This window comes from Ricinus communis, chromosome 6 (assembly GCF_019578655.1).
Source record: "Ricinus communis isolate WT05 ecotype wild-type chromosome 6, ASM1957865v1, whole genome shotgun sequence".
In the NCBI taxonomy this organism is placed as follows: Eukaryota; Viridiplantae; Streptophyta; class Magnoliopsida; order Malpighiales; family Euphorbiaceae; genus Ricinus; species Ricinus communis.
In genome coordinates this window covers 5,357,834-5,423,217 of record NC_063261.1, presented here as the reverse complement: position 1 = coordinate 5,423,217, position 65,384 = coordinate 5,357,834, and the positions used below count along the sequence as shown (strand labels likewise).

At 32.7% G+C, this 65,384-nt stretch overlaps 2 protein-coding genes and 1 long non-coding RNA gene across 3 annotated transcripts; 2 read left to right on the top strand and 1 right to left on the bottom strand.

Annotated features, from left to right (window-relative positions):
* Positions 1–2,077: 2,077 nt before the first annotated feature.
* On the top strand, positions 2,078–4,841 carry LOC8285981. The gene is made up of 4 exons (XM_015723651.3): positions 2,078–2,513; positions 2,601–2,694; positions 2,777–2,872; positions 4,342–4,841. Exons 1-4 carry the CDS (start codon positions 2,380–2,382, stop codon positions 4,609–4,611), a joined length of 594 nt encoding a protein of 197 aa, XP_015579137.1. The 5' UTR covers positions 2,078–2,379; the 3' UTR covers positions 4,612–4,841.
* Positions 4,842–14,879: 10,038 nt separating this feature from the next.
* On the bottom strand, positions 14,880–17,328 carry LOC112536054. Its single transcript, XR_003080124.2, has 3 exons — positions 16,884–17,328; positions 15,552–15,647; positions 14,880–15,214 (listed from the first exon to the last, which is right to left on the bottom strand). It is a non-coding gene; the product is annotated as an uncharacterized LOC112536054 (long non-coding RNA).
* A 27,358-nt stretch (positions 17,329–44,686) lies between these two features.
* LOC8285980 (uncharacterized protein DDB_G0271670) lies at positions 44,687–56,389 on the top strand. The gene is made up of 7 exons (XM_002526276.4): positions 44,687–45,376; positions 45,467–45,637; positions 45,730–45,828; positions 49,605–49,736; positions 50,168–50,305; positions 54,207–54,434; positions 55,703–56,389. The coding sequence occupies exons 1-7, from the start codon at positions 44,909–44,911 to the stop codon at positions 56,048–56,050; spliced, it is 1,584 nt and encodes a 527-aa protein (XP_002526322.1). The 5' UTR covers positions 44,687–44,908; the 3' UTR covers positions 56,051–56,389.
* Positions 56,390–65,384: the final 8,995 nt, after the last annotated feature.

Here is a 65,384-nt window from a genome sequence, read left to right as displayed (position 1 = left end):
ATTCATATTTCATAAAAATTGAATTTTAATTTGATAATTAGTTTTTATAATGGATTTGCTATTTATTCCTTAAGTAATATATCGTAGGGTGTTTTATCATTATATTTCATATTTAATTCATGCATTTATGAGGGCTAATTTGATTAAATCAATAATCCTAATAAAGTAAGTAATTTTAGTATACTAAAATTATAAGTTTATTGCTCCAAATTTAACAAATCTAATATTGCAAACCTTAAGTTTATAAATTATGGTTTATATTAGAGGTGAGTATGTATTGTTTTATTTTATCATTTTACTATGTAATTATTAAAGATATATATGTAATTGATGTGTCTAAATTAGTATTCGCAAGTGCACGAACTGTTCCTATAGTAAGGGTAAGTTCACCATGAGGTCGATCTCTCAAGGAACTATGAGGTCACTTATTATAAAGACTAATTATCAACACAAAACAATAAAAGTAAATCTAAACACTCTAAATCAGTATGTTGAGAGAATGATATTCATAAAGTAAAGTAACTAAACAATAAATAAATATGCAATGCAAATGCAAATACTTATGATCTAAAACTATATGCTAAAAGCAATATTTAGTCTAGCCATTTACTTAGTAATCTTCTTGTTTTACTTTCTTGTTTTACTTTAAGCCTAGATCTAATGAATGAGATGGTGATGTGCCTTTTTTTCTAAATCACTCAAACTAATGATGCAACTTAGGTTTTTTATACCAACATAGATTAAAGTAAAAATGATGTTTCTAATACTTTTAACCTAAAGATTTTCATTATTAAATTAATATAATGGTTAACTAACAATGATAACTGAAACTAATAAAGATACGAAGATAAAAAAATCATTCATGAAATAAATAAATAACAAGGTTCATACAAAAGTAAAAAGGCTAAATTAAACACTTATGAAAACTAGCCTAACATATTTAACCCAATGATCATGGTATTAAATAGAAAGACATAAAATAATAAAATAAAAAGCTCCATCAAGATTGAGAATTTCTTCAAGTAGGAAGAAGATTGGTCATCAGTCTCCACTTCTTGAAAAGCTCCTTAGATCCTAAAAAAATAATGAAAACTAAAACTAAAGTATTTATGGAAAACTGTAGCGAATTATAGAGAGAATAATGGTGGATTAGGTGTAGAGAGCAGATAGGAGAAAACTCTTCTCCTTCTTCTTCCTCTTGAATTAGGTTTTGCAGAGATTTATATAGAGAAGAGTCTTCCTCTATATAAATCTCCATAGAGATAAATATACTAATATAAGTCTATCTAATAGATAAGACTTTAAGTATCTTAATCTCCATCAAATATTATCACATAAGTATATCTTAATGTAAATCCTAATAATTATACAAAATGACTAAGATGTCCCTTGGGCCTTGTAATTAGCAGTCCATACGTCTTAATCTTAAGCATTGATACGAACATGCCCTATTAAGCTTTTTTTAGCTTCATATTTTCCTCTTTTTGCTAATATTCTTGAAAATAGACAATTAAACTTGAATGAAATAAAAGTATATATTTTTATAATTTTATATATAGAAATATATCATTAAAATTCTAAAATATCCTTTAAATATATATATATAATTTGAACCGATTAGTAATATATAATTTTTTATATTAAGAATGAAGACTTTTAGTAGCTTTATGATTTTATATTCGCTAAGTGCTTTAGTCATTGACCTAGAAACTTTTTGTATTGAATTCCACTCATTTTCTTTTACAAAGAATTTGTAGTACTGTAAAAATATTTTAATAAGATAATTAGCCTTTATTTTTGCTCTTGAAAATAATATGAGTTTTACTTTTTTTTTTAAAGAAAAAAAGCATGCAATATATAATTTTATTAATTTTTATTTTTTTATTTAATTTAAGTTGTTCTAATAGATTCTTAAATTAAATATAAATTTTTTAAGTTAAAAAATATGTAATCTTTTATTAAACAAAAAATGGAAAATCTCAAAATCTTCATTCCTCTCTTCTATATCTAAGTGTACCGTTAGACTCGAATTCCGGAACCAAATGATTTTCGACAATCAAAACAGTACGAGACACAGATTTTTATATTATGGTATAATTCTAAAAATGTAATCTTGAAATCTCTCTTTACAATTTAGCACGGTTTTGAAAGTTCTTCAATTTCCAAATTCTCCCAAACCTGCTCACTCCTACTTTTACCACTACTAATTAGAGCCACACGTGCAGAGCTAAAATGCAAAATCACTCTATCTCTTCTTCTCTCTCTATTTTTTTGTTTCTTATTTTAAGGAGAGAAAATCTACAAAGCCACCTTCTTAATTGATTGATAAACGGTTTGAGTGGAGGCTTCATCCGATCCGAGAGAGAAAACAATACGATCATGGAAGATTTCTCAAAGAAGGTGACACTAAAAGAGCCAGTGGAATTAGAAAATTCCTCAAATACCCTTCTTTTGCTTCGCCGATTTCTTCACATTCAGCAGCGGAGAGCACAAGCTTATGCCAATCTAAAACGGTACCAATCGCCCTCCTTTTCTTCATTTATTCTGCAATACATGCGAGAGCCAGAGTGAGAGTGAGAGTTAGTTGTTGTTGTTGGCAGGGGTTTTGATGAATATATGGTATCAGGAGGAGAATTGGCTTACCAACAGCTTTGCAGCGAGATCACACTTGAATTCAGTGACTGCTCAAAACAGGTAATCTATTATTCTATTAGGGTTTTCTTTTCGTCGTAATTGTAAATTTATTTTGCTATTATAATTGTAATTTAATTTGCAGGTTCTTGAAATGGAGGGCCTATTTCAAAACTACCGGCTTGATCTTGCTCAGCTTCTCAGAGCTGTTCAAACCCAGGAAAAGCATAAATTACATCTTGTATGTTTCTCTATTGCAAAGCCTTGTTTTACAGTTAACTATACAAAATAAAATTGTTTCTGTTTGGGTTTGAGACGCTCAAAATCGAGGCGCCTTTTTTATCTTTTTCTTGTGAAATGGATTTATGCCCTCGTATTAACACCCAGGAATCCATAATCTTGTTGAGTGAGTTCTAAGAATTTTAGAACCCATTTGGTTCAAGGTCTGGAATAAAGGAATACTAACTGGAATGATTATCTTTTATATGTTGTTTGGTTCCATGTGGAATGACAATCGAACATTTATAATTGACATCAATAATAATGTTTAATTTGTTATTATTGTATGTAACAAGTTTATAGAAGTAAAGGAAATTTAAATTACAAATTATATAACTTATTTGACAAATTATAATTGGTTTGACTTGAATCCTTAGGAATGAAAAGTTCATTCCCTAAAGTAGAGGGAGGAATGGGTGATTTCCATGGATGGGAAAATCACATTCTAATTTGTGATTATATTACAAACCAAACAATAACAATGGGAATTCCTCATTTCCATTCCCATTCTTATCCTATTTTTTCACCACCTAATGATTCCTTGTTAGTGTCTTAACGTCCATGATTGTAATAATAATTCTTGGGCTCATTGCTCATTGCTAAAAGTTTTCTAAATGAAATATTACAATAGACATAGACAATAGCTGTGTGAAAATTTTGCTCCGTGTAAGTTTCATGGAAAGAAAATGCAGGATCCTAAACCCTAGAAATTTTCAACAATGATTAGCAAGCTTCAGGCAGTTTCTTGTTACTATTTTACTCTGCATAGTCCATTAACTTATTTGCATAACGTTTACCAATTTCGTCATTGATACCGTTCCTTCTCCCCTTGGGCATGTATAAAGGATTAATTTGAATAGGGACTTTTAGGAGCATTTTTAATTTTCAGTATTATGAGAATCAATAAAGATATAATTGCATCAATGAAAGAGGGAGGTACTCAACTCAACTAACTCTTAGGCCTGATATCAGTTGGGTTGGCTATGTGGATCCTTTTTCTTGTCTTTTTCTTTTTTCTTTTTTTATTTTTTTTATTGTTGGAGATATCAATAGAAAATAAATTGAGAGGAACTCAAATAAGATATTTGCTAATGCATAATATTTTATGAATCACCAAATGATAAAGAGACTAAGAAAAAAATGGCTCAGGCTGTGTGTGTTTGTGTAGTGTAAGCAATGATTTAACAAAAGTTGGGCTTTTAAACATGCATATATTGACATTTGAGATTTCTATTTTCAAACTTGGGTTGAGTTATAAAGTGAAAATGCTATAAATATATGTTGTTAATATTTCTTTTCCCTTTTCCCTTTACCATGTTTTAAGCATCTAAGTCCTTTTTTTTTTTTGGAATTTCTTAGTTTCTTGCTTCAATGTTTTTTTTTTCTTCTGACAAATATAATTACATTTATCCTGCTCCTTCCGTTCAAAAGACCGCAACAATTCAGGTACTGAAGAAGGCTGGTCATCCATCAGAACGTCTTGTGAGCCATGAAAATTGCAGATTCACAATGCCAATGGAGCACGAATGTGTGCATGTATCTGAAATAACTGAAGCTGCTGGAACTGAAGAGGCAGAAGCAGATGCTGAGTATGATGCTGCTCTTAAGGAAGCCATTAGAGGTGTTCAGGATGCTGTGACTGCCATAAATGATCATATAGAAGAAGTCAAATATGAGATTGCTGCCCTTGAGGCTGAGTGACGTTAAATTACATATCAGAAGAACACATCACAACACATTACGATTGCGCAACAGTCAAGCAAGAAAGTAAGAAAATAGTGGATTGTGGAACTTATCTTACTCCTTCAGAAAATTGGCCTTGAATTGTTTTGTTCAATGAAACGGGCATAAGTGGTCTTGTTATTTGTTGCAGTCCTTTTCTGCAGTGCGGTTCAACAAGTATCAAGGTGTCAGTTTCCACTGTTCTTTTACACCATAATCATAACATAACATATATAAAAGAGTTTCAATGGAAAGGGAAAGTAGATTTACTAAAATAGTATTATTGGTTGTTTAATTAATTAGGCCATATATTAATTAATTTTACTAATAAAAATATTAATAATTTATTAAGTATAAGTATAATTCTATTGAAATAAATAAGTTAAAATAAAGTTGGACTCTCATTTCAGAAAAAGTTGACTAGTGGGGAATTCTACAATTAGATTTTATCTTTACACAAATTCTTTATTTTTTTTTTTTTTGCTGTTTTTCAATTCAATTCCTCTCATTTTCTATGTATCTCTTAATTTTCTATTTCAATTATATTCAAAGCACAAAGCTCTCTCTTTTTATCTGCAAGTATTTAATTTATTATATTTTTCTATTTTTTATTATATTTTCATGCGTGTATTTTTTATAGTCAATTACATTATGTAGAATTTTAAAGGTAAAATAACTATTTGGAACATATATCTTTTCTTCTTTTATTTAATAAGTTATAAATTACTGTTAATGAGAATGACTACTTTTAATTACTATTCAAAAGAAAATAATGATTTTTTTATTATAGTAAATCATCTACAAATAAACTAATTTATTATATTGTAAGAGTATATTAATTTAATAAAATAATACGGTAGTATTGAAAAATAATATCCCTAAAGATAATGTAATAGGATTTTCTCTATTTGAGTTTTTTTTTATTAAATCTTTCTTTTATTTAAAACTCTAATCTATCACTAATTTTTTCTAACACACTTATTACATATGGATCTTGATTTAAAAAAAATAATTAATAGGTCTTCAACAACAAAAAAAAACTAATGGTCATGGAAATTTAAAGAAAAAACCAATAGATCTTCAACCAAAAAAATTTTGAAAAAAAACTAATGGGTCTTTGAGCAAAAAATATAGTTATGGGGTCTTAGCACATTCATCTTAGCATTCTCATTGCTAAGAAGATATGACTGAAAATTTTCACAAATAAGAGAAATAGTATATACTTAATATCAATTATATGGTATCCTAAAGTTTGTTTCGAAAATATCAATATTCATAAAAAAAATTTAAAAATACCAGCCTTTTCTTCTAAAAAAATCAATAAAAATCCAATAAAAACAAATAAAAAATAAGTTGATCGATGCAACATTAATTAGAAAATGATTGTGAATCCAAAATCGATAACTATATTCAAGAAAACCATAAAGAATGGTAAATTTCATATCTCTAAAATAAAATTATAAATATCATAATGTTGTTTTATTTCTCTTGAAATTTTTATTTGTTTTGATCGATTTCATACTAACATTAATAAAATCGATATACTTATAGGAGTTTGGAAGCTGATTACTCGATCCAAGTTGATTTAAGAAGATCAAATTTGAAGAAAAAAAAAAAGGTAAAGAACAAATCCATAAACTTTGTTGATTCATTATTAAAAAAAAAATCCAAACGTAAATAAAAAAAAACAACACAGTAGAAAAAACATATCATAACATGAAAGAAAATAAAGAAAAATATTTACTTGTTAAAGAAAATAGTCTAAGTATTGAAAAGATAAAAAAAGAGAATACTTACATGACAAAAATAATGTATATCTTGTTCATTTTATTAGAAAATAAATATATCATACACATGTCTTTTGAAAATAAATTATTCTCATATTCTAATTAATTTAAAGTTAGAATTAATGAAATAATCACTATTGCAAGGGTTATAAAGTTGATTTGAAAAAATTAAATTTGAAAAACAAGACACACAGCAAAACCAAAAACAATATTGATATGTTATTTAAAAAATAAACAAAGTAAACCAAGAAGCAACATAATAGTGATAATTATATATTGAATTAAATTGTAGATGGAATTTTATTTTTTTCAGAAAATATGGAGACAATACAGTGTTTATTCAATACAATAGAAGATGGGATCAAAATATGAATTTTATAGACTTTAAAATCAACAATATTCTTATATAAAGAGACTGCAGTTTTGAAAAATACTAGATATAATATCAAATCAACTCAAAATCATAAGAAAATAGAAGATGTTGCAAATTCAATATCAAGTTAAAAATAGTTATCTGCCATCAAAGATAGAAGATGACGCAAATCTACAATTTTTATTTGGAGTGGAAGAAGAAATAAACAGATTTCATAAGGTTGCAAGATACATACTTTGGATCATGCTCAAGGTCAAATAGAAAAATTACAAAAACTGAAGCAGCTACAGAAAATTTAATTTCTATAAGTGAACAATATTCAATAATTGTATATGAAGAAAATGTTATTAAAGACTTTATTAATTTTGTGAATCTTGTATATAAAAGTATAATTCAACAAAGCAAAAAAACTAAAAAAGAAAAAGAGGAAGAATAGGAGACTGTAGAATCTTCTATAATATACAACACAAAGCACACAGAAATCAAAGAATAATATATCTACAAAAGTAAGAAAAATCTCAAAATGATATTCAGTTTTTATGCTATAAATAACCATTTTCAAATTCAAGATAAAGAAATCATATCAACTAGAATATGTTGCAAAGTGTATCGATTAAAATTGTAGCTGGTACTTGAGAACATCAAGAAATAGTAGGATAAATATGTTTGTAGTCAGAAAATTCAACAAAAGACATAGTTGTCCTTTAAAAATTAGGATTACCAATAACTGCCAAGTAACTTCAAGTGTCGTCGCGGATTGGATCAAGATAAATATCACAGTACAAAAAGTATATATACTCCATCGGACATTGTTAGAGATATGAAAGAAGAGTATGGTGTCACTTCGAATTATGTACAAGCATTGAGAGCGAAGGAGAAAGCTATAGAGGGAATAAGAGGTAAACGAGAAGATTCTTATTAAATGAATCTGAGTTTTTTTACATATGTTGATGAGAAAAAACTCTAGATCAGTTCTAAAGCTGAAAATAAAAGACAATAATACTTTTCTATTTGAATTTGTTACTCTTGATTTGTGTCTTTGTTAAAGCCTGCAATTCTTCTTTCATAGCTTGCTGGCAAAGAGGATTAGTACTGGCTTCCTTATAAGAGGAAGGTTCATGTAAAGTAACAATTGTAGAATAACAATGATAATCACGGAGATAAGATGGTGGTTGGTGTACTCTAGGAGGAAGATCATTTAAGTGAGTTTCGAATAATGTAGAATCCTCAAACGTGTTATATCCTGCAGGATAAGCAATAGGCTGTTCATTTGTTTGTCCTGCAATAACAACGTTACGAGAAAGAGGAGAATCCTCATTTTCATTATGGACAGTTTATATTTCAAGAAAAAAGTCAGCGGAAGGATCACAGAAGTAAGGTGGACTATTTATAGACATTTGAAACTCAGAGACTGTAGAAAACATTTTACGTTCCCAAAAAGTAACATGCCGAGAAATACGCAGACGTTTAGAGATAGGGTCCCAACATCTATAACCTTTATGTTTGATTCCATAACCCAAAAAGCAGCATAGACGCGCACGAGGTTCTAATTTTGTGCGTTCATATGGCTGTAAGAAAACAAAGCAAGCACATCCAAAAACATGAAGTAGAGTATAATCAGGAGGGTTACCATATAATCGTTTATAAGGAGTTTGATTACCAATAATCGGAGAGGGAACACGATTAATGGTATAAACAGCTGTGAGAGCAGCTTCGCCCTAGAAACGCTTAGGACAAGTGGCGGAAGTCAAAAGAGTGCGAACAGTATCCAAGATATGTATGTGCTTTCGCTCTGCACGACCATTTTATTGAGATGTTTGTGGACACGATCGTTGGATGGCAGTACCATATTGTGACAAAAGTTGTAAAAGTTTAGAGTCTTTGTATTCCATGGCATTATCAGTTCGAAGAGTTTTTATGCTATAAGAAAATTGAGTTTTAACAAAAGAAGCAAAGTTAGCATAGATTTCATATAATTGAGAACGATTTTTAAGAAAGTATATCCAAGTAAACCGAGAGTAATCATCCATAAAGATTACAAAATAAATTGCACCGCCCATTGTGGCTATAGGGGATGGTCCCCAAATGTCAGTATGCACAAGATAAAAAATAGCAGAAAAAAAGGAAGTGCTTTTATTAAAAGGTAAAGCATGTTGTTTTCCAAGTTCACAAAAAGCACAATCAAAATTTTGATATTTAATATTTCCTAAAGCACCGTTAGAACATAAAGATTTAAGTCTAGAAGAAGAAACATGACCAAGGCGAGAGTGCCAAGTTGATAAGGAGACGTAAGTGCATTCAGATACAGAAGAAGGGACAACATTTGTTTGTGAAGGGAGTTGAAGAGAAGATAGTTCAAACAGACGACCAACTTTACGGCCGGTCCCAAGGATCTGCCCCGTTTGTGGATCGTGTACATAACAAACATGACAAGAAAAATGTAAGTCAAAACCTTTCTCACAAAGTTGTCCAATAGAAGTAAGATTTAATGAAAACTTAGGTACAAGAAAAGTACATGGTAAGGACAAATTAGAAGTAGCAATGTGACCCATATGGCTGACAAATAGACAAGAATTATCAGCCGTATGTATAACAGGAGCATAAGATATGACATTTTTAGTTTGGAATAAATGAGGATCTGCAGTCATGTGGTTACAACAACTAGAATCAAAGAACCAAGAGGAAGTTGTACCTTTGGTGGCAGAAAAGGCAGAGGAAGTGGAGTCACCCGTAAAGGATTGAGCTAGAGCTTGTTTCAGTGTGTCAATGTCTATCTAGCTTAGTAGCTCATTCAGAGATGAGGAATTACCAGGTGAAGAATCCTCCTCAATGGTAGCAACTGCAGAAGTATGAGTAAATGCCTTACCAAACTTGGATAAGGATTCGTTGTACTTTCCTTGCTTGCCTTGTAACTTGAAACATTCAGAAATAAGATGCCCATCTTTATGAAAGTACCTATAGTTTTTCCCTTTATTTTGCGAATATGCAGTAGTAGCCAGGACTGTATCAGTAGAGAGGACTGACTGATGAGGTTTCAAATTTATTAAACGAGCTTCTTCGTTCAATAACTCTATAACTACAGTGTCAAGATCTGAAAAAGGATCCCTATGTAACAAAGAGGACCTTACTGACTCAAAGTCATCATTTAAAGCCAAAGTGAACTGATAAACTCTAAATTTATTTCTTTGTTTAGCATAGAGTTCAGCATCACGAGAATCATGCCAAATCGATTCAGACAATGATAATTGGTCCTATGCAGCAGTTATTTCAGATAAAAAATCATTGATGGACTGACCTGATTTTTAATGCATCCGAGTAAGAGTACCGTAAAGGTGAAATCTGTGAATGACGTTTGTTGTTGAATAGCACTTTGACAATAATTCCCACACCTCTTTTGCAGTATCAAAGCGTCCAAACTGGAGCTTGATGGATGGGATACAAGTTTTTCGAAACCAAGTAAGAATTTGACGATTATTACTGTCCCATTCCTTAAACTGCTGAACATATTTGGATTGCTCCTCATCTTTGCCCTTGATTGGTTTTATTTCAGCGCCATTAACATAGCTCCATAGCTTTCTTCCTCGAAGAAAGCTTGACATTTCTTGGGACCAAAGAACATAATTTTTCCTATTAAGTATAGTAGTAATTGGATGTGAGACGTCAGATTTCTCCATGAAATAAATGAGTCAAAATATCACAGACCTGGAAATATAAATTGCTAAAGTAACAGCAACAAATGGACTCCTTTTGTTTAAAAAAATGAAATTTCCAGTAATGTCTCTAATGATTATAATCTTGGTTTCTGGAAAGTATGATTTCAAATGGATTGAGTGATAGAAGTGTATGATATCACATGAGAAGCCAAAAGAAAGAAACCAAAGTAAAAATACAAACAAACAAAAAGAGACTAAAGAAATTTAAAGTATAGAGCCAAGCTTTGATACCATGTAGAATAATAAAGAATAATATGAAGAGAAGAATATGAGATTGTATTAACTTATGTAATACATGCCTTGGTACAGGTCTGTATATATATAGAAAACAAGAGCTAGAAATAAAAACAAACAATCACTAAATCAATCACCTAAAATCAGTCCATCTAATTGTGGGTCAAGAATATAAACAAATCACTAAAATCTTGGAGTAGATTATTGACTAATATAATCTAACATACATAAAATACAAAACAACAAGTTTAATAGCATTCTCCTCACACTCACACATTTGCAAAATAAAATAATTCTCAATATCTTTCTTCTTAACTCTATTCACACCAACAAAGTAGTTCAATAATATGTTATTGCCACTAACAAAAGAAAGATTATTCATATTCCTAATACAATCTAATCCAGTAATAATAAGAGCAAATTCTTGAATAGAAAATCTTAAATGCTTTCTACCAATACAAAACCACAACTTATTACCATTAGGCATATCAAAGAATTAACCAAAACAAGTTTTCCTGCATAGTTCAGGTTGCGCATTTGACAACTTTGACTTTAGATTCAATAATACCTCATCTGACATATCATATCTAATTTTTTTTCTAAAATATTCATTTGGTAATATTTTAAATTTTTAAATCTACAATATAAAGAAAAAATAAATTAGTAAATAAAGAAAATAGAAATAAAGAAACAAATAAAAAAATAAACCAAAAATAAATAATAAAACAACACACTAAACAATAAAATAACATATAACATAACAAAACATAAATCAAACAAAAACAAAAAACTAAACAACAAATTACAACATTTTCAGAAGACAATGTACTGAAAATATAAACAATAGAATGATAAAAAATAAAAATAACAATAAAGAAATTTAGCATAATTAAAAAACTAATGACAAAAAAACACCAATATAAACTACAGTATAAAACAATAAAAACCATATAACAACAAATAGAAATCTATTTAAAATGAACATTAGTAATTAATCAATAGTTTCTACAACATACAAATCTTAAAATAATTATTATATATTAAATCAAATAAGAATAATAATATAATAATAAACTTTAATATCTAAGATCATTATCATTATATACATATAAATCTAACAATAATAGTATAAAAATTTGAATGTAAATAAAAAAAATAGAAAAATACATCAAAGCTACTTTTCTCCTTCTCCTTAACATCAATTTTATTCCTCTTCGAACTCCTACAAATAACAGAAGGAGATGCAGGAAAATTTCTCTTCCTAAAAGATTTTTTTTGGAGATTTTATCAACAAAAGAAGAAGAAGAACTCTTCCTAGAAAACCTTTAATATCTTCTTTACTCTTCAAACTTTTACCATATGCCTTATTCGAAACACTAGCAACACGTTTCTTACCCATTTCATTACAATAAACTGAAATACCGTCTTTAGTAATTGGAAACGTCAATTTTTTCAAGATTTGAGAAGTGCATTTAGGTATTGGAGATTTAGTTGGATGAGTGCAAACCATAATTTACTAAAAGAAAATTTTTACAAAAAAATCAACACATTCAAACAAAAGTAAATCACTCATGCACCGAAAATAAAGGAAAAGAAAGAAAAATGGAGACAAAAAATATGAAAATGGAGAAAGTAGAGCTTAGAATGAAAAAATCATGCACAAGAATGAAGGAAATGAAAAAAGAGAATGGAAACCGTAAAATAGAAATAAGCAATTTAAAAATATATAAAAAAGAAAAACTGACACCATCAAAAGAAAACAAAAAATAAGCTACAGAAATCTTTTTTTTTTTTTTAAAGATATCGTGTTTTACTCTACAATTAATTGTACCTATAATTGTACCATTAGCATTCACCTTAGCGTTATAATTGTGCTAATACTATTTTTCTAAATTAAATATAATTGTGCCAATAAATTTACTAAAATATTCTTACATATTATTTTATTATGATTGGTTGAATTATAATTTATTAATTGTGTCAATTGGTAATTAATATTTATAATAATTTATTATTTACTAATTTATATTAATTAAAACTATTTGTAGGATAAAGAACCTTTACATTAAAATTTTAACTCATTGGAGATTTTATTAAATTAACAAAAAATAGGAAGAATAATAAGCAATGAGAAAATATTTTTATTAATAATAAGTAAATTCTTCTATTTATAGAAATAACATAAAGCTTAAATAAATGGATTATGATTGAAGAAAGTTTCACTTTTTGATGTTGAAAACTCTTATGATTCTAAATTTGATAAGTTTTTATCTTAATCAAATCTAATAATTTAGATCAATCTATTCAAGAAAAAAGAGTGAAATTTAGATCAACAATATAATCTAAGAACTATGCAAATTTCTTTATTTATATTTTTAAGTTTTAGCAATGATTATATTTTATTTTATCAACAGAAACGAATTTTAGTTACAATATTATTATTATGATATTAGTAATTTATATTTAAATAGAATTAAAATTAATAAATAGTTAGGAGTATTACAAATATCTAGTATACTAATTCTTATTTTCTTAGTTAATTATGTTTTATTAAATAAATAATAATGAGCTTAAATATTAAATTCACATACAATATATGTGAGGAAAAAATTAATATATATAAAAGTATGAAGAGTAGAATTTTTGGGCTGGCTAATATACCCTTACTAATCTTATTTCAGTTCTATATGTAATTAATTTAATTTTTTAATTCTAATAAAATTAATGAGTGATTAATATTTTTCTAATTCTAAAAGAATTAATTAGTGATTAATCTAATCTTATCATAATGTCATATATATTCCTAATCCTATAAGAAATTGATAAACTATTCACATACGTACGATGGAGTTCAAATAACTCAATACAAATTTTCACAAAAGTTGAAGTCAAGAAGTCAAAAAAAGTTATGAATTTGAAATCTAAGTATCCATTATATTTATATAATATATAATAATACATAAATTTTTATTATACAAAAAAATACTCATAAAATAGTTAAATACTTTTAATAAATATTATATTATATACTAATTTATCAAATATTTCTCTATTATGACTTTTTGTAATAGTAATTTATGCGCGTAATGTGTCTGACGAGTAATATTAGTATATTTATATATGTACATGTATTTAGGATGCGATGTGACACATGCTATAAGATCAAAGTTAATAGTGTTTTTGTAGGTAGGATTGGAGTATTATTATTAAGTTAAATCACTTACATCCCTTGTTCTCTACTTATCTCCTTAGGTTATATAATCACCATTCTACTAAGATATGTTTTTTAACCACTGATGGACCTCTATTAAATCCTAGAAGCTTGAACTTGAATGTCCAAATATATCGCCAACAAACCCCTGGATCTTTGTAAGTTTTTTTTGTTCATGTAAGCATGCTATGCAGTAGTCCAAGATCATTTGTTTTCTATTTCTCCATCCATTTAAATCAATTATACTGATTCTAAACGTCATCATCAACATGTTACATTTTAAGTATAGAATTCTATTTTTATTTTTTTCAAACCCTATCGACAATTCATGACATTAAACAAATTTAATTCTGCCAGAAGAGAAAAATGTTACTTTGAAAGTATTTAGCATAACTCTTGAAGAGTAGTTGATAGTTTTTTAATTTCCAATAATTATATCAAAATATTTAGTTATTTTTTTAAAACAATTATTGGTAGCTTTTAAGACAAAAAAAAAAATGATTAACAATAGTTCTAATTTGGAAATTTATACCAACAACTATTTATTTAAATAAATAGATTAAGTTAATTTTTTTATTACTTTAATCTTGGAGGATGTATAGCAAAGTTGCTAGAAAACAGCCAATAGCTTTTCATCTCAGAAGCTATAACAAAACGTTTAGTTAATTTTATTTTGAACAACTGATAGTTGTTAGAACATTGAACAATTCCAGTTTACATCAGTTCTAGTTTATAGCTTTCCAAAACAACTCTTATTTTTAAGGTGAATAATACTTTTATTATATTTAACAAAAATTAAACAACTTATTCTTTATATCTCTTTTGAAAGTACTAATTTACAATTTTTAAAACAATTAAATAAATTGTTTTATTATTTTATTAATAAAATTAATACAATATTTAATATTTTTACTTATTCACATAAAATATTTTATAATATAAATAAAAAATTTAATGTATATTTTAATCTAATGTATAGCTAATATGTCTCATTACATGTATTATATTACATATTATTAAAAAGGCCTATTAGTATAAAAAAAAATTCAAACTTTATAGAGTTATGACTAGCCAAAATATTCTGAATAAGCCCATTTAAGACCTCATTCATTCTCTTAGGTCTAGCTCTTGTGATTGGACCTCCCTTAATGAACAATGGATCATTTGGCTTTGAGCTTGATTCTCTTGTCTTGGATGCTATTTTGGTGCTTAGGCTTTGGGATTCCATCATTCTCCATCCCCTCAAAAAGATTTGTGCTTAAATCTGAAGTAGCATCAAAGAGAGTTAAATCACCAACATCGAAAGTAACACTAACATTCATGTCACGACCCGACCTGTGGGCCTGTGACCGGCATTAGGGAATGGGTAGGCGTAACGCCACCGAATCCCGTAATAAGCCTGACCATTCACTAACTCAAACAAATTGAAATTCGGACTCAGTCCAAAGCACTGATTCACAATTAATCTTAATCATCAAATTCTACATATTTAATTCAGTCTGCCAGCATAATTAGGCAAGAGCTGAATTTACATAAAATTACAACTGATAAGTTTAATATTTGTACTGCGGAGAATCTAAAATTTTACAAGTCAAGCATACCAAAATCAATTACATCAACCCGATGATGAAGGAGTCGGGTTGCTAGATGAAGGAGTCGGGTTGCTAGATGAGAACTGCGGTAAGACTAACAATCACCTGAAAAACAGTGAAAATAAGACTATAAGTCTCAAGAGTGAGTTAAAATCATATTTCCAAAAACAATTTCAAAAACTTCAATAACACAATTATTTAATTTGAAATAAACATTAAGTCATGCAAAAATATACGTGTCATGCCATGCTTAAATAAAAATAACTTTCACATACTACGGGACGTAGTACTTCAGTAGAACCCTAATCCCAACACTAACATTTCGACTCTCTTATTCCAACAGAACTAGCGCCCAGAGAGCGAAGCTCAACCAGGGTCCTTAACTCCAGTCCGGTCACTTAATTATCACTATCAGTCTTAGCCTTTAGGCTCTCTTATTCTAATAAGACTGGCGCCCAGAGAGCGAAGCTCGACCAGGGTCCTTAACTCTAGTGTGGTCACTTAGGTTTCCAAATAAGCCGGCGCCCAGAGAGTAATGCTCGACCAGGGACCTTTACTCCGGCAAACTCACTCTACTCAACCCAGAGAGTAATGCTCGACTAGGGCAAGTCCTAAATTTACCTTTTAAAAATTTACAAATCTTTACCCCTTTATTTTCTGTCTCTGATTCATACCGGTGCAACTCATCAAATAGCATGTTCTACAACCGTCCCATCCCGAGCCAACACGAAAACACAAACCATAATACAGTAAATGAAACATATATGAATAGTAATTAAATAAATAATTAAAATATTAAATTATTTATCAAAACTATCACGTAAAAATCTTAGCATGACAGGTGAACAAATATATGACTTTAACTCACAGACCTGACAACCTCCTAGCTCTGCTCCGATGCCTCGGATAGAGCGAGCCGAACTGACGGATTATCTAATCACAAAAAACAATTTAATCAATAACATTGAAACATTTGACAATTAACCTTAGGTCTAGATTCCTAGGACTCACTGTCTAAAAATTCGACTCGGGTAAATTCTACCGAAAATTCGGCAGAACCTCCCTTAAACACGGACGTTTACCCCCTGTAAAACGAGTCTAGGACATGCCAGAAAACACTTCAAATATTTCAACAATTTATTTTAACGGGAGTCGGGTCCCCAAGACTTCATTATTTTTTCCGACTCCGCCACACATCACAAATCACGACTAATGGCAGACAGTCCGACAAACTATTTATTTTAACTAATAAACTTAACATAATTTTTCTAATAATCAACACCACAAATAAACACATAAATTTTACCAATGAATTCTAAAATCAACGGGCTAGAGAATTACTGAGACGCTTGATCGCTCTGTCGACTCGCCTCCAGCCGCCGGAGTCTGATCGACGATCCGAACGCACCAACGGACTCGAGACGACACGTTGATGACGATTCCAGCTTCAGATCTTCCGATCCGACCCCCAATCATCTGGAGAGATTTACGGATGATCTCGGCCGTCAATTTTCAAACGAGTCTGATCGCCACAAAATCATTGCCATTGGAAAGCTTGGGCTGAGGAGAGTCCGGATATGCCCTCCGATCATCCATCACTCGCCGGAAATGCCAAAAACCCCGGACTGCCACCCACTTTCTCTCTCCACCGCAACTACCAACTCCGGCCACCATTTGCGACACCACCACCGCCAAAATGAAGCCCAGGCAGAGGGGAGTCGATCGCCACCAAGAACAGTAGCTACTGACGCTGGGAACGCACACACTGGCAAGGAAGCTGACGCCTCCTCGCCTCCCACGCCGCCATCGCCGCTTCTTGAACTCGCACTTTGGCCATTTGGCCTACCACGGACGGTCGCAATGAGCCCCTCATGCATAGGCAAATAAGGTAAATCTAATGGAGTTGAATGATTAAAACCATAAACAATCTCAAAAGGTGAATACTTAATAGTTGAATACACACTTCTATTGTAAGCAAATTCAACATGCAACAAACATTTTACCCATGTTTTCAGTTTCTTCTTACTGATAGTACACAATGAAATAGACAAAGCTCTATTTATCACTTCCATTTGACCATCAGTTTGTAGATGAAAAGTAGTAAAAAATAAGAGTTTAGTACTTAACTTTCACCATAAATTCTTCCAAAAGTAACTCAAGAACTTAACATCTTTATCACTAACATAAGTATATAAGGCATTCCATGTAAATGCATAACTTTCTTGAAAAACAAATCAGCAACATGTGATGCATCATTGGTTTTTTATGACATGGAATGAAATGAGCCATCTTTCAAAACCTATCAACAATCACATATATAGAATCCTTACCACTCCTAGATCTAGGTAAACAAAGCATAAAGTCCATGGAAATATCAATCTAAGGTGCACTAGGAATAGGTAATGGCATGTATAACCTCTGAGGCTTAACCTTAAATTTGGCTTGCTTGCATGTAATACACCTATTGAGTTTCATATTAAGCCAAAAGAAATGTTTATCTAAAATATCCAAAGTCTTAGCAACCAAAATACCCTTATTAACCTACCTCTATGACCTTCTCTTACAAGTAGCTCACGCAAATAATACATAGGCTCATATAAGCTTTTTTCCTTAAACAAATATCCATCATGCCTATAAAACTTTTCAAACACAACTTTCTCACAGGCATTGAACACATTGCAAGAATCAAAATTCTTTACATACAAATCTTTAATAAGCTTAAATCCTAATTTTGCATCTAAAATGGAAAGAAGAACCTTTGAAATAATGCATTTGCAATAACATTATCTTTACCTTGCTATTATTTGATAACATAAGGAAAGGACCCAATAAATTTGCTCCATTTAGCATGTCGACTATTTAACTTGTTTTGTCCCTTCAAATTTTTTAAGGATTCACAATCGATGTGGATCACAAATTCCTTGGGTCAAAGATACTTTTGCCAAGTCTCCAATGTATAAACTAGTGCATATGTCTCTTTATCATATGTTGGGTAATTCAAGGCTACCCTATTCAATTTCTTAATGAAATAGACAATTCGACGTCCTTATTGCATTAACACGGCTACAATACCAATACCCGAAGCATCACACTCAACTTCAAAAATTTAACAAAGTTAGATAAAACAAGTATAGGTGTCGAAATTAATTTTTCTTTAAGCACATTAAAAGCCTTATCTTATTCTTCACTTCATTTAAAGCCTACACTTTTCTTAATTACTTCAGTTAATAGTGTGACTAAGTTATTAAAATCCTTCAGAAATCTCCTATAAAAGCTACCTAAGCCATGGAAACTCCTCACATCCCCAACACAAGTAGGTTTCAGCCACTCTTTAATGGCCTTAATCTTCTTTTCATCAACCTCAACGCCAAAAATACTCACAACAAGAATACAAGCTTATTAGCTAAAAAAAAATACTTTTTAAGATTGACAAACAAAGATTTCTTGCGTAAAACATCTAATACAATGTGCATATGCTTTATATGCTAATAAAAGTCATGACAACCATAAATTTTCCTATAAAAGCAAGTTTCATAAAAGTGCTAGGTGCATTAGTGAGGACGTGGGCTAAGGTCATGACCATGTAGCCAAGACCATGTGGGCTAACAGCTTACCCACATGGAGTGAGGCTAAGAACACGTCAGTTTACCCTCCAAAAAGCCATCAATTTAAAAGTTTGTGCATTTTTTATGGACATGTCCACCTAGAGACACGTGCCAACACAAAAGACATTCCCTAACCCCTCAAAAATGAATTCTTGACACTTTAATGACAATACACCTTCCTAAACCCTAAAAACCCCACCTTTTGGTGTATAACCATCTTATTCCCTAAACTAAAACTAACCCCTAAAAAATGAATCTTTGACCCTTTATTTGAACAACCAATGATAATACACCTTCCTAAAAACTAAAAACCCCACCTTTTGGTGTATAACCATCTTATTCCCTAAACTAAAACCCTAGCCATAACTCTCAACTCTTTAACAATAATACAAAACTGTAATCTCTAGAACTTCAACATAACTCCAGCCACCCTTATCCTTTCTCAACCTAAGATAACTCTAGAAACACTAATTTTAGTCTCTTTTACAACATCAAAACACCTACTTACCTTCTAATCCTCAACCAACATCAAGGCGACCACACAACCACTGAACCTTCATTAAAGCCTCTTTATTAACATTTTTCCAGCAACAATAACCACCTTTAAAGCCTAAAATTCTATACCCATTTCTCAATAACAACTTAAAATAGCCACCTTTATACCCATTTCTCAAACCAAACTAACTCCCATAGAAACGAAAGGAACACCCCCTTTTGTGTGCTAAAAAGCTTCTATTTTGTAGGTGTTGATAAGGTCCATAACCATTAAGGAGTCCTTTGGTATCTTAGGAGGTTGAGAAGTCTTTCTTGCCATTCAAAGTTACCTTCCCTTTGGAAATCATCAAAGGTTTGCCCCAATGGCCTAATCTATAGAGTTCACCTTACTTTTGTGCATATTAATCACCATTTTCATCATATATGTTGCCTTTATTGAGTTTTTTGGGCGTTCTCCATTGAAAAACGAGCTAAAAATGAAAGCTTGAGGGCTTTTGCAAACTTACCCCACGTGCGGTAAGGCTTGACCCACGTGAGCTTTCATTTAGCCCACATGGGTAAGCTTGCCCCATGAAGAGTAAGCTTACAGAAGCCTCTAAGTTTCCATTTTTAAGGTACTTAAGGTCCTTAATATGTTTTATATAATAGGATGATGTTTATTCAGTATGTTTAATTTCTATTTAACATATATTAGAATAAATTCAAAGTTATTAAGCATGACTTAAGTTGGTTTTAGACTAATAAATGCTTCGTTAGTGCTTTGTTTTCATGATTAGGAACATGTTTAGGGCTAAATAAGTTTGTTCACATTCTGTTTAGTTTATAAATGTTTAGAATTTGATTTATATTTTTAATATTTATCCATTTAAGTGTTAAGTAGCTATCTTGACATGTTTTAGGTTTCAAATGTAATTTTGTATGTTAAGTGCATTTAATCATATGTTTGTTGTTTTAATTAATATTATGAGTGTTTGAACTAATTGCATATCTTTATAATAAGATTTCAGCTCCTTTAGAGTTAGCTCAACCCTCTCTAATAAGGGTTCCCTAGGTTCAGTTTTAATTTCGGGCCAATTTATATAGTTATATGTTTATATACAAATGCGCGTGACTAGTGTTAATTAGGATATTAACTATTCCCCCTTTATAATTATTTATCCTATTTGTATCCTGTTATTTCCTTCTTTCCCTTTCTTTGAATTGGACTTAATTTATTTTGGTATGTTTGGATCTCATCTCACTCACATGTTAAAGGTAAACAGACTTAGGTTGATTAATCACCTCACATGTTAATTAAAATGAATCAACTCACAAATGTGAATTCTTGCCTTCCACTTTTCACTCATTTAATTAATCTAAGATAAAATGAACCTGGCACCCACATAATCAATTGATACTTGGTCACCTTCACATGTCATATAAAATCTAAGGTACCAACATACCTCCTTAGAATCATTGGCACCAATGTAGGTAGATTCATGTTAGGTTAGTTTTTTATTCCCTTATTTACTTATGTTTAACAAAGATAACAAATTGTCTTCATGATAAAATGAATAATAACCTAGCTAGGTTAGTAGGACTAGGGAAACCAAAATTCTTAGAGTTTAATGGTGGTCAGACCTTATGTCTAAGTGTGTTGTGGTGCCTAATCCCTTCCCAACATGTATTTAACTTTTTAAGCCTATATCTCTGATTTAAGGATAGGGAAAGTTAGGCTACTCGTAAGAAATATAAGCCGCTATCCTTTGCCCCTCTCTATTTGTCCTAATTATCTTACTTGGATGGCAACTTCCAGTTTTTTTCAATAATTCATGGCCACTGTGATTGTCGTGATCCCTTGAGACCTCCTCTAGGATGGCTCACCTTTGAATCGAGCCTAGTATGAATAGAGACAACCTCTGACACGGTGATGCAACCGCGTACCGCTTAGGGTTGGCCCTAAAAAGCCACGCCCACTATGGTGACTCCACTAGGGATATAATGAGAAGTTGATTCCGATTGACTCTGAGACCTTTTGTTTTCTTGGTTTTGTTAATCTAGCTTTGCATCATTTGCATTAGAGTTAAGACAACCCTATCTTACCCGGTGGTATTAGTGCGAGATATCCTAATTCCATTCTAATAGGCAACATCACATATTAGTGATGACCACCACCCTTGTGCACGTATTAGGGGGCAAAAGGCTCATCATGTCAAGCATCGATGACACTCAACCTAGCTGTATAAAAGGGATAAGCCTCTCCTAGTATAAAAAAGGTTCTTCTCACCAAGGGAAACTAAGCCTGCTTATCCCAGCCAAAGCTTATATAATGATGTAGATCTTTCCCCTAGTTTATCAAATGACATATGAGTGTATGCTTGTCTAGAATAACCTTGTGAATCTTCTTCATTATCTTCCCAATGCACATTGGGTCACTCAAAGACTGTCAATCGTCGGGATTGGCACAAAGGTGCAATACCCACACAAACAGTAAAATGGTAGCACAAGTGCACTATGATCATAATGGTTCTAATTCATAATCTTATTCCTTTTCTAGTCTCTGCAACTTAGATCTAGGCTACACATATGATGGAAATCCTAGTGCTACTATAAGTCAATCCAAGCAAGATCCTCTTTACATAAGAAGTGGACCAATTACAAGAGCAAGAGCCAAGAAGCTTAAGGATGCAATGGCCTTGTTTGTTCAAACTTTGCTGACAACCAACATGGTCGAAGAACAAGGCCCAAACAAGCCCAATGAACCGAATTGTTTCTTGGTGATCCAAGCTAAGGAGAATGAACCTAAAGAGGCTTGAATGTCTATTAATTCTTGATTATGCCGAACCTACCTTTATGTCCTTGCTTTTTATGTAGTTCGACTATCAAGCCATTTATTACTTTAAAACTCTATTTCTTTTAGGCCTTTTTATGTTACTTGTTTAGTTTGGGCCTTGGTTAAGTTTATTAGGTTTTGTTTTGAGTGAGGTCGCCTCTTGCATATGTTGCAAAGTCCTTAGGTTATTTTGAACCCTAAGTATTCACTATAAATACTTAAGGGTTATCATCTTGTAAGACTTTAACTTTGATATTAATTTGATGCTTGAAAGTGTTCTCTTTCTAAGTTCTGACGAGGACTTGTTGTTTGAATATTGCAACTTTTGTTGATTGTTCATTGATAGCTAAGGACTCCTTCAATAGGTTGTTGCGAGTTTTTAGTTGCATATCCTTTATTTTGTTATTGATAGATCCTCAAAACAAATTGATATTAGTTTTATTCAATAGATTGTCTAGGGTCATATAAGTTTTGGTATTAGAGCTTAAGCTCAAGTTTAAGATTATAATTATTTAGTTGTTTCTTTTGTTTCCGTAAATTTGTGTTTAAAAAAAGAGTGAAAATTGGTATTCAAAAGAAAAAGTGAAAATTCGTATTAGAAAAAAACGAAAAACAAGTGCTTATATTGTGTAAACCTTCATTAAAGCTCAAAAATTCCAAGCTTGTTGGTGAAGAAGTCGAAATTTAGCAGTTCCTACTCAAGTGATTGCAATTTGAAGAATTAATGCTAAAGAGGAAAATTTCAGCAAGTTTCCTAATTAAGGGCCGAAAACTCTCCCTTAAACAAGGGTGAATTGATTTGGAAATAAGGGATAAACAGTAAAGGAAGTTTACTAGTCAAAGAAGATCTTTATAAAAGAGGAAGCTTTGCATTTAGGAAACAAGCACTCTCTTCCCTAAAGGTGCCAAAATTGTACAAGGTTTGTTTAGGAATTTATTTCTTTCATTCTTAACTTAGGAAAAGGAATAATCCGAATTATTCCTTGCCTAATTTATTCTAGCCGAAAAGTTTCCTTCCTTTTTTATCTTCTAAAACCAAGACACCTCACATACACACAACCCTAACCGTCCTACCAAGAGGAACAAAACACTTCCTACCTTTCCTTTCTTCTAGGCCAAGACACCCAAAGGCTAGTACACACTAAACAACCAATTCTTACCTCTTTTCTTTGCTAGCCAAAACATACCACGCTAATACACAATATATAATTTCTTTCTTGCTAGTCGAATCACATACCAAAAACCAAAGCACAATTATTTTCTTCTTTTTTCTCTAAGCCAAAACCTTTCATACCAAGTACACATCTTCTTTTCTTATTCTTTTACAGGAATCAAAATTCAAGTCTTCTTTTCTTAACCTTAGCTACCAACCTTCAATTCAAGAATAAACTATTAAGGTACTTCTTTCTTTTCTAAAAATTGAACCTAATATAAATAAAGGAGTTCAATTCTTACTTATTCTTCTTCTTTCATTCTATTCAAAATGTCTCAACCCATTCTTTACTTTTCTTTTCTAAATAACTCTTGGTTCTCTTTGATCACTAACAAGTTATGATTAGTTAAATAATAAGTGTTTGTAGAGACTCGAGAAAGAGATGGGTGGTGTGAGATAGTGAGTGCATTAGAGGGTGTGTGCTTAAACACTTGAAATGAAACACGTTTCTAACATTTCTTTACAGGTAGTTATCATTGCCGCACTACATGATGATAAACTATGGAAAAAGTTTGTGCAAGATACTTTCGCAAGGATCATAGCATAGTTGGATGAATTAAAGCTTGAAAGGGATGAAAGACTGAACCGAGCACCACTTCAACCCCCACCTAGGAGGCAAAATTGTATTGATGATGATGAGAAGGAAGATGGTGCCTCCAATTAAAATTATTGGCAAGGACGGAGGGATGGTAACTTAGGATCCATTAAGCTAAGGATTCTTAGTTTTCAAGGGAGAGGAGATCTTGAGGGCTACTTACAATAAAAAGATAAAACTTGCTTCTGTTGAGTTTACTGACTATGTTAGTGTTTTATGGGATCACCTAGAAGGCGTAGAAATGAGGATTCAATCTCATCATGGGGAAAGATGAAGAGAATCATACATTACTATAGGGAATTGTACAATAAGCCCTAAGAGCGTGTATAAGGAACTAAGTCCCTGAATGAATACTACCAAGAGATTATGATTCGGGCCAACATTGATGTGAATAGAGAAACAACAATGGCAAGGTTTCTGAATGGACTCGATCAAGATATTTCCAATCTAGTTGAATTACAACCTTATGTGGATATAGAATATCTACTTCATGTTGCAATCAAGGTTGAAAGAAAACTTCGAACTTCAGTCAAAGGTAACTCTACCCTTAAATTTTCAATTAAGTCTAATTGGACTAATCAAAAGGGAAGAAGTAGTTTTTGTGCTAGTAAGCTGGCATACAATAAAGATAAGACCATGGACGATAAGGGCAAAAGGAAGGCTAGTAGTTTGGTTTTAAAGATCTGATACTTCAGATGCAAAGGATATGGTCAAGCAAGCTGATTATCCTAATCAAAGGGGTTATGACAATCATGAATAATGGCAATGTGGTAAGCAAAAGGGATGATAACGATGATGAGCTGGCCATGATGACACATAAGAGAAAAGAGGATGTCAAATATGCCTTTGATGATAAACTCTTTTCTTTTGTGACTATGCGTCCTTAAGTGTACAAGCCAAAGAGGAAGAGGTACAATGTGAAAACATATTTCATGCTAGATGTATAATTGCTAATAAATTATGTAGTATGACTATATACGGTGGAATTTATACTAATGTTGTAGATGCTAGTCTAGTTGACAAATTTTATTTCAAAACAATTAAACATCTTAAGCCCTATAGATTACATTGGTTGAATAATTATGATGATATTAGGGTTACTAGGCAAGCATTAATTTCTTTCTCTATAGGATGGTGTAAAGATCAAGTTTTGTGTGATGTGATTCCTATGCAAGCTAGCCCCCTAACTCTAAAGCAGGTCTATAAAGACCAAATTCAATTATAGAGGTGTGAGAGTGCACATGAAAAGGAAAAGGTGCATGAGCAAAAAGAGAGCTGTGTGAAAAATGATGAGTGGTGTGCAAATAGAGAGGAAAAAGGAGAGATTGAGTGTTTGCACAATGATAAAAGAAGTGAGGTGCAAGAAAAAGGAGAGTCTAGTGAGAGAGTAAACAAAAGAGAGTTAGAAGGCAATTTGTATGCCAAAGAGGGTGATGTATGGAAAGCTTATTTGGCTAAGCAAAGAATGCTTATGCTTGTTCTTAAAGGTACCACGTTATCTTTCTCTAACTCTAATCTTGAAGATCAGCCTCAAAGCATTAAAACTCTTTTGCAGAATTTTGATGATGTGTTCCCATAGGAGACTTCACATAGATTGTTGCCCATTAGAGGAATTGAGCATCAGATTAACTTCATACTTGGCGCGCAAATTCCTAATTGCCCTACATATCGGAGTAATCCAGAAGAGACTAAGGAACTACAATAAGTGGAGGAGTTGCTTTCAAAAGGATTGATTAGAGAGTAAGAGCCCATGTGCTGTTCCAATTCTTTTAATGCCAAAGAAAGATGGATCTTAAAGGATGTGTGTCGACTTCCACGCCATAAACAAAAATTACGGTAAAGTATCGCCATCCAGTTTCTAGATTAGATGATACATTAGAAGAACTATATGGTGCTAAAATTTTCTCTAAATCTGATCATCAAATACGCATGAAATTAAAATATGAATGGAAAACTGCCTTTAAGACTAAGTATGGTTTTATGAATGGCTAGTGATGCCTTTTGGGCTAATTAGCCCCCAACACCTTTATCAGACTATTAAACCATGTTTTTCATCCTTTTATTGGCAAGTTTGTTGTCGTGTATTTTGATAACATATTAGTCTATAGCAATTCCATGCATGAGCATTTAGAGCATCTTAGGACTTTATTTGATGTCTTGCGAAAAGAAAAGCTTTATGCTAATCTCCGCAAGTGTATTTTTGCACTCCTAAGGTAGTTTTCTTGGATTTGTTATTAGCGTCAATGGGATAGAGGTTAATAGAGAAAAGGTAGAGGTTACTTCTTCTTCATGGCCAACACCTAAAGTATGAGTGAGGTTAGGTCTTTTCATGGCCTAGCCAGTTGCTATAGGCAGTTTGTGAAGGATTTTTTACCCTTGCCGCCCCTTTAATTGAGATTATTAAGAAACATGTAGGTTTTAAATGGGGAGAAGCACAAGATAGGGCATTTCATATTTTAAAAGATAAGTTGATTAATGCTCCTTTACTTGCTTTGCCCAATTTTGATTCTCTTTTGAGATCGAATGTGATGCTTCTAAGTCGATTGCCTACTTTAGTGAAAAGCTTAGTGGTGCAAGCTCAAACTACCCCACCTATGATAAGGAGATGTTTACATTAGTGTGACCATTGGAGACATGGCAACATTATTTATTGCCCAAGGAGTTCGTAATTCATACTGATCATGAGACCTTAAAGCATTTGAAGGGTCAAAATAAATTGAACAAAAGGCATACAACTTGGCGTTCATTTATAGAGACTTTTCCTTATGTGATCAAATATAAGAAGGGTAAGGATAATGTGGTGGCCAATGCACTCTCTAGGAGGTATGCGTTGATTAACACAGTTAATTCTAAATTGATTGGATTCGAATTCCTTAAAGAAAATTATCTTGATGATCCTAATTTTGGAAGTGTGTATGATGCAAGTGAGCATGGAGCTTTTGATAAATACTATAGAGATGATGGCTAATTGTTTAAGGATAATCGATTATGTGTGCTTAATTATTCTATGCGGAGATTGTTTTTGAAAAAATTGCATGAGGGAGGATTGATGGGGCATTTTGGTGTTGCTAAGACCTTAAATATGTCACATGAGCACTTCATTGGCAAAAAATGCATGTTGATGTTGAAAAATATTGTGCCAATTGTGTTGTATGTTTGTGTGTGAAGTCTAAAAGCAAGCCCCATGAATTGTATATGCCATTGTTCGTTCCTATTTCACCTTAGATTGATGTTTCTATGGATTTTATTTTAGGATTGCTAAGGTCTAGGCATGGTAATGATAGTATTTATGTGGTTGTTAATAGGTTTAGTAAGATGGCATTGTTCATTGCATTTAATAAAATTGATGATGCATCACATATTGTTGATTTGTTCTTTAAAAAGGTAGTACGTTTGCATGGCATGCCTAAGACTATCGTTAGTGATAGAGATGCAGAATTTTTATCCTATTTTTTGAAGATCTTGTAAGCTAAGTTAGGTACTAAACTATTATTTTCTACTAGTCACCCTCAAATCGAAGTGGTTAATAGGACCTTAGGACAATTATTACGTGCTATTATCAAAAAGAATATAAAATCCTTGAAAGATTACTTGTCTCATGTAGATTTTGCATATAATATGAGTGTGCATTCATCTACACATTATAGTCCTTTTGAAGTTGTTTATGATTTTAATCCACTAACCCCTTCAGATTTATTACCTTTTTCGTTACAAGAGCGTGCTAACTTGGATGGTTCCAAGAAGGCCGAATATGTTAGGCAGCTTCATAACAAGGTAAAGGAACAAATTGAGAGTGAAATGAGAAAATCGCATGTCATCACAACAAGGGCCGAATATAGTTGTGTTTGAACCTGGTGATTGGGTGTGGTTGCATATAGGTGTGTTTAAACTGCACATCATTATCTGTCACAATATGATGTGGAACTCCATATTTGCATATCAAATTTCTATCTATAGAGCTACCCATCTACCCCATAGTAGTGAACAACTCAGCCTTAACCCACTTGGAGAAGTAGTCAATTACTACTACTATATATTTGTGACCATTCGAAGGAGGTTTTATTTCACCGATGATGTCGATTCCCCAAGCTAGGGATGGTAATGGGTAGGATACCCGCCCATTTAATGTTATCCGAATCTGAACCCGTTTAAACTATACTTACCCAAACCCGTCCCAAATCTGTTTAGGAAATGGCCATTGTAACCCGAACCCGTACCAAATCCTAATAGGATTACCCACAAACTACCCGAACTCGATTAAAACCCATTTAGATTAAATGACTATTAAATAAATTTTATGGATATTTAAATGGGTAGTGAATACTCTACCCATTAAAATCTATTTATATGAATATATGGAGAATTAAATGGGTACCCATTTACAAAACCCATTTATAATAATTTAAATTAATGAAAATAAACAAAAAATAACAAAACATAAACCAATCAAGTCTAAATATTCAATATTAAATTTCGATATATTAATACAAACCAAGCATAAATTCAATAATTTAAAACAATGTTATAAATAATAAAAACTAAATAAAATGCTATATTTATTACACTTTGTAGATCTTCAACTCCATATTCAAAGTGCTTATCTACCACATTTGAAAAAAAGAAACCATAGCATATTAAATATTAAATAATAAATCTATTTATAACTATTATTATAAAAAATATTTAAATAACACTCTTTCAATAAAACTTCATGGAAATACACATCATAATTCAACATCTTCTTCAATTGAACATAAATTTGCTTCAAAATTTCTTTAAAGAAAAAATGGGAACTGCATATAGAATTTTAAATGATTCTAATTTCAAACTTTGGGAATTTCACCCGCAACCACAAGCTATAGTTCCTAGCTACTCATTCTTAAAGACATTTGGTTTAAAAAAGAAGTTGAAAGAAAACGGGTAAACTATAGAATTCGAAGTCAAAATCATTACTTTTACACGAAACAATTATACCCTTCAATGAATCATTATCAACATTCAATATTGTGAAGGTAGAGAGTTGGGAATTCTAACAGTTGGCAAATTAGCAATGCCAAATTGAAAATCAGAACTGAGCTTAGTAATTTGGTGTCAAAAGAAAACAACAACCGCTTATTAATTTAGGGCAAATTGCAACCTAACCCCCCCTATTTATCTCTAGTTTGTTAGCATGTTTATGGTGCCAAACTGCCAATGTTAGATTATAGGAGTTCATTTCTAGAAAAATTAAAGTACACATCAAACTGCCAAACTGCCAATTTTAGATCTTATATTAGAGAACAAGGGACATGAAAAATTTGAAGGTGATTTGTAAGAATTAAATTCAACCACAAAGTATGTAGTCACCATTCTTAAGAATTGATTTCATCCACTTGGAATTTGTAACTTGGTTCAACTTACCTGAGACGGAGCAGCGGTTGAGAACAACGGCAGCAAGGGTGATGCTAGCAACAGCGGCGGCATGAACGGCAGTAGCAGGTGAATCGCAGCAGCAGCGACTTGAACACAGTAGCGGTGGTGTGGACGACAGGAGTAGCAACGTGAATGGCAGTGGCAATAGAGTGAACGACAGCGTGAAGAAGATGTGGGTGGTGGAGGCTTTGAGAGGATTGAGTTGATGTGAGTTTGAGACGAAAAAAAGATAATAAGATTAGGGTTTACTTTGTATTAGGTTTTCTTAAGTTTGGGACATCAAAACTAAATAGTTTTACTCAAAAATTACGTAATTTTATTCAAATATTTTTTAAGTTTGGTACATCAAAACTAAATAGTTTTATTTAAAACTATGTAGATTATCTTGAAACTACATAATTTTACTTAAAACTACATAATCTTGCTTAAAAGTACATAGTTTTATTTTTAATTTATATATAATATATTTCTTTAATTTATTATTAAAAAATTATTAAATTCATATATGATATTTTTATTCTCATATAAATATTGAATTTTGATATTATAAAAATAAAAATTAAACCATATAATATATTCAAATTTTAAAAAATTATCTTATATTTCTAGATGTAATAACACAATATATATACTTATTAATATAGGATCTTAATAATAAAAATGAGAGTTATTAACTAAAATTAAAAATTTAAGGTTAAAATTTAAATTCTACTACATAATAATATGGTATAAAATTCTTTTATATCATATTAACTAGTTAAAAGGCATAAAATTAGTCAAGATTATTTAATAAACATGATTAATGTCATACTAGCACTACATAATCATAAGTTAATAATGCTAATATGTTAGGTTGAGCATTATAATAATTTTTTAACATGATTTAGTATAATATTCTTTTATATCTTAGTATAATAGTACTGTTTGTATTCACTATTTAGCAGTTATGATATTGATGATGTAGTGTTGATTTTATTAAAAGAGATTAGTAAAAGAAATTATATGTGTATGTGTGTGTGTGTGTATGTGTATATATACGTATTATATATGTATGTCTATATATATGTAAATGTATGTGTATATATATATGTACATATATACATATTATATATAAGTATTATGTCTATATATATGTATATGTATGTGTATATATATATGTACCTTTTGTCATCTATGCCCCTTATAAAGACCAGTTTCATCACAAATATTGCCAAGATTTTCAATATCTTATTTGCCAAGTTCAACCACTGCATTACAAAATGTCGATTACCGAAACAATGTCCCTAGACCTGTTTACAATGATAGTCAACCAAAGAAAGATGATGACATAGAATCTATCTCTACCCCCTCTTCATCATCACCATCGGCAAGAACCCAAAATCTAGAAGCAGAAATCAATATGATTTCAAAAGATTTTTAAATTAATAAAAAGCTTTTACATGAAGATTTTTATTAAAAAAAAACCATTCGAAAAAACTTTGGTTCTTTAAAAAAAATTTAAAAGAGAAAGATGGTATCTAGGAAAGATACTATGAATTTTGCATGCAAAACAAGATCCAAATCACATTTTTTGACTGGTTTAAGATTTATTGCAAAGAAAATAGTATTTCATATCCTTTCAAAGATAAAGTCATTAGTTTAGTTACAATTAGGAACAAAGCCCTAGAATGGAAGGTCGGAGAAAACCAAACCATCTAGCCTGAACATCCTTCTCTTAAGAAGATAACCATTCCTTATGGAGAAAACGAAATTGAAGCTGCACCTTACAAACTAGTAGGAGAGGATTTTGAAAAAAAACATATAAAAAATATTGTTCAACAGAACAATTTTTCAAATACCTATCTTAACACAATAGGAAAACAGTTGGTTATGATAGAAAGCTAGATTTAGAGATCTACTACAGTCTTAACCTCTGTAATCTCCAATACTGGTCATCCAGGGGACACGAGTCAAACAGAAAAACTTAAAAATCTCGTCTTCAAATCCTATCAGATTTCAAAGCCTAGTCAAGACCAATTTCAGAAGCAAACTAAGTTTGCTAAAGCAGTCAGAGAACAGCTTAGCAAGTTAGCCACTTCTAAGTCTTTAAAAACCTAATACCAGATACTCCTCAAAGCAGTAGGAATATCAATGCTATAGAACAAGCCCAAAACAGTGAATCTTATAATTCAAAACTAGAAAGTGTAACTGAAAAATCCTCCCAGATTAGTACATTGGGATGACAAGCTCCTAGATGACTTGGATACTCCTAGGACTACTGCTCCTAACTTAAGCATAGAAAACAGGAATAATGTCCTTATCCAATCTAGATTCAATGCCTCATCCGTCTATGAATGGAATATAGATGAGATGTCTGAGTGCAACATTTTTGGTCTCTTACAACAGATGACCATGGCAGCAAATGCCTACAAAACCCAAAGCGGTACCTCTGATAGAGCTATAGCTGAACTCCTTATAGCCGATTTTTTAGGCCAGCTTAAAGGATGGTGGGATTACCATCTAGCTCAAGCACAACAACTACAAATCCTAGGTGCTATCCAAACCACACAATAGAAGGAACCTCTATCTTAGATGAATTAGGAAATCCAATTGAGGAAGCTGTGTCAATCCTAATCTTACGATTTCCCTCCACTTCATAGGAGACCCATCTTATCTCAAAGATAAGAATGGTAAACTTCTCAACAATCTGACCTGTAAAAAGACTTAGCAATTTGCAAGCCTATAAAGACATTTTCCTGACCAGAGTAATGCTTAGAGGAGACTTAAACCAACCTTCTAGAAAGAAAAATTTAGCTGGTTTACCTAAAATACTAGGTGAAAGAGTTAGAAATACTATCAGAGAAGCCCATAATGACCAAATCTCCTATGATCTCTAGACTTATGGCGAATTAGTTAGTCTTATTCGGAAAGAAGGACTAAGAATTTGCCATGATCTTAAGCTTCAAAGACAGCTCAAATGCGAAATGAAAAAAACTAGGTAGCTTTTGTAACTAGTTTGAGTATAATCCCACAGAACCTTCTGCCGCCTGTAAAGGAAAATGTAGAGAAGATTTTTCAAAGCCTTATAAGAAAAAATCTTTTCACAAAAGCAAGAAGGTGCCAAAGAACAAAGAAAGTTTTTACAAGTTTTACAAGCGGCCATCTTCTTCAAAATACACAAAACAGAATCCCAAAAAAGATTTTAGCAAAATTATTTACTACAAATGCAGCAAGAAAGACCAAACTTCAAAGTATTGTAAGTATTCTAGAAAACTTCAGGAGCTCCAAATAGAAGAAGAAATTTTAAGTAAAGTTTCAGCTCTTCTAGTTGAAACCTCTAAATCAGAGTTTTCTAATAATGAGGAAGAATTCTAAATTGATGAAATTAAAACCTCATCTGAATACTCTGAATCAGATTTGGATGAGATTCCAAAAGATATTAATATGCTTACTAGGCAACAAGAAGCTCTTCTTGAAGCTGTCAAGCATATTAATGACCCCCAAATTCAAAAGCAAGTTTTGAAAGAAATTTTAAAAACCAAAACCTTCATCCCTTCATATATGAGTTTTTTAACCCATTACAGAAAGTTACCATGGGCCGCCATTCCTGGTTTTCAGCCCAAGGGCTTTACAAGGCTTTTGAATATTTTATTTTATAGGCTTAAATATCCCAAAATAATCACCTTCATTCGAGTCACCATCTAAGTCAATGGCTGCAAAGCTGGTGCTTGAAGAGAATGATGAAACTTTAGACTTTCCTTTAGAGGAGGCAGTTTTAACAACTGTTTGATTAGTTGTAAGAAATCTTCTTCCTTTTGAGCCGCCACTAGTTTTGGAAGTATAAAATACTTCTGTGCCAGGAAGGTAGTTTGTTCTTTAGGTGTTGGCAAGAAGCTATTCTTTTTAAAAAAAATTTGGACCATCTTTGGAGATAATTTTTCTTGGTGGTTGAATTTATCCCACCATTTTACTTTGAATCTACGGGTAAGTATGACTTCTCCATCTGCTGCTTGGTTGAAATGGAAATACCACACACATACCCAAGGGAGGAAGAAGTTTGAACAAAATAAAAGCAAGGGGGGAATTGTCTCTCTATTTTGTTCGGTTTGTAATGAGCTTTGAAGAGGTTAGACAAGGGGAATACTTCTGGTATTATGGCTTCTGGAATGTTACCATAATAGTTCCACCATTGTTTAAACCAATAAAAAATTTTTAATGTTTGGATTATGCTAGTGTCAAAGTAGAAAAGCCAAGAATGGCTCTGTCCTTCATTTACAAAAGAAAGGTATTAAACCACGCTTGCTGGTAATCCCAGTAATTAAAGGAGGTACTGAGACTTGAGGGGTAGGTGTTTTGAAGGGTGGTTGGGAAAGATCTTGAAGAGTGTAATTCCATTCCCCAATCTGAAGGGTGAAGGATTCTTTGAATGGTACATGTGGAATAAGCTAGGTCTTTATGGTCTTTGTGTTTTTTGAAATGTTTAAACTTTGCAGAACCAGTTACCTCTAGGATAGACTGGTGATAAGACTGAGGTTTTGCTTTGTTCCAGGGTTTAGAATACCATCATGGAGGAAAAACTTTTGAAACTAATTTTGAGGGGCTTTCTGTACAGAATCCTTCCTCAACAGTTAAAATGCTTTAAAAATTTTATTTTTCTATGTATTTAGTAGTTTTAAAAAGTTTTGTTTGAGACAAAACCATTTCTTGTGAATTTGGTATTGAAATGCTTTGAGAGTTGTGAGATAGATTTTGTGAGAAAATTACTATCTTAGGCTTTAAAAGAGAGATAGGGAGTATACCTTTATCCTTGGTTGAAGAAGAAGATGACTTTGAAGAAATCTCTAGTTGGACCTCAGCCACAGGTTTTATTTTTGAATATTTTTGGACCATTTTTAAAAACTCGGGAGGTTGCTGTGCAAGCCATTCCTGTATTTGAAATTGCTTTTGACTTGGATTTTCTTGGCTTTTGTTTATTTCTTCTTGGATGATCTTAGTCCAAGTTCTGATTGGCTTTAAAGAAGAGGGAATAATCTCTGTCACGACCCCATCTGTGGGCCCGTGACTAACACTAGGGAATGGGTAGGCGTAAGGCTACCGAATCCCGTAGTAAGCCTGACACTCACTGACTTAAATAAATCTCATCTCATTTTACTGATGCCAAAATTATCTTAACAATTAAATTTTACATAATTAATTCGGTCTGCCAGAAGAATTAGGCGAGACCCGAAACTACAAAAAATTATAATTGATACATCTACTATTTCTACTGCGGAGATTCTAAGAATTAACATACCAAATCAAATACATCATCCGATGATGAAGGAGTCGGGTTACTAGACAAGAGTTGCGGGAAGACTAACAATCACGGATCTGAAAAACAATAAAATTGAGACTGTCAGTCTCGAGAGTGAGTTAAAATCATATATCCAAAAACAGTTGCATATACTTCAATAATACATTTATTTAATTTGAAATAAACATTAAGTCATGTAAAAATATATGTGTCATGTCATGCTTAAATTAAATAAAATAATTTCTTACACACTACAGGACGGAGTACTTCAGTAGAACACTAATCCTAATACTAACATCACGATCAATCTCAACACTGACATCTCGACTAATCTCGTTCCAACAGAACTAGCGCCTAGAGAGCAAAGCTCGACCAGGGTCCTTAACTCCAGTCCGGTCACTTAATGTTTGCTATCAGCCTTAGCCTTTCGGCTCTCTTATTCCAATAAGACTGGCGCCCATAGAGCAAAGCTCGACCAGGGTCCTTACCTTCAGTCTGGTCACTTAGGTTTCCAAATAAGCCGGCGCTTAGAGAGAAATGCTTGACTAGGGACCTTTACTCCGGCAACCACACTCTACTAAGCCTAGAGAGTGATGCTGGACCAGGGCAAGTCCTAATCCTTTCTTTTTAAATTCACTTATTTACCCTTTTCCATCACTCTCGGATTTATACCAGAACACTCATCAAACTCTTATGTTCTACTGCCGTCCCATCCCGAGTCATCATGCAATGATAAAATCAATGATAAAGGAAGAACATACATAAATAGTAATTAAAAAGCATAATACATATGAATAATAATTAAATTAATAATTAAACTTGCAATAAAATAATCACGATAGCAAATTAAAAATTTATGCATGACACGTGCATAACCGATATATGACTTTAACTCACAGCTTTTACGACCTCCTGTCTCTGCTAAGATGCCTCGGGTAAAGCGAGCCGAATAAACGGATTATAAAATCACAGAAAATAATTTATCAAAAACGCTGAAGCAATGGACCATTAACTCTAGGTCTAAACTCCTAGGACTGACTGTCTAAGAATCTCGACTCGGAAGAATTCTACCGAAAATCCGGCAGAACTTCCCCTAAAATACGGACATTTACCCCCCGTAAAACGGGTCCAAAACTTGCCCCGTAAAACATCCAGAACTTGCTAGAAAAATACTTCAAATATTCAACAATTTAATACAACGGGAGTCGGGTCCCCAAGACTTCACTATTTTTTCAGATTCCCCCACACAACACAAAATCACGACTACGACAGGCAGTCCGACAAATAATTATTTTAACACACAAATATTTTTTAATACATAACACAATTCAATAGACACATAATTAAATCAAAGAATTCCAAAATCAACGGGCTAGAGAAAATTACCAAGATGCTTGATCGCTCGGTCGACTCGCTTCCAACCGCTAGAGTCCGATCGATGATCCGAACTCACCATCGGACTCGAAACGACACGCTGATAACGATCCTCGCTTTCGATTTTTCAATCTGAACCCCGATCATCTGGAGAGATTTATGGACGATCTCAACCGTCAATTTGCAAACGGAGTCCGATCGCCACGAAACCGGTGCCATTGCGAAGCTTGAGTTGAGGAGAGTCCGGATATGTCCTCCGATCATCCATCCCTTGCCGGAGCTCGCCGAAAAAGCTGAAAACACCGGATGTCCCCTACTTTCTCTCTCTACTGGATCTTTCGATTCCGGCCACCATTGTTGACACCACCACCGCCAAAAGGAAGCTCTAGCCGAGGGGAGTCGATCGCCACCAAAATCAGCGGCTACCGACGCCAAAAGCGCACGCACGGCGGGAAGGAAGTTTCGACTGCCTCCTTGCTCCCATGCTTATCGACGGCCGTCCAGTGGGACACAGCCTCTCTCTCTCTCTCTCTTCCCGGTGCCCCGACACTTCTCTCTCCATTTCCATTCTTCCCCGATTTCTTTTCTTCTTTCTTTCCTTCCATATCGGCTTTTGGCCCCCAAACTTTTCTTCCTTACCATTTGGTCCCTCAATTTTTTTAATTACTATCAATTTCATCTTGCAAAAATTCCAATTAACCCCTAAACTTTTCTTTAGCCTTTCAATTAAGCCCCTAACTATTTAATTCGGGCCAAATTAGAATTATTGAAAGTACACAATTACATATATACCCTTGCCGACATATTTATTTATAAAAATACCCAACATATAAATTTTTATTAAACCCCCATAATAATAAAATTATACTTTTAATCCTCATCCCAAAATAAATTTCCAATTTAGTCCTAACACACAATTAAATTAAATAATCAATTTGCTAAATATTTTCCAACTTAAAATTTAATACCACTAGCTAATTAAAATACCAATGCCCCACAGATGTATTAGAAATGATACCTTGGGATGGGTGTAAATCTAAGCAAATCGCTTCTGCTCCAAGAACAAGACTGTTGGTTGTAAGAGATGTGAATCACTTCAATGATTTCTTGAGTGTTCGAGTTTATTTATGGCATGAAACAACCCGAAGCATGGGTCTAGCTTATTGATACTTTTCAGAAAAATCCACTTGAATGCATTTGATTTTTTGTTTACCGACAAAAACCCGTACTCGAAAAATAAAAAATAAAAAATAAAAAATATTATATATATATATATAATGTTTTCGAGTACGGGTTTTTCTAGTCCAAATGTATCTTGCCTTTACTACAAATTCTTTTCCTTGGTTAACAATATTTGTAGTTTTACCGATATCTGCGGGTTCCTTAATTTTCTTTTTCCCCCATAGAGGAAATAAGGTAATTAGGTGGTATACTTTGTTTATATGTATTTTAGAACTGATTTTAATGACTTATGTGTTCTCTTATTATTTCCAATTGGACGACCCATTAATCCAATTAATGTGAAGATTATAAATGGATCCGATTTTTGATTTCTTTGGAGATTGGGAATAGATGGATTTTCTTTAAGCCCTATTTCATCGCATGGGATTTATCACCACTTTAGCTACTTTAGCAGCTCGGCCAATTACTCGTGATTCACCCCCAAAAATTCTTTTATTAAAACATTCTTTTACAAATTCCTCCATAATTTTTCAATATATATTTTATTTATATAAATATGCATTTGGAGAAAATTTGAATAACCAAAAATATTCTCAAATAATTTAATTAATTAATTTCTTAAAAATTCAAACTAATAGGATATAGAAAATAACTCCTTATTTATCTAGCATTAAAATTCCATTTAATTCATTCCAACTAAACAAAAAAATTAATTTAAATAAAAACTCATTATTAATCATTATTAAGGAAAAAATTCCAGGTATTACAATCTCCTTCTTAGGGCTTTGTTCAGCTTTTGAATTTACTTTTGGCTTTTCTTCTTTATCCTTTGCTTTTATTTTACATGGCATTGTCACTCCTGTTTCTTAAGAAACTCTCTGGTTAGAAAGTCTGGTATTGAATTTGAATCTCCTCTTATGTATTCAATTTCAAAATAAAAAACAGAAAGAATAGCTTGCCATCTGGCAAAAATTTGCTTTGAAGCTATGTTTTGAACATCTTTTTGCAATACTTCTTTTGCAAATTTACAATCAATCTTTAAAAAAAAAAATTGATTTAAAAGATTACTTTTAAACTTTGAAATACATTGGACTATTGAAAGAATTTCTTTTTTGATGGTTGAATAATTTCTTTGAGTATCATTCCAGTGTGCAGAAGTAAACTGGACAATACATTCTTTATTGTTTTGAATTTGTTTAAGAATTCCACCATAACCTAAATCTGATGCATCAGTTTTGACTATTTTAAATGCAGATGGATCTACTAGATGCAAACATGAAATTTCAAAAACTTATTTTTTGATGCTTTGAACAATCTTTGTATGCTCATCAGACCATGCAAGGGGATTCTTCTTCAACCTATCATGGAGAAATACCCGTGGGTACTCTATAAGATACCAATTTAATTAAACGGATAGCGGGTAGCGGGTTCGGGTACCCTGTACCTATATCCGTCTACATAAACGAGTTCGAGTAGCGGGTACCCATGCAATCAAGCCCGAACCCGACACGAGTATTAAATTTAAGTTCCGAATCCATTTATCACTACCCAAATATGTCCCATAGGGTTCAGTCGGGTCAGATACATGAAAATACCTACCCGACTGCCATCCCTACCCCAAGCTGCAGAAGGCCATGGGGATGTCAAATTATGTAACTCAATGGGAGGCATGTGGCTCAGGTCGCTTTAAAGCTAGCACTCACAACAATTTCTTGCTAGAGTTATACAATCATTTTCTATTATTATCCAGTAATAATCCTAATGAATAACCTTTCTAGTTAACACTGTGCTATTTATGAGGTCTGCATACCACTTTATGCATCTCTTCTATCACTACTTACGCTTTTGCCTTAGTAACACATCGAAGCTGGACACTTGAAGTTATTTTTCTATACATCATTCTTTCATGGCTAAGGTAATTTCTAGCTTGTATCTGCAACACATGCTTTTCCTCTGCAGTTGCTTCCTCAGGATATACCTTGTCTTCTACAAATTTTTTCAAATCATAGAACCAAGGCTTTTCTTATGGTCTAATCTGAACTTGCTGGTCTCCTTGGTAACAAGGTGCTCCCGACTTCACGATCACCAATTCATTGGAAGTTACAAAGGATTGTCCAATATCAACCATAAGGTAGCTAATGCATCTGCCATTTGGTTCTCATCTTGCTGCAAGTGTATGAATGAACACTTAGAAAAATTGCAAAAACAAAGTCTTGAGATAGTTGACATATGGCTTCAACCTTTCTTCTTTCACGTCCCATTCTTCATGGCTTGTTGAATCATTAGCATGGACTCCCCATAGACCATCAACTACTTCGCTCCTCTACTACAGTAGCTTCTAATCTAAATAAACATGCTTCGTACTCTACCATATTATTGGTCACTTTAAAGTCCAATCTCTTGGCCATTTGTATCATTTCTCATTCTAGTGTGATAAGAACTACTCTAAACCCTGCACCCTTTGTATTTACGGCTCCATAAATGTATATCTTTCACTCTTGAATTTTGATTGTCCCTAGATTCTCCTCAAGAAACTCTAGATCTCAAGGGTCATCTCCTTCAATCGCATTCTGACTAAAAACTTCCCTACAGCCCTACCTTTGACTACCTTCTTGGTGACATACTTGATGTTAAATTTTGTTAGGAGCATTAACCATCTGGCCAACTTTCCTATAAGAGATGGAGCTTCAAACATGTATTTCAATAGGTTTATTTTCAAAATTGCTTGCACATTATAAGATTAGTAATAATGTCTCAACTTCCTTGTGGCCTATATTATGGCTAGACACATCTTCTCGATGAAGTTATACTTTGACTCATAAGGTAGCAATTTTTTACTAAGATAATAACTGCATGTTCCATGTCTTTAGGCCTGCACTGTGCTACCATTGCCCCTATGGCTTCCTCTTCCAAGGCTGAGTATAGAATCAATGAGTTTCCATCTTTTGGTGGCTTTATTAGATACTCTTTAATTTAGTTGAAGGCTTTCTGACAGTTTTCATCTCATACAACAAGTTGATGTTTCCTTAAGAGCTTAAATATAAGATCACAAACTATTATGAGCTTGAAAATGAACTTGCTAATGTATTGCAAACGTCTTAGGAATCCTCTGACTTCTTTATCTGTCTTTGACACTGGCATCTCTTGAATAGCTTTAACCTCATCTAGATCAATTTTTATCTCCCGTTGACTCACTATATGCCTTAATACCTTTTCTGACGTTACTCCAAATATGCTCTTCTTCGGATTGAGTCTTAGGTTATACCTCTACCTCCTTGTGCATCATGTCATGAAATAAGGTAGTGGCTGCTCTCCAATAAGTCGCCCATACATTCTTTAGTCCAAAAGGCTCCGTGATGAATGATGTCTTCAGCTTATCTATTATTGCCATTATGATTTGGTTATACCCAAAAAACCATCGGTGGAATAGTACATCGCACTTGAAACGACACTGTCAACTATCACGTCTATGTGAGGAAGAGGAAAATCGTTCTTAGGGCATGCCTTGTTCAAGTCCCGATAATCTATGCATATTCTAACCTTACCATCCTTCTTTGGGACTAGGATGATGTTTGCCAACCATTTCGGATAGTCAACTACATCAAGAAAATTGGCTTTTACCTGCTTAGCAACTTCTTCCCAAATCTTCTCTACCCATTCTGGTCTTAGCCTTCTCTTCTTCTGCTTAATTAGCTTAATGTGTGGATAGGTTGGAGTGTGGTGCTTTGTTATCTTTCTACCTATGCTTTATTATCTTTCTACCTAACCCTAGCATGTCGTCATAGGACCAAGCAAATAACTCTTTTTTTTTTTAATTTTATCCAATTCTCTTCTCTCCTCAAGAGTTATAGCATGAGCTATCAAAATGTTTCCTTTGATTTTATTTGTGCGTAAATTAAATAAATCAATTTGTATGAAATTAATGTCAAATATGCACATGTCATGATTATCAAAATGCACAATACCATCAGGAAAAAATCTCACAAGTAAGCAAAATTATCGCTCATATCATTGATCTTCAAAATAAAAGAAACATCATTCTCATAAAAGTTAGATGTAATTACATCATCATAAAATACATCAATAATATGCTCCTCTATCAGGACAACTAGCTCTTTTTGACTCATTTTCTCAAGTAGAGCAACGAACTCTTCCAACTCCCCAACCTTGGTGGTGACCTTCTCACAAACTTCCTTGATGCTCAGTTCAACCATTCTATCGACGATCAAGTTCTTGAATATCTCAAATCTCGGTACCTCAGTCCTAGCTACTGTAACAAGTTCGTGCTTCCTAAAGTAGGGCTTGTACTGTTGTACAAATATGTCTTTTAGAGTCTTACCTTTTGGTTTATTTTCATCTTCATCTTTATAGTAACCCAGCCCGTGTCGAGTCTTCTGACCTTTGAAGTTTGGCAGCTATGGGATACCATGCTAGTTTTTTCCTAGCCCCATTCCATACATGAAATCGATCTTTTTGAACATGCTGGATACTTTAGGATTTATGTAGTCCTCATAAAGAACAACAACATGGAATCCAGTAGGGGCTTTTAGCTCTTTTGCAACTTTTTGAATGGCTGAGACAATCTTACCACCTTCGGCATTAATGGTCACTGTTTCGCCTTCATGAGGGAACTTGACCTTCTGATACACGGTGGAAAGAACTCCACCTAGGGCATGGAACCATAGTCTTCCCAATAACAGTGCAAAAGTTACTGGGATGTCCAGGACTTTGAACTCCACCTAGGATCGATAGGGCCCATTTTACTAGTATTAAAAATATTCTTTCCACGTCTCTCTTTGTTTCATTATAGGCTCTTATGGCCATATTTGATGGTTTTAGATCTTTTGCAATAATCCCAACTTAGGGAGTATGCGAGAAGGACACACATTGATGACTGACCTATCATCCACAATCACACATGGAGTCCTTTTCCTCTTAGCCTCTACTGTTATATAGAGAGCCTTGTTGTAGTGTCTTCCCTTGAGTGGTAAGTCCTCGTATGAGAAAGTGATCATCTCGCTGGTCTTGTCAATTACCCTTTTGATAATTTCCTCGAAGGTAACTGTCGTGCGAATGCTTATATTAGACAAGGCCTGGATTAAAGCCTTTTCTGTAACTTGATGAGTGTATTAGTAGCTCCTAAATGTTAATCGTCTTCTTTTCATTCTTCAACTGCTCTGGTAACCCACTATCCCCTTCAGGAGCTTTCTCGACCTGCTTTAGTTATTGAACCCTTGTGTTACCCACTAGTTCAACTTCTTTGTCAAAGTTATTTTCTGCCTAGATATCCTTTCTCCGGCGTTTTGAACCTCACACTCATCCTTAGAGCTGTACCAGATGTCGATGGCTATGACTGACTTCTTTTTTCCTTCCTTCCAAACCTCTAGAAGATAAGGCTCACAAGTTGCTTGATCATCGTCTGACCTCCAGCTAATTGGTATAATATCCTCAATTCAAATGTCAACTGAGTGAGGCTTCGAATAGCGAACCTTAAAATTAAACTTACCTGAAGGCTGCCCTAACAGGTCTTCACATTTGTACTAAGGAAGTTGCTCAACCTGCCATTCCCCACAGTCAATCAAGTCTTGAATCTCATGCTTGAGACTATCGCACTGGTCCGTCACATGCCTAAAAGCCTGGTAATACTCACAATATTGACCATTGTGAGGTTTAGGACTGTTATTTGGCGATTAAGATTTTAGTTTTCCGTTCTATTTTAAGTGATAGAACACTATAGATAGTAATGCCCCCAACTCGATGAAGGTTCTTTGTAGGCTATTTAGTTCGATCTCTAGCTCTAGCTCAGACAGGATATGTCTTCGAAAGATTTCATGACCTCCTCTTTACTGAAGTAGGAGTGATCATGGACACTTAATTTGGGGGTGGTGTGTTATTATAATTTGGTAGAGGATTTTTTCTGGTACTGGACTGGTCTAGATCAATTAGTTTTTTAGCATCAATGAGGTCTTAGATTTCATATTTTAGTCGGATGCAGTTGTTTGTATGGTGGGCGGGTGCTTGGTGGAACTTGCAGTAGATATTGGGTCTGTAACTAGGTGCATTTAGGTTAGGTGGGTTCTTTAGGGTGGTTGGTTGGAGCATATGCCATTTTGCACTAACCTCTCAAAAATCTTTGAGAGTGGTTACCTGAAATTGGAGAACTTCCTCGGTTATTAGATAGCATTCACATCTAAAGTTATGTTCCCTCCAATCTGATAATTCAGCCTTTTGCCGATTCACATAGTCTTTCTCTTATCGTTTTTTATTTTTTTGACCTGAAGCTCGTCATCATACAGGTCCATAAAAGTCTTTGGATTTATCATCTGAAGTCTTTCAATCTAACCAGGAAGAATATTTAAGACCACTATAATCCTTTTCAGAATGTTTGTTTTTCATCAACCCGGCCTTGTTCCTCCACTTGGTCAAGAAATCGAAGAAGGATTCATTTTGTTTCTATTTATATTAATTATATTTTAATTTTATATTACTAATAAACTAATCTTTTAAATAGATAATACTACTAGTTCTATTACGAAAGATAGTATGTTAATTAACTTTATGATTAGATAATAATTTTAATTTTAAAAATTACTTTATAATTATATTTTTTAATATTATATTTATTACTAAATTAATTTTAATTCTAAAAGATTATGATATTAATTATATAAATAGGACTAATTTATATACTATTGAAATTAATTAATAAATATTTATTAAATATCTTTTTATTATTATATTAGTGAAATCTTAAAGTATTAAAAATTAAAAAATATTTAAATTTTTTTATTTATAGTTATTTTAACAATATTATATAAAAATTAAATATTAATTTTTTTAAATATTATATTTTATAAGTAAAACAATAATAATAGCTCTATAATATATTATTAAAAAGAATACATCACTAAAACGGATAAAAAAATATAAATAAAAAAATTTTATACATAAACAAACAAACAAAGAAAGGAAAAATAAGTAAATTAACCAAGTACACGTCTGCAAGCGATACACTATTCATACCACTTGCAGCTGAAAATGGCATTATCCATCTACCTTTCCAGGCCCACAAGTTTAGGTTAGATGTAAATGTACACTTTAAGTTTAGTATTGCTTTCCTTATTTGTGTGTATATATATAACAGTAACAAATTTCCATCTTTTTAAGTATATTAAATTAAATAAGATGACTCATAAGGAGAAGTTCTTTTCCTTTTGTCTTTACCGACTTTCTCCAGCTCCTCATTGTCGACTTACAATCCCACCAAACAAAGTAAAACGGACAGAACAAAGAAAAGGAGAGTTTCTTGCCCTTTTTGTTACAAACGCATCAGCCTCTTTTTGTTTCCATTGCATATCATCGTCTACACTGTACTCTCCATATTTCTGTCACGATATTATATTAACATGGTAGTAGCAGCCTTTAAATCCGCATCTGGAAGAGCAACAACATCATCATCATCACCATCTTCTTCTTCTTCTTCTTCTTTAAAACAAACCGAAGACAATCCTACATCACCAAGGAAAAAAGTAAATTCTCCTAAGAAACCTCGCCCTCCTCGAAGATCAAGAAGTGTTAGCGCTGTCTCAAGATCCCAATTTGAAACTTCATCTGATTTCTTGATTAAGAGAGACAATCCTCTCTATTGGAGCAATGTCTCTCCACCTGACGAAGAAAATAAAGAATATCTAACTGCAAAGAATAAGTCTCTGAATGCAGATAATAATAGAAGGGGCCGATCGGTGTCAAGAAACACTGATGTTGGGAAAAACGTTTCGAAAGAGATAGGTAGGAGCCTGGCAAGGGTGGACACTGGGCGCTGCCGTTCTGTGTCCCGGGGTCCCGTGGCTAGGACGCATTTCTTCAATTCCGAGGTTAGACTTAATTCATTTCTTTAGAGTTATTTGTTTATTCATTTTGGTTATGGAACTATGTTGAGCAACTTAATTCATTTTTACTTACAGAGGGACGTTGAACAAAAAAGTATTAGTTTGGGCAAGTATAGAAACAGAAATGATTTGGGAAGAGGTTCATATGTTGGGAGAAAGAGTAATTTAGTTAGAAGCAGCAGTTCTGATACGATCAAACAGATTCAAAGCTTGCAGACGCCAACACGCAGTTCTTCCGCAAATTTGGTATGATTTATTTTGTCGTTGTACTGACATAGAATTAGCATCTAAATTGGTTTTGTTTATTTGTTCTTTCTCCTGCATTGTTTTTGTTTTAGGCTTCTTCACGAAATTTGAGTTGCGAAGATGGAGTTACTGCAAGCTCGTTCTCAGAAGCTGAAGAGAGGACTAATAGAGCAATTTGTGAGCAAACGAAGGTGAGGTGCACAAGAGTCTTATGGATATTTGGTTTGGATACATGACCCCCTTAACTTCATTCTGTAGTTTCTTAATGATTTGTAATCTAAAAAAGACTGAATGCCATTTGTCTTTTGCATGCTTGTGTATGTCGTTGGGGAAACTTTATTGTTATACTGTTTGCTTTATTCTCCAATATGTAGTCAGTCCAATAATGTGACTTGGGAGGCGATGCCTCTAGTTGAATATGTGAAACTGTTTGATCTGAGGTTAGACTTGCTATTTCTGACATCCAAAACGACCTTGAAAGTCTGTGTGGTTTGCCATGAATTTTCTGTAACTCCTTTGTTTCCTTAGTTTGAGGCAAGAGAAATGTGTCAATTACAATCCTTACGTTATTTCTGGGAGTTTCTTGTGTGTACTTTATTATAAGTATTTGTTGTTGTTGTTGCATGTGATTTACTTTGGCATTCTTTTCATGCTATATGTCCTTTCTCCCCTACAAATCTCTTTTTGTTTTTCTTTTTCCTACAATACTTATTTCTATGTGTCAATGCCTTTGAAATTCTGGCAAAGGGCGGGTTATCTACTAACTATTGGAGTATGTTTGTGCATCTCAATTCTTGCAGATTTCTTATTCTATTTTATATCTAGAGAACACGATTATTATATTATATCGCCCTTTTCTTGATAATAAGAAATTTACAATGAGGAAATAGAAATGCAGTTGATGCTCCATCAAAAGATCGGCCATAATTGAATTTGCATCTTAAATGTATGTAATTGATGACCGATTAATGAACATAAGCTATCATTTAGAACTTGCAATGTGTTTGTACATGCTTGAGGGACATCAGTAGTATGATATGTAATTATTGATAGTTTGGTAACAGAGAAGGCAAAAATCGCATTATAATACATTAGGCTAGATTGGTGGATTTACATGTTATGTGAAAGAGCAATTAGTCATGGCAGTTTTCCTTTGACCTTTTAAAGGCTTCCTACAAGGTATTAGGACGCTTCAACTTTTTTGATATTGAACTACTTTTTCATTATTTTTTCTCCACATAACATATCTATGGTTCAATATATTGAGCAAGCTGATGCTTTTGACAAGAAAGGAACTATTTTAAACAGAATATTCAAGAACTATTTTTAACATACTAAAGTATAAAAGCATAAATTGAAGTTTTGGAGGTCTAACAGTGATTGTTAAAATTCGGGGAAAGGATATTTAAGAAATTTCAATTTAATTTAAAACTTTGATTATTCAGGTTCTTTTCGAATTTTTTTTTCAGGTAGGGGCTTTATTAATTAGGTATATTAGATTTTATCACATTAGAACTTATCTATATAAACATCTTCTACCTATTTTGATTAGGTTTATGGTTTTCAATCTCTAATAAGTTTTGGTGCCTATATAGGCACACTTCTTAACATGAATAAGGCTCCATTTCATTTCTGGATATTTGCTTTTTGGGGATTTTTTTATCATGCTTGGGGTGCTTAAAAGAACCTTTAATGGATTTATTTTCTGTCAAAAGGTTTTGTAAGCTATTTTCAGGAAATTTGTCATTATTTTTATCTTTTTTCCTTTTCCAGACAAGAAAGTCATTTTCTTGACTTTAATCTCCTAAAATGGGAAGTAGTGTATGAGCCTGATGCTGCAGCCCACTGCAATTTTAGCCTCCTTTTTCTTTTGGTGGAGCATCCTTTTCTATGTAACCTTATTTAGAAAATTGTGAATTCTGTGGAAGTACAAAGATGCTTGTTGTTTCCTTCTATTGTCATTTAGTGTCATAATTGTACGTGTAAATATAATTTTTTTATGGTCTTCAGGAAATAGAGCCAAAAGATATTAAATTGTTTATACTTTCTCTTTGCTTTAAAGACGAGAGAGAACATTTTCATTTTACCCACTTTCTTTACTACATTAAGAGAGGGGGGCACGTTTTCATTTCACTGAATTGCCTTTGTTTGCTGAACAAGATTAGGAGATTGAGAGATGTGAGTTTCTGTTTTACCAAAATTCCTTCTGTACTTGCACTAGATTAAAAAAATAGAGAGAGAACAATTTTCAATTTATCGGAGTGCCTTATTTGATAGCATCCGAGAGAGAGAGAGAGAGAGAGAGAGAGAGAGAGAGAGAGAGAGGGATAGAATTCCTTGGTTGTGGCATAACAGTAATATTATAATCATTTTTTAGATTGTATGTTTGGCAATTGTGTGTGTGTGTGTGTGTGTGTGTGTGTGTGTGAGAGAGAGAGAGAGAGAGAGAGAGAGAGTAACAACAGTTGTAGTAGTACTTTCCTAATTGATTAATTGATTTATGATAGTCTTATGTTGATCTAGCACTAATCTTAATTGAAATATAATTTAAAACTATTTAATAATATTTTTTCAATTGAAATATATAGTGCAAATTCATCATTGTGGCTTTTTGCGTCATTCTTTTTACAATTTATGTCAATAATACTATTTTTCTAAATTAAGTAGTAGTTCATATTTATTATTTGCTTAATAATGATTCTAATTATGATTAATCATTATATCTTTTACTATATAGTAATAATGAGTTTAGCTTAGACAAAGTTGTAATTTAATTATAAATTTATTAAATTGGGAAATCAATGATAAAAAAATTGAATGTATATAATAGTAATAATGAGTCTAATTAGTAAAATTCATGTGCACCGCACGTGGAAAAAGAAACTAGTATTTAGAAAGGTGGATGGGAGAAAGTTGTAAATGGCAGATACACTATTTTATAGTTGCATACATGCCTCTTGGTCATAAACATTGTGATAAATGGAAGCATCATTAGAAACTGCTTAGAACTATTAATCTGAGCAGTTTATTATTGATCTATGATATTCTTGATCATTAATTGGACATCATTTAAATATGAAACATCTATCTTGAGTTGGGACCTGTTGGAGTTGAGTTAATTTTTAAAGTTTCTCTTTTTCTTTAAAAAAATAATCTATTATGCAACCCAATTACTCACTTTCTGTTTGTAAACAAATCTCTGAAGTCAACATCCCCATATTCGAATACTGTGCTTTAAGTCTCAAAGATGAAATCCCCCCATTCTTTCAATGACTCCTTTGAATTTATTTCTGCAACCTTTCAGACAAAAGAAGTCTTTCAGGGTTTTACGGCAGCAGGTTTCCTTTTAAACTATGGGCAGGACAGGGGAAACCTTCTATTTCAAAATGGAAAACAGGGCTCTTAGTGGCAGCAGAGTTTAATTGCATAACTTGCGCTTAGTGTAATTACCAATCTAGAAACAGGGAAGTAAATAACAAATGGGTTTGTATACTGTGTTAGGATAGAATCAAATGGGTATCCTCATGTAGAGTTAAAGATCTAAATCAAGGCAGGCGTTACATTTTGGAGTTGGCATTGTTTCATAAGTGATGGAGAAAGAAACTTAGATTAAAAGGAAACTGTCAGAATTTTTATCAATGTTTCAGTTTTTGATATAATTGCAGTGACAGACTGTTTCTTTTCTGTATGATATAAGAAATCTTGTTAGTTTAACGTGATGTCCATTTAAAAGCTTAATGAACTTGATATAGTGCTTTAGTGATGTGGATTGGTAGGTTAGGAACTTGATTAAGGATTCCAGATTTTCTCTAGCTTGTGGTCATTTTACAATGATGAATTGCTGGTGTCTGTCCTATGCTCTAGTTGCTAGCAGCTTCTGTAAACTTCATTTATATTGCGTATAGAACATGTGTTCTTTTACAATCTTCGATTATCCACTCAGGATATAATTTCTTCCTGAACTCAGGCGATCCAAAGGAGCCATCTAACTTCTATTGCAAACACCGATGTAACTGATATTCCTCCTGACTTGGTCAGCCCTAGCGCAGTTGAATTGGTTTTGGACATCCGAAGAGAATATGCCAACAAGCTTGAGCAGGTAAATTTTCTTTGTCTCAAGTTTAACTTAAGAAATGTTTTAAACAAAACATGGTTAAAGAGTTTAAAACATAATTTGCCCTATAAACTTGCTTCACTGATTTTCATTAGTGAGAACATCATTTTATTAGAACATTGCAAATTGGTTGCGAAGCCAGAACATGCTTACTTAATGAGTTTTCTTTCCTATGATCCTATATGTACCCAGCTTTAACATTTTTGTGTCTTTTAAATGATATGATGGTCTGCATGGCTTAACGTTAAATATGTTATTAGATTATTTGTATTCTTCCTGTTTTTGACAGCCTAGAAGTGATCTGAATTTGTATTTTGTGATGGTTGTCATTCTTGACATGCATTATCCTAATCTTGTTTATAATTTTTCTCTTATTTGGGTGAGCTAGTGATACTCTTTTTTAACTTGTAATGCAGTCCCAGGAACGGGCTAGGAAACTTCGAGCAGACCTGGCTGTTGAGGAGCACCGTGGTTTAGAGCTGAGCAGAATCCTTAAGGAAGTAATTCCAGATCCCATGATGTCAGATGTACAGAAATCTCGTCCAGGAAGGAAGGTAGGTTTTTCTTTGGACATATCCAATTTAATTATTTGATGCACGTTCAACCCTGCTGTAGCAGCGCTGCAATTAGCCAACTTGGGTTGAGCTTTAGGTAGTTTGGGCTTGTCTCATTTACTATATGATTGTTAGAAAGGATAGAAAAGTGGAGGGATTGGAATTTTGAAAACCATATAGTCTAGGTACATAGTTCGTAGACTATTGTTTTCAAAATTTAAATCCTTCAAAATTTAAATCCTTCCACTTTTCCATCCCTTTTAACAAACATAGCCTAAGTCGAATTATAACCGAGTACCACCATGTTCATTTATTGCTCACAAGTGTGAACGAGCTTACGATGAGCCTAACTTTATCATAATTCTAAATTATAAGTAAAATTATTCATTAGTTCATTAAGAACATAAAATATTTGATATAATGATTATAATATTCAACTCAACTCTACTAAGTTTAGTCCTAAGTCATAATTTAGAATTATTATATTACTAAAAAATTTAATGTTTTGATGATCTGTACCATAATTTTTAAGTAATATTTTATTAGTATAATTATAAGATAGAAGAGAATGCATATGTGGTTTTCTATAGTAAATCAGCTTAGATATAAAATGTAGTTTCCAAAATCAAGTTATCAATAATTCAAATTCCAAGCTAGCTCAGGAGCATATAAATGAATGTGCTCACGAACCTAACAAGTAGAGCTTTGCCTAACTTGGGTTTGGGGCTCATCATTAATTGATCTCAGAAATGAGCTCAAGCAAGTTCTTATTGAGTTGAATATCATTCAGAGTACGAGGGCTCATATTTGTGGCTTGGATCATTTGCAGCCCTACTGAGGAGTATACAATATTGTATCTTATTAGAATTATTAAATACTCCATATTCATTTTTGTTTATTAATTTTCTTCGTTTTTTTTTCAATTGTTGGGTGGTTGGATATGGCACTTGATCCATTTGATTTTGCCTTCTTAACTTTAAATTAATAAATTAGAGTTTAATGGGTCTCCAAAGATTTCCAAGTAATGTAAGACTTTAGAAAAGAGGCGACTTTTGAAAGAATAAGATATGGAAATTTAATTATGGAGAATGTGGAGTTTCTCATGTATATGAACTTGCATAAAACTCATGATCTCATTTAATGCAGGAAGGTAAACCGATCGTTCTTGTGAACATGAAACCAGCTCTATCTGATTTCAATCTGAATGAGATACTAAAATGTGGAGCCTTTTGGTTTAGCCAGGCTTTAGTTTTGAATTAGCTTTAGCTTTTCTGGTACTCAATTCTTTTAGGCTTTGATGATAGTGCATTTCAAGGATTGGGTTTCAAAAATGCTACAGGATATTTGACCAACTTGTTGATGTAAAACCGCAAAGGTCAAGGAAAAATACAAATGCGAAAAGCTAAGAGAAAAAGCATAAAACTACAAACCTAAATTAATTCTCGATTGATCAAAACCACAACCTAAGAAAAAAAGCTAGGTACTTATAATTTATTGTTAAATGCCCTAAACTAACATACATGAACTAGGACTAGGAATTCTAAACTAGAAGCTAAACCAATGTTGCTAGGAAAATCCTAAACCAAAAACTAAATAGGATTATTCCTAATGACATAGAATAGTTATTAGTACTACATCAAAACTACCTTATGCAAAATTCACAAGTAAATAGTGAATTTTGTAATTAATATTTCAATTCAGATAAATTCTAAACTTGGTTTTCATTATCTGCATCATTCTTTCCTAGTTAAAGAAACTTGATTGCGAGTTTTTCTATGTTGAAGATATACACTTGGAGTTGGAAAAAGGTCCAGGCTATCTTCTTCGACTGCAATAGCAAAACTAAATCTTTCGCAATAATAATTTTATTGCCACATTTTACTCAGTTTGCAATGTTAATTCTCTCTTGGATCCATCACAAATAAGTAAATTAGTTGGTTTGCAATTTCCTTTGTTTTTCCCACGGTCTCTATAAGGAAATTTTAAGTGACAGATATTTATAAGGAGATAATAATTTGGACGGAAAAATGAAAAGAGTGAGGAAAAGAAAGAGACAAATTTATGTGGTTCGGCATAAGCCTACATCCATGGGCAACGGAGAAGTAAAATTCACTAATTAAATTGAAGAGTACAAAACAAAAATGTAGAGAATAACTTTCAAACTCTTATACGCAAATACACCCATAAGCTTACCTCTCTAATCGTACACCAAATATTGTTGGACCTAAATGGAGAGACTAAAGCTTGCAAAAGGACCTCACAAGATATTTGTCAAAAGAAAATGACACTTGCACACACTCGTTACTTTCTCAACAAAGAAGAAGAATGGCATATTTATAGCCAAATTTCGAAATTAATACAGTAGGTGGCCATATTTATGACCATTTTAAGCTTGATGACCAATGTGGTGGAAGACCATAATTATAGCCATTTTAAACATGAAGACCAATGTGGTAGACAAGCTTCATGTATAACAAGTCCATGGTGACGTCAAAATGACCTTGGGATAAATTCCGGGCAATATTAACATATCTTATCTTGTTTCTCTAAAATAGGTTCCTCAAGTTTTTTTTGTTTCAGTATTAGCATCTTGCACTTCAGGATCACATTGTCTTGCTCTTCATGATGAACATGCTTTGCTTCTTTTTGAGTTTCGATATTTTGAAGAGAAACTTTTATCTATCTTACTTAGTGATATCTTAATCCCTTCAATTTTTTTTTTATCTACATTTTATCTTTTATTTTGAGTAGGCTTAATTGTGGAAAAACTTAGTTTTCCTTTATTTATGATGGAACATTTGAGTAGGCATCATATTCCAAATAATAAGAGCCACGCTTTTGAAGAGCAGCAGCCAGTTGGCATGTATAGTGTAATCTCGCTGATATAAGTCATTTCTCTCTATCTCGTAAAAGATGTTTGACCTTTAAATATTTCGAAAAGAAATGGATAATATCTTTTAGCACCATCATAGGCATCCCTAAAATAATACAATCTAAAATTCATCCAATCGTACTCTTTTGAGAATATTGAACGTCTAATCTTTGAATTTCAATCTTTGGAGTTCTTCCAATGACGAAAATTTCAATTAGTTTTGGGAAATTGCCAGTTGTCCAAAGAATAATATTTGTTACTTTGCTCTTTCTCTAAAGAATCAGCTGCTGATGTCCTATTAGAAAGCAATCAGCTGTTGACCCATCAGAAGATTTCAGCTGCTGCCTAAACTTTCACGAAGGTAAATTGTTGCCTTTTTCTTTGAAGACTGACCAAAAGGAAATTGATGCAGCACCCTTTTCTTTTCCCTTGGAATTGAAAGGAAACAAAAGTTTTCCAATGGTTACATAGTCAAGGGAGAGAAAAGTAACCGGTATAGTAAATGGTAAATGACCCAATGTGCTCGAGGAATAAACTAAGAAATCTCCAAAGCTAAGGAAAAAGCACAAATTTTGAACTTGAATGACTTTTCGATTGATCACAATCATAACCTAAGAAATTATCTAGCTTACATGGACATTTATTTACTAAAACTTGAGGCTACCATTAGTAGGAGTTGAAATACTATACTGAAAGAATACTGAAAAACCAATGCAAACTAGTCTAGGAAAATTCTACTAAATAGGATAGAGAAAAAATAATGTTTATTTCTAATGAAAGCTGCATATCATTAAAACCTCTTAATACAAAATGTACAATAAAGTTCTAAATTTCATTATTAAAGATTAATTTACAATGATATTAGATTTAGTCTTCCTCATCTGCATCAGGCTTTCAGCTCACATGTTCTTCATACTACTTCTTACCCATGTATTTGGATCCTATGGCCATTTTAAATTAGGGGATTTCGACATGGTTGACATTTGGAGAGATTGACTCTGTTCTTTTTGTTTTTTGGTATGATGATAGTCTAGCATTGAAAGAAGGAAGATGTCAAAAAGATTAACAGAAGAAGCAATGGCTTATTTCGATGAATGTGTGTCACTTTCAACCTTTGATAGCTCCGATTTTTCATCGCAAGAGGACCCGCCAATCAGCGTAGTTGGGATTAGTGCTCCTGTAGGTGACCATGTGTCACTTTCACAAGCAAGTACTAGTGTTGTAGCCAACCACGACAATTGCCCAAATGATAGACAGGTTTGTGGCCTAGCATCACATCACTTCAGTTTCTTCAGATTGGTTATTCTTCTGGGTGAAATATAGTGTGAAATATATGTGCATTAGAAACTTCAACTCAATGACCAGGCCAGGTTCAATTGGGCCTAAACCATTTAGGACTTGGTCTGGCCCAACCTGGAAGGTCAGGCGTAGTTCATTGGCAACCCGACTAGAGGAGTTGAAGTTAAAAATAATATTCTTGTCCAGTTTGGGCTTTAGAATATTGTTACCTTGCTAATTATCCCGACTCCTCGTTCAAGTTTTTCATTTACCTGCTGCATGCAAAAACTTGCATGCTTTAAAAATTACATGCAAAAACTTGCAGGTGGAACCATTTTCTAAGAATTTTATTTTAATATGATCTAGATAGAAATCCCTAGTAATAAATAGCATTTCTCCAGCTACTAAATGAGAAATAAAAATAATACAGAATGAAGTAAGAAGGATGTTGAATTTTACAACTTTGTTGATTTATTAGAGGAATTTCTTTCTCTATTTTGTTTTTTGTTTTTTTATACTTGTTGCCTTTTGTACTCGAATTCTCCTTTTATCCAAACAAGAGAGAATTCATTCCATATTTTCCTTCATCGTCCTCCATTATTTTTCCTGTCTCAAACAAAAGGCTAAGGGTTTAAATTACTAATACAATGTAGGACAATCCTTCTTTTCTTATAATTACAATCCTCTTGCTAAAGTTAAATGAAAATTAGTGTTACTTGTTATATGATAAGTCAAAAGTTTAGTATGTTCCTAAAATTTGCTTAGAACTGTTTGATATCGCCTTGACGGATGGGTAGTATTATCTTTTATAAAATATTGCATGGATTTTCTTTTTGTGCTGCTCATAAAGGGTATCTTGCTGCCTTTCTCTCCATTTGTCAAATTTTGTCCAGGGATATTAATTTGGTGTATTATTTTCTGCTAAATTAATTCTGACAGGATGTGACATTCTGTAAGATGGATTCTAATTTCTAGCATTCAAATATGATGTTTTTGTATGTGCAAATGGATTAATTTGATAAAAGAGTTGTTCTAATTTGCAATGTTGGTGAATATCTATATTGGTATACATAACTATTCTTGTACATACAAAATGCTGCTGACTTTATTCTATAACTTGTTGGATTTTTCTCTTTTAAGGTTCCTTTTTTCCTTATGGGAGGTTAAAAATTTATGAAAATACGTATGAACAATCAGAAATCATGCATCTTATCTACGCCTCTCTGTTGTCAAATTATGCTATACAGGCATGGTACTGTATATATAGCAGCAGTAAGGAGCCTACCCCTGATGAAATCAGTTTAAACGGCTCGGAAACACAACGGGATAGGAGTTTACAGTTTTCTTTTGCTGATAATCAAAATGACACCCTTGAATCCCAGCATGACATTGGGAAATTTGTCAAAAATTTTGAGAGGGGCATGGAGAGAGTTGATGCCAACTCGAATATCCGAGGCAATCTGGATGATTATAATTTGCAGGTCTCAGCACAAAGCTGCTTGTTTGACATGGTGCTTTTTAAGAACAAAATCAATTCCGGTACTATGCTACTTTGTGGTGGTGTTACTACTATGCTATCGCCTTTTGGCTCCTAGTCCTGAAATGTATAGGTTCTTATGTTGTAATCCGAGTGCTGTTGAGTGGAAGTTTTAAGCAGGTAGGTTTTGGGATCACACCCTTGTAAAATATGCAAGCATACGTACGTGGTCTGAGTTTGCCACTATATGTAAAGCCGTGGTCTGAATGTGCTGTGACAGCATGAGCTTGTAAAGTTGTGTTGTGGCTGATGTGATTTTTTTGTGGATCGACTACGTCCTTAATAAGGTCAGAATGGTTGACAATTGATATCTCCAACATTGATCATTTGCTGTATGCAAGGAAGCTGAAAAAAAAAAAAAACAAGGAAAGAATATAAGAAAGATATTACACGGTGACATGCTTTTCTATTTGAGTATATAGTTGTTTCTTTTAATTGTCATTTTAGGGATCTTGGTTTTATTCTTTTTTTCTTTTAAATTTCAGTACCTCCAATTAATATTGATTGTATATATATATATATATATATTTTTATATTGTGACATTAATAAACCTTGATTTCAATAGCAGACTCACTTAAGTGATCTTTTACTAAATCGACTAATGGAATATTCATATTTTAAAATTATTTCATTTTATTTCTCAAAAAATTATAAATATATATTTATTTATTAATTAGTTTATTATAATTAATTTTATGGTAAATTATTTAATAAAAAAATTCTATTATTAAACTTTTATGTTTTATTAATATAAAGTCATATTTAATGATATTAGTTGAGTAGGTATTAAAGTGAAAAAAAAGATTATGGACAAAAAAACAACTACAGACATTTAAGTAAAAAGTGTAATTGTAAGATATAATTTTTAGGAAAAGGTGCATTCTGGCGTTTACTACCAGGAACGGATTTTTATAGTATTTTTAGATTCATATAACTAAAAAAAAAGTCTTTTTTGTCATTTTAACTGTTCCACTAACGGTGGTTTCTTAAGCCGGAGATATCCATTTAGTTTTATTTTTGGACTGTTAGCTTGTATTGGGATCCAAAAATATTGGCATGGCATTAAATTGGCGGAAGAAAATTACCAAAAGCAGACAATCCTATAACTCATTCAGCTTATGTAAATAAAAACTCCCAAATTTGACAATTTTGAAATTCTTAACCCTAAATTACAATGCTAGTACTTCTCAAACTATATTCTAATCGAAAATTAAGAGGAAATCAAAGCGTTTCATCACTGTCGTTTGTTGACACAGAACATAGATTAATTATGAGTAAAAAAGCAAGTAAAAAGGGTTTGGGGATTCTTCGGTAACGTTTTAAAATTATTTGCATATGGGCTTATTTGAGTTTAGAGCTTTAAATATGTTTTGTTTTGCTGTTAGTTTCGATTAATTTACATTAGTTTATTGGTAAAAAAATAACTATAGTTAATTGGGTTAGATTTTTAATTCTTTGTTTTACTCTTATATTTCAGAGAATGGATGAGTATATTAATCTTCTATTTAATTACGAGGGTACTTGAAAGTTAGAACTTGAAATAAAATATGTTGATAGTGACCAACTAAATATTATTGATTTTGATAATGATTTCTTAAGCTTTGTTGGAATTAAGCATAAATATGAGATAGAATTAGGTTTCAAAAATGTTAGGAGTATATTTGTGTTAGATTCTAGAGATGACTTAGAAAATGGCTTGTATTTAGTGGAAGGTGATGAAGGAATTCAGAAAGTGCTATATTACATAAAGAAATATAGTTGGGTGATGGGTTACTGATGCAACCTACACCTAAGGCAGTGAACCTATCGATGCGGCCTAGCACTAGTGAGTATCAAGGTCGTATCCCTGGAGATCGGGTGAACCTAAAGTTACTACTGTTCGCTATGTTATCTAATCTGAAATAAGAAAGCCCAAATCTTTCAAATTTAAAAGAAGAATTAAATTTTCACTTACTAAAAGTTTGTAGAGTTTGATTTGGAAAATCAAGGTTGAAGAAGAAAAGGAGAAGAATGAGAGAGACAAAGAAGAAGAGGAAATAGAAAAGCATGCGTAGAAATGAACAAATGAAAGAGGTGGTATATTGGTGTAAAAATAGGCAATTTTACAATTTAATCCTCTTTCTTTCTAACTTTCCAATTTAGTCCAAAATCATTACTTTTCAATTAAATCAGTATGTAACTAAATAATTTATTTATCTACCACATAATATAATAAAATAGATCATACATAATCATGATGCAAATGACATGTTTAATGACATGCTAATGAATATTAATTATTAATAAAAAAGAAATAAATAAATTTGGTTGTGACACTAATGGTCAAAGAAGGGAAAGGCAAAGAGTTCAAAACTCTAAAGCCTCACAACAAAGGAAGAAGCATGATCATAAGCACAAATTTGCTAGACCTTTGAGCAATGGGCATGTGCATCAACATCATCATCATTATCTTAAAGATGCCACTTGCTTTTATTATTGTATGGATGGACATACAAACTATAAATGTCCAATAAGAATGAGTCATTTGGGTTATCCATTTGGTAATGCATTAAAGACTAACAACAAAAGACCCAAATCCCTTTAGGTACCTAAGAAGAATGAAATCTTTATTTTGTAAGTGTGCTTAAAAAGTACCACAAATGAGAATAAGTGGTACCTTGATAGTGGATGCTCTATACACATGACGGGCAATACATATCTCTTCTCACACCTTGAGATGAAAAATGGAGGTAAGGTAACCTTCGGAGACAATGCCAAAGGTAAGATCATTGGCATTAGAAAAATTGGTAAGAAAGACTCACCCATTATTGATAATATGCTTTGTGTTGATGGTTTGAAACACAATCTTTTGAGTATTAGTCAACTATGTGATAAAGGATACAATGTAACCTTTAATCATCAAACTTACTTTGTCATTCAAATGGATGAGAACAAAGTTGTGTTTAATGGTAAAAGGATTAATAATGTACACATGGTTGGCCTTATTAAATTGACTACTTAAAAGGTTTAGTGCCTTGTAGCTTTAAAAGATGACTTTTAGATGTGGCATAGAAGATTTGGGCATGCTAGCGTGGAGCTCATTAGAGACTTATGTAAGGATGAGCATGTCCTTGGCCTTCCAAAAGAAAAAATAAAGATAAAATATGTGGATCATGTCAAATGAGGAAGCAACATAAGAGTTCTTTCGAGGCCAAAAATAAGGTAACCTCTAAACCTCTTTAACTCTTGCATATGGACTTCTTTGGAAAGGATTGCTAGTTTAAGTAATATGCAATATGCATTTGTGATTGTAGATGATTACTCTCGATATACTTGGGTAGCCTTTCTTGCTCAAAAGGATGAACTTTATATGAAGTGTTCTTAAGGATTTCAAAAAGATTTCAAAATAAAAAGGTTTTTTAAAATTACTTCTATTAAAGTGATCATGGAAAAGAATTTGAAAATGAAAGTTTTAAAACTTTTTATGAATAAATGGGCATTCCTCATAACTTTTCTTTCATTAGGACACGTCAATAAAATGGAGTTGTTAAAATGAAGAATAGGACATTGGTAGAGATGGCTTGAACCATGCTCAATGTGTACAATCTTCCTAAGTACTTTCAGACTGAAGCCATCACTATCGCTTCTTATATTAAAACTGTATTTACATTAGATCTATTTTGAATAGAAATCCTTATGAGCTTTGGGATGATAGAAAACCTAAGATTTTATGTCTAAGGGTATTTGGTTGCAAATGCTATTGTATCACTGAATATTTCAAGTCAAACTTTTAGTTGGTAGAATGCTCTTGAATGAATAACGCGTGTTAAACCTATAGAAACCGCCTCAAGGATCATCCCTAAAGCCCTGGGATCTAAAAAAACACACTTTAGCAAAGCTGTTAGGTTAAGCTAACACTACTCAAGCTTAAGCTAGCGCTTTTAGAAAAAGACATGTAGTGGCGCAGCGAAAGCTCTAAACATTTCACATATCATGGAATACAAGTTTTAATTGAGGATTTAAGTTGAAAAAGGAAATAAATTTTCTTTTATGACCGTGAAGAACATAAAGAAAAATATTATAAACTTTGGAGAGCAGAATTCAATTCTTGATTGTTGATAATGTTTATGTTAGAGAATCAAACAGAGATTCACAATTGCAAATCCTCTAGATTATCTCACACAAATAACCTCAAGCAAAGCTATTCAATCCTTGAAGATGAAGAACTCCTTCTCCTCTCTCAAATTTGCTACTATAATAACCTTTTATTATAGTAAGTATGTCGAATTATCTCTATGATAATAAAGTAAGAAACTCATTTATATAGTGTTAAAGATTCATTATCCTTAATATAGTTGTACAAACACATGACATTACAAAACTTTTTGTGATGACATGTGTCGAGCATTATTAATATATGTCATTATAAAACTCTTTTGTGATGACATGTGTCAAGTTGTATTAACACCACGTGTCAAGCTGCTTTTTTGACACGTCATCATACAACCCTTTTGGTGATGACATGTGTCACGTTGCTTTCCTAATACATGTCATCATAAAACCCTTTTTTGTGATAACACATGTCCAGATACTTTCTCCACACATGTCATGATAAATCCTTTTATGATGATACATGTCGAGCTACTTTTCTAATACATGTCATCATAAAACCCTTTTGTAATGACACGTGTCAAACTGCAGTACAAACACATGTCATTACAAAATCTTTTGTGATGACATGTGTTAAGCTCCTTTGATATATAACACCTATATATTATACATTATCATTAGTTAGAAATTTACAGACTTTAACTTCGAAAGATGCTAATATTCCTACTCGAGATACAAGTCAAGTCCATCGCCGTGCTTGAGTTGATCTTAACGTGTGTGACTTTTTAGGTTCATTATTAATTAGTAATGGAAATTTAATACGAAACTCTTTAATATTAATTAAAAACACTTTAATTAACAAAGGAAAAATTAATCAATTATTCCTTAATCATTCTCATAAATGATAAGTAATGTTTAACAACATATTATAATTACTCAATTAATAATAAAGGTAGTGATTATCCATGAACCCTTTATTTATAATTACCCCGGAAATTAAATCCTTCCATTGAATAATATCTCGATCAAGTGAGGATCATGGAATAGTTAAATCCACTAACTTGATTTTATGACCAAATGCAAGATACATCTCAACTAAATACGATTAATGTGATAACCCATTTCTTATTAATCATAATCACCTCAGCCAAGGATTTCCTAGTCAAGATGTTATCAGCTTGCATAGGATATTTCCCTTGTTTATTCAAGGCAATGGATTTCTTGTTGATGAACACTTGCCTCCATACATATGCAACCGGAGCCACTATCTGCAAGTACCCATTCTAGTTATGAACGGATACCTAAAGCATAAACAAATTCCAATTACATATTCATGAGATAACTCTATCACCTTAGGTCTGAGGATTAGTTACACTATCATAACTTAATAATGAATCACTGACTTAAGTAAATCATCCATATGATTCATTATTTCTTCAAGTCATGTTTAGTCCACTCGTCTCACAAGTGACCCATAATGATTAACTTATTAACTCATACTAAATGGCATGAGACTCACCATCCTACATATATTAGTATCTCATACTAATCATAGGGTTAAACACATTATGTTAGTGTTTCGAATTAAAAATGTCCAATATTCAATTCTACAACTAAGAACTATTTTATAATATTTATTCTAAAGATCTTTTGTCACTCATATTCTCAACTCTTGATAATGGAGTCTTCAATAAATATTATTGGATTCATTCAACAATTATATTAATACAAAAATGAATGATAGGCAACTGCTATTAAATAAAAAGATATTCATTACATAATAATATCATAATGTATGAACCAAAAAGTAAAAACTCTAATTGGCTTTTAAGACATACATCTAACAATCTCTCACTTGTACTAAAGCTAATTGGAACAGTATTTGAAACCCATCTTCTCAAGATGGTGATCCAATTGTATCTGCATCGTAGTTGGTAAAGGGATTAGCTACATTCTATTCTAATCCTACTCTTTGCGCAGCTATATCACCTCTACCAATGATCTCGTGTATGATATCGAAGCATCTTTCGATATGTTTGGATTTCTAATGAGGCCTAGGTTCTTTAGCTTGTGCAATAGCCCCATTGTTGTCACAGAAGAGAGGTACTGTTGACTCGATGGTTGGAACCACTCCCAGTTCCATCACGAACTTTTTAATCCAAACTGCTTCCTTTGATGCATCAAATGCAGGAACATACTCGACCTCTATAGTGGAGTCTGCAATAGTATCCTATTTAGAACTCTTTCAACTTACTGCTCCTCCATTACATATAAATACAAACCTTGAGATAGACTTTCTATCATCCATATCTGATTGAAAATCAGAATCTGTATAACCATGTAAACTTGGTTCTCCTCCACCATATGTCAAGAACATATCTTTAGTTCTTCACACGTACTTAAGATATTTTTTACCGCCACCAAGTGCTCCTCGCTTGGATTAGATTGAAACCTGATAGTCACACTAATAGCATAGGCAATATCTGGCCTAGTACACAATATAGCATACATTAAACTTCCAATTGCTGAAACATATGGAATTTTAGCCATCTAATCTCTTTCTATGGTTGTCTTTGGAGACATACTCTTAGAAAAATGAATACCATGCCTAAACGATAACAATCCTCTCTTAGAAACAAGCATGTTGAATTTCTTCAACATCTTGTCTAAGTAAAGACCTTGAGAAAGCCCTATAGTCCTTTCCGATCTATCTCGATATATACGAATTCCTAGAATATAAGTAGCTTCACCTAAGTCTTTCATGGAGAAAATCTTTAACAACCATACTTTTACAGATATCAATATGCCTATATCATTTCCAGATAATAATATGTCATCAACGTAAAGTACAAGAAAAGTGATAGCACTCCCACTAATCTTCTTGTACACACATGGTTCATCCACATTTTTTATGAAACCAAACAATTTGATTGCATCATCAAAACGGATGTTCCAACTCCTCGAGTCTTACTTAAGGCCATAAATGGATCTCTTAAGCTTGCATACTTTATTATGAGCACCCTTAGATTTAAAACCCTTGGATTGGTCCATATGGATGTCCTCCTCAATGTATCTATTAAGGAATGTTGTTTTGACATCCATCTGCCAAATCTCACAATCATAGTGTGCAGTAATGGCTAATAAAATCCTAATGGATTTAAATATGGCTACAGGCGAGAAAGTTTCCTCATAGTCAATTCCTTGCCTTTAGCAATACCCTTTCGCCACTAGCCTATCTTTGAAGGTTTCTCTTATGAACCCATTTATTCCCTATTGGTACTATACCTTCAGGAGGGTCTACAAGAACCCAGACTTCATTCTTATACATGGAATCCATTTTGTATAGAGTCAATATCTGATATTGGCTCTTCATAACTAATAGGATGATCTACATGATCTATATCTCTATAAATGAATAACTCTTTTACATTCCCATAGAGCATGCCATATCTCTCTGGTGGATGAGAAATTCTACTAGATCTTTGAGGTAATGTAATGATAGGGTTGATAGGCGCTGGTTTATTGATTGGTTCTTGACTGATTTGCTGTTCAGATGACACTTCATCGAATTCTATCTTCATTTGGCTCCAACTTTCTTAAATAAACTGTTTTTTAAGAAATAGAGCATTCCTGCTAATCACAATAGTCATATCAACAGAAAGATAGAAATAATATCCCTTTGTTTCTTTAGGATATCCAACAAATCTACCTTTAACAGATCGAGCTTCCAATTTGTCCACTTTTAGCTTTCTTATAAAAGCTGGACAGCCTTAAATCTCAACTTGTTTAAGACTAGGTTCCCTGCCATTCCATATCTTATATCGATTTTTAGGAACATACTTGGAAGGCACTCAGTTCAAAAGGTATAATGCTGTAAGGAGGGCATATCCCCATAAGGAAGTGGGTAAATCAATAAAGCTCATCATTGATCGTACCATGTCTAACAAGGTGTGATTCCTCCTTTCAGATAAACAATTCAATTGTGGTGTTCCAGAGGGAGTAAGTTGTGAAACAATGACATGTTCCTTTAGGAATTATCAAACTCACTGCTTAAATATCCACCACCTTGATCATATCAAAGGGCTTTAATATTTAGGCTTGTTTGATTTTCCACTTCAGCCTTAAATTCTTTGAATTTCTCAAAATATTCATACTTGTACTTTATAAGCTATAAATACCCATACCGTGATAAATCATCAGTAAAGATAATGAAGTAATTGTGACCACCACGAGCCATAATGTTAAAAGTTCCACATACATCACTATGCATCAGTCCTAAAACATTTGAATCTTGTTCCTCTTGTCCCATAAAGGGTGATCACGTCATTTTACCTTGAAGACAAGATTCAGATGTCGGATATGATTTAGAACTAATGGAATTCACTAATCCTAGTTTGGCCAACTCAGTGATTCTTTCTTCTGTAATATGACCTAATCTAAGATGCCACAACTATCTCAGATTTAGTTCTTTCTTCTGTAATATGACCTAATCTAAGATGCCACAACTATCTCAGATTTAGTTCTTTGGTTACTTTGGCATTTATATTTACATTATGCATTCCAATTTTAATTACATATAAATTCAAATAATATAGACCATTAGTTAAAGTACCGTATGCTATACATTCATTTCCAAAATGAACTTGACAAACATCATTTGCAAACATGAATTCATAATTCATAACTACTAAAGCAGAAAGTGAAATGATTTTTTTGTATGCATTAGGTACATATAAGCAATCCTCTAATATTACTTTAGATATGTAGACAAAATAACATAAGCAATTCCTATGGCAACTGCAGCAACACTTGCTCCAATCCTAATTTTCAAAACTATCTCATCCGTCTCAAGGATCCTACTTTCTACCATATCCTTTACTTTCCTTGACCTTCAAGGAATTCATATACTTAGCTTAATTGCATCAAGAATTGAGAACTATTTTCTCAAATTCCTGAGCCAATCAATGAAATTCGGTTTAGTCAATCTGTTAGCATCAAGTATGCTTGCAAGTGGATTGAGGGGGGCCATTTTAACTTTGCAAAAGTATATTATTAATGACTTGTTATGTAATTTCATTTTGATTTTTGGCCTTTAAATCAAAATGATGACTCCCACTAACTTGGTGAATCTCACACTTCCTAGTGAGAAAAAGAAATCCTCGTTAGTGGATTTCTAGCGAGTGATTGGTTTCTTACCAAATTTTAGTGTCCCTCGCGTTTCATTGATTATTGGGTTACTAACATTTTATAAATATTTCATATTATAAGCATCTCATGCATGATCCAATCATTCACACCTCGG

Excerpts from the sequence above, each read along its gene's own strand:
- LOC8285981 (XM_015723651.3), top strand. The coding sequence starts at position 2,380 with ATGGAAGATTTCTCAAAGAAGGTGACACTAAAAGAGCCAGTGGAATTA. Across the intron at positions 2,695-2,776 it reads TCAGTGACTGCTCAAAACAG|GTTCTTGAAATGGAGGGCCT; the intron begins GTAATCTATTAT and ends TTTAATTTGCAG. Across the intron at positions 2,873-4,341 it reads AAAAGCATAAATTACATCTT|ACCGCAACAATTCAGGTACT; the intron begins GTATGTTTCTCT and ends TCCGTTCAAAAG.
- LOC8285980 (XM_002526276.4), top strand. The coding sequence starts at position 44,909 with ATGGTAGTAGCAGCCTTTAAATCCGCATCTGGAAGAGCAACAACATCA. Across the intron at positions 50,306-54,206 it reads AATCTCGTCCAGGAAGGAAG|TCTAGCATTGAAAGAAGGAA; the intron begins GTAGGTTTTTCT and ends GTATGATGATAG. Across the intron at positions 54,435-55,702 it reads ATTGCCCAAATGATAGACAG|GCATGGTACTGTATATATAG; the intron begins GTTTGTGGCCTA and ends TATGCTATACAG.